Source organism: Hemitrygon akajei, chromosome 11 (assembly GCF_048418815.1).
Source record: "Hemitrygon akajei chromosome 11, sHemAka1.3, whole genome shotgun sequence".
Taxonomy (NCBI): Eukaryota; Metazoa; Chordata; class Chondrichthyes; order Myliobatiformes; family Dasyatidae; genus Hemitrygon; species Hemitrygon akajei.
Window position 1 is genome coordinate 150,197,709 of NC_133134.1, and position 72,089 is coordinate 150,269,797.

Below are 72,089 nucleotides of genomic sequence, written 5' to 3' on the forward strand. Positions count from 1 at the left end.
TAGGGTAAGAAATGCAGAATACATTATAGTATGCAGGAGTCGGAATGCTTAGTGTGCAAATAAATTAAAGAAGGTGCTGCAAGTAGATAAGTCCATTTAAAAGTGTACTAGGCTTTGCTTTTTTGATTACTAATAAAATATGGAGGTCAACTACATCACCTTCATTCACTCTCTTCCCAGTTTAAAGTCCCTGTACTTTCGGTAATACATTCCCCACATCAGAAATGAGAAAGGTCTTATAGGAACAGTGAGTTACTGCAGTTCTTTGGTGAATACTATCCACGGCTCAGGGGAGCTGCAGGTGTGAGTGAGTTATTTTGACAACCTTTCAAATGAGTAAAAGAATGTCTGGAAGCTGAAGGCACAAATGAGTTATTGTGTCTGTTTTATGGGTGCACTGTTCTTTTCCTTTCTGGGATGCAGCATTGTTCTGGCAAGTTTCCCACACTTATAGAATTAATCAACCTGTATTGCATCTCTACATCTTGGAGAAACCAACTGGGTAAAGTTGATAATGCATAAGAACATTTGGGAATTTCTGTCATTATTATTCATAGTATGAAACAAATGGAAAAATTTGTTTCAAGGCACAAATTGAAACCATGATTACTTTCATTTTAAAAATAGCATTGGATTTTTTTTACATGGAAGGCAATAAAACATAAAAGAACCAAACTTGTTAATTTTCTAGTTTAAGAAGCTGAGACGGATATGGGACAAAATTTCAAAAGCATTAAAGCTAACAATGCAGAAACAACAATGACAGAAGATAGGAGGCTATTGATGGGGCAAAACTGCAGTCAACTGAATGGGTTGCAATGTAAAAGGCGGACAAAGTCAAAAAGGGTGAATACAAGACTGAAGGTGCTATATTTGAATGAGCACAGTATACAGAATAAGGTTGATGAACTTGTAGCACAGTTGCAGATTGGCAAGTATGATGTTGTAGACGTCACTGAATCATGGCTGAAAGAAGATTATAACTGGGAGCTTAATGTTCAAGGATACACATTGTATCGAAAGGTCAGGCAGAAAGACAGAGTGGACCACATTACTCTGTTGGTAAAAAATGAAATCAAATCATTTGCAAGAGGTGCCATAGGGTTGGTTGGATTGTGTTGAATCATTGTGGATAGAGCTAAAGAACTGCAAGAGTGAAAAGACCCTGATGGGAGTTGTTTACAGACACCCCCAAACAGTAATAATGATGTGGTCTACAAATTACAATGGGAGACAGAATATGCGTGCCAAAAGAGCAATGCTACATCAGTCATCAGGGATTTCAATATGCAGATAGATTGGGAAAATCAGTCTGGTACTGGATTCCAGGAGTGGGAACTTCTAGAGTGCCTATGAGATGGCATTTTAGAGCAGCTGGTAGCTGAGCCCCCTAGGGGATTAGCTATTCTGGATTGGGTGTTGTGCAATGAACCAGAATTGATTAGAGACCTTAAGGTAAAAGAACCATTAGGGGAAGGTTTCATATTTCACCCTGAAATTTGAGAAGGAGAAGCTAAAGTCAGATGTATCGGTATTACAGTGGAGTAAAGGAGTATTACAGAGACATGACAGAGGAGATGGCCAGAACTGATTGGAAAAGAACACAGACAAGGATGATGACAGAGCAGCAATGGCTGGAATTTCTGGAGGCAATTCAGAAGGCACAGGATATATATACGGTATATCCCAAAGAGGAAGAAGTATTCTAAAGACAAGATGACATAACCATGGCTAACAAGAGAAGTCAAAACCAGCATAAAAGCCAAAGGGAAAGAAAATCATAGAGCAAAAATTAGTGGGCAGTTAGAGATCTGGAGAGCTTCTAAAAATCAACAGATGGCAACTAAAGAAGTCAATAAAATGGTAATGATGGAACAGGAAAGTAAGCTAGCCAGTAAATGCCAAAGAGGATACCAAACATTTCTTCAGATACATGAAGTGTAAAAGAGAGGTGAGAGTAGATAGCACACTGCTAGAGAGGTAGTAACGGGGGACAAGGAAATGGCTGATGAATTGAATAAGTATTTTGCATCATTCTTCCCTGTGGAAGACACTAGCACTATGGTGGAAGTTCCAGATGTCAGGGGTCATGAAGTGTCTGAAGTTACCATAACCAGAGAGAAGGTTCTTGGGAAAGTGAAAGGTCTGAAGGTAGATAAGTCACGTGGATCAGATGGTGTATACCCCAGGGTTCCGAAAGAGGTGGCTGAAGAGATTGTGGAGGCATTAGTAATGATCTTTCAAGAAAGACTAGATTCTGGAATGGTTTCAGAAAACTGGAAAATTGCAAATGTCACTCCGCTCTTCAAGAAGGGAGAGAGGCAGAAGAAAGGAAACTATAGGCCAGTTAGTCTGACCTCAGGTTGGCAAGATGTTAATAGTCAATTACTAAAGATGAGGTCTCAGAGTACTTGGAATTATGTGATAAAATAGGCTGTAGTCGGAAAAATCTGCCTGACTAATCTGTTGGAATTCTTAGAAGAAATAACAAACAGGATAGTCAAAGGAGAATTGGTTGATGATTGAAGACCTTTGACAATGCAGCTGCTTACAAGCTACAAGCCCGTGGTATTACAGGGAAGTTATAGCATAGGTAAATCAGTGGCTGATTGGCAGGAAGCAAAGAGTGGAAATAAAAGGAGCCTTTTTCTGGTTGGCTGCCGGTGACTAGTGGTGTTCCACAGTGGACTGAGTTGGGACTAATTCTTTTTACATAATATGTCAATGGTTTGAATGATTGAATTGGTGGCTTTGCTGCAACATTTGCAGACTATCTGAAGATAGGTGGATGAGCAGGTAGTTTTGAGGAAATAGAGAGGCTACAGAAGGACTTAGACAGATTAGGAGAATGGGCAAAGAAATGGCAGATAGAATAGAGTGATGGGAAGTGTATGGTCGTGCACTTTGGTAGAAGAAATGAAAGGGTTGACTATACAAAAAACACTGAGGTACAAAGGGGACTTGGGAGTCTTCATGCAAGATTCCCTAAAGGTTAATTTGCAGGTTGAGTCAGTGGTGAGGAAGGCAAATGCAATGTTAGCATTCATTTCAAGAGGATTAGAATATAAAAGCAAGGATGTAATATTGAGGCTTATAAAGCACTGGTGAGGCCTCACTTGGAGTATTGTGAGCAGTTTTTGGCCCCTTACCTTAGAAAGGATATGCTGAAACTGGAGAGGGTTCAAAGGAGGCTCACGAAAATCATACTAGGATTGAATGGCTTGTCATATGAAGAGTGTTCAATGGCTCTGGGCCTGTATTCACTAGAATTCAGAAGAATGAGGGGTGACCTCATTGAAACCAATTTATTGGTGAAAGACTTTGATAGGGTGAATATGGAGAGGATGTTTCCTATGGTGGGAGAGTCTAAGACCAGAGAACACAGCCTCAGAATAGAGGGGCATCTTTTTAGAATGGAGGTAAGTGGTGAATCTGTTGAATTCTTTGCCACAGGCAGACAGTGATTGATAGATTCTTGATTGATTCAGGCATGAAGGGATATGGAAAGAAGGCAGGAGATTGGGGCTGAAGGGAAAATTGCATCAGCCATCATGAAATGGAGGAGCAAACTTGATGGGCCAAATGTCCTAATTCTGCTCCTATATCTTGTGGTCTTATGGACTTGCAGTGATGGAAGGACAGAAACTGAATTTAATCTTGTAATTACTTGTATAGATTTGAAACTAAACAAGGTGAATATAATGGGCAAAATTATTTAATGAGTGAGGTGGAGATTATAAGGAGCTTATAAATTCAAGGGAATGAGGATATGACTAAAATTTTCCAAAAAGTATTTGGAAATATTCTAGGGACAGAGGAACTGAAAGATAACTTTTCAATAGAAGCTGCCAGAAATTAGCTAAGGAATTAAAGGCTACTTCATCTGATACAGATGTTATAAATTATGAGATCTTATCTAATCTACATTATTTCTTTATGATTATTAATGATTAGTTTGGGAAGTAGGGACTATTCAAAGCCATTGGAGAAATATTTCTAAATATCAGCTCATGTTTGACCAACATTATTTATGTTTTCAAATAAGTAACAGGGAAGTTAGATAAATAGATGCAATAGATGTAGCTTATGTAGAGCTTCAAAAATTATTGAGTAATAGCTATGTAGAAAACAAAGTAAGTAGAAAAAATGTGAGTGCAGCATGATGGAAGTTTAATAGAATGCTATGATTCAATGAGCAATTATCTTCAGAGACTCATTTTAATCCTCTTTTATTTGTTCTATATAAGAATCTAGATGGAAGACTGAAGACAACAACACTAGTAGTGAGGACCAAGAAGGTATGGACAAGGGGAGCGCCTACAGGACTGCTTTGAGTCAGTGGTCTGGGCTGTATTCGGGGATTCATCTTCAAATGAGTATGCTGCAGTTGTTAACTGTTTGTGTGCCTACAAAATTTTGCTGTACATTCCCAAACCAAAAGCCATGGATGAACCAGGAGGTACGTCGTCTGCTGAAGGCTAGATCTGTCTGCCAACCCAGGTCTGTATCAGAAAACCAGGTGTGACCTGCGGAGGGCTATCTCAAGGGCGAAGAGACAATTTTGAATGAGATTGGAGGCGACATCGGATGTACGACAACTCTGGCAGGGTTTGCAAGACATTACTTCCTACAAAGCAAAACCCAATAGTATGAATGGCAGTGATGCTTCACTACCTGATGAACTCAATGCTTTCTATGCCTGCTTTGAAAGGGAGAATATAACTCCAGCTGTGACCCTATGATCTCTGTCTCGGAGCCAGATGTTAGGCCGTCTTCAAAGAGGGTGAATCCTTGCAAGGCAAAGGCCCTGATGGAGTACCTGGTAAGGCTCTGAAAGCTTGTTCCAATCAACTGACAGGTGTATTCATAGACATTTTCACCCTCTCACTGCTGCGGGCAGATGTTCCCACTTGCTTCAAAAAGGCAACATTCATACCAGTGCCAAAGAAGAATAATGCGAGCTGCCTTAATGACTATTGCCCAGTAGCACTCACATCTACAGTGATGAAATGCTTTGAGAGGTTGGTCATGACTAGACTGAACTCCTGCCTTAGCAAGGACCTGGACCCATTGCAGTTTGCCTATCACCATAATAGGTCAACGGCAGACACAATCTCAATGGCTCTTCTCTTGGCCTTAGACCACCTGGACAATACAGAACACCTATGTCAGGATGCTGTTCATCAACTATAGCTCAGCATTTAACACCATCATTCCCACAATCCTGATTGAGAAGTTACAGAACCTAGGCCTTTATACCTCCCTCTGAAATTGGATCCTTAACTTCCTAACCGGAAGACTACAATCTGTGCAGAATGGTGATAATATCTCCTCCTCGCTGATGATCAACACTGATGCACTTCAGGAGTGTGTGCTTAGCCCACTGCTCTACTCTCTCTATACCCATGACTGTGTGGCTAGGCATAGCTCAAAGGCCATCTATAAATTTGCTGATGATACAACCATTGTTGGCAGAATATCAGATGGAGACAAGAGGGCGTACAGGAGAGAGATATACCAATGAGTGGAGTTGTGTCTCAGCAACAACCTTGCACTCAATGTCAGTAAGATGAAAGAAATGATTGTGGACTTCAGGAAGGGTATGATGAAGGAACACATACCAATCCTTATAGAGGGATCAGAAGTGGAAAGAGAGAGCAGTTTCAAGTTCCTGGGTACCAAGATTTTTGAGAACCGAGCCTCGTCCCAACATATCGATGCAGCTATAAAGCAGGCAAGACAACAACTATACTTAATTCAGAATTTGAAGAAATTTGGTATGTCAACAAAAATACTCCAAAACTTCTATAGATGTACCCTGGAAAGCATTCGAACATGCTGCATCATTCACTGGTATGTGTGGACTATTGCACAGGACCGAAAGAAAGTTGTAAATTTAGTCGGGTCCATCTTGGCCACTAGCCTACAAAGCACTCAGGACACCTTCAAGGAGCGGTGTCTCAGAAAGGCAGCGTCCATTATTAAGGACATCCAGCACCCAGGGCATGCCTTTTTCTCATTGTTACCATCAGCTAGGAGGTAAAGAAGCCTGAAGGCACACACTCAGCAATTCAGGAACAGCTTCTTCCCTTCTGCCATCCGATTCCTGAATGAACATTGAACCCGTGAACACTACCTCACTTTTTTAATATATATTTTTTCTGTTTTTGCACAATTTTTAAACTATTCAATATACATATGCTGTAATTGATTTACTTATGTTTTTCTGTATTATGTATTTTATTGAACTACTGCTGCTAAGCTAGCAAATTTCATGACACATTCACGCCAATGGTGCATTCCCTTCAGTGAAATATAACCTTTGTCATCATCTGTTCCAGAATCTACAAACACTTTAAAAGGGAATTGCTTGAAAAGAAGGAAAGTGTCAATGAACTAAACAGGTGGTGTTGATGTTCTGAAAAACTGAGAAAAGCAGCAGGGCTGACCTGAGGAGGCTAATGAACTGATTCCACCCTTTATGGTGGTGGCTGGAGTTGAATTCTAAGAAACTACATCAACTTGATATATGAGAATCTTGGCCAGCAACATGAAACTATCACATGCATTGTATCTCATAACAAAAGTAGAAATAGGTGGTACACTTGCTTTACCTAGTATCTACAAATGCCTTCCATTAAGCAAACTGGCAAAACCATAATTGCATTTTTCCACTTTTATTGGTGTGCAAGAGAAATGAAATAGGTGCAAAAATATAAAATCCTCAGGAAATCTAATATTCCTAATCATTAATCATCAGCAATTTCTGTTTACATGAATGAGGGCCTCCATCAGTCAGAGTGCAACCTAGCTCTCTAGGTACACAAGCCTGGACAGTACAAAATGGAGAGCAAGCTGTCGCTCATGTAACAAGCTCCCCCTCGCCATGCATCTGATGAACCCAAAAGAATGGCACAGACTGATGCAGTTTGGTACCAGCAGCATTGCAGGAATTGCCATTCAGCATTGAACTCTAACACTGCCTTAGGGACTCCAGCTCCGGATCTTTTCCCTTGGGGTTAACTCCCAAAGTCTTCCCCACGAGTGGGTATCGCAGCTATGCAGCGAAGGTTTGAGATCAGTTTTGAGACCAAGTTTTCCTTCTCCTAGATGAGCTGCCAATCTCGGCTGACAAGCCCCATCTTAGTAGAAATGGTTCTGCCTGGCTTAGTAGCTAAGCCACATGTGAAGACCAGGAGCTGGACTTGGTTGTCAGAGGCTATTTGAGGTACACGCCATTAGGAGCATTTAATAGGTAGTGGGATTTTGTCTCCATTACCATATCTGGCTATAACAACCTTAAGGAACCTTATATAATACCTACTGTATGTATAACAGCAAACACATCCTACTGGTCAACGTCATGCACTCGATGGGAGCATATCAAAGGAGACATGAGAGCTAAAATAACAGCTTTATCAGAAACAGATGTCTAACTATCTTCCATCTGAGAACCTGCCACCCAATTTGTGGACTGATCTTTGCAAAGTGCTAAGAACCTTACAGTTCACATTTCATTGACTTATGTTTTATTGTTGATATATTTTTGAGGATTTTGTTGGGTTTTGATCGTGTTCAATAATCTCGGGTATTTTCAGATACTGGAAAAATACTGTATTAGATGTGCTAGTGTTTGGTCTCTATTAAATAGTAATATTAACAATTACCAACTAGACAGAGATTTGTTTAAATCACTCCTTCAAAATCTTCATCTTTTATGAATAGCATAAACTTTGCATCCCATTCCCCCTGCTCTTTTAATCTTCTGACTTTATTTGCAAGTCACTGGCCAGTAAATAGTATAGACAGGTTCAACGGGAGAAAGAAATGGATGGTAATAGGGATAATTTTGGACAAAGTAAGATAAGTGGAGACATAAAAGGAGCATTAATACCAGCATGTACAGGTATTAACTGAAATAATTGCTTCTCCGTATACCCTATGTAATCTATCAACGATTCAAAGTATAGTATGTATGCAGCATACAATCCTGAAATTCATCTTCCCACTGTTAGCCACACAACAAAGAGCAATGGAACCAACCCATTCAAAGAAAAACATCAACCCCCTCCCACCACGTGCAAAAGAATTGTGCAGACGGCAGCAAAGAAATGAGTGAAAACACAGAATGTAAAACACAAAATCAAAAGGTGGATGCCAGTTCGGCTCAATGTTCATTATCCGCAAGCTGCTCCAATTCAAAAATTGCCCAAAAGTAGCATTAAAAAAAGTGAGCAGAACTAGTATATATCATAAACCTGAATTAGAGTCCAAATCTACAAACCATGGTGATTAAACCCTGTTTCGTCACCATCCTCTGTCAGCACCAAGGGAGAGCGAGATCACTTGAACACAAGGATCTTCCCTCGAGAGTAGAAAGCGAGAGGGACAAAGAGAGTTCCACACGCAGATACCATCCTCCAACAGCAGTGAGCGAGAAGCTGGTGGACGGCATTGAACCCTCGATCTCCCGCCACACCTGCCTCTATGAATTCAATCATCTTTGGTACTTTAGTCAGTGAGATTGGTGACAGATGATGCCGATCGTGGGCTCATGTCCAGTCTCCTGGCTTACTGGCTTCCTGCCACACACTTTCCTCGCAGCCTTGTGGAACATTCTCGAGGACAGCAAAGTGCCTGATTGGCCTGAAAGCACAATGCCAGAATGTAGATAATGGCTCCAACAATCGCAGAACCACATCTGAACTAAAGAGAAGACATTAGAGAAGTTCTTTCGTGAATTATCTTGAGGATGTCACCTTGGTAGCGTTGTTCACTGGCGCCATCTTCTTACAACAAACAATTTATCACCAATCTGTTAGAACATCTTGGAAGTGTTACAATCCAGCAACAATGAATATAGAATTGAGACAGGTTTTTCATAACAAATAAAACATTTATTAAACACTGCTAAAAAAAACCCAAAAGTAAACAAACGACTAACTTAATCGGAAGTCGAATGCTATATGGCAGCTCAAACAGTTCTTAAAGAGATAATGTGAAAACAGTTCTTAAAACGATAATGCAAAAAGAGTTCTTAAAAGTGGTATTGCAAAAAGTCCAAAATGATTTACACAGTCACTTAGGAGAGACGTTCCTTGGAGTAATAAATTCTCTTTCGTGGTGTTACTGTTGATCCCAGCTGAAGTATGCTTTGCCGAGGGATTTACAATTGAAGGAAATAAAACGGCTTAAAGGCACTGACCTTTCCTTGGCGAAACCCTGCATCCAACTCTTTCCGCTCTTTTAGCAAAGCAGGAGCTTTCTCAGATTGCAGGTTACTAATTCCTTGTACAAAGATTAAATAAAGGTTGAACCTGTTTACCGCCGACATCAACTTTCCTCAATCATCCAGCTTCCCAAACTTAGATAAATCTTCACTTTCCGACTGGACTGAACTGGCAGTATTGTAGCAAAACTGCCGGCAATAACCTTTGAGACTTAAGGCAGAAAGCAAAACTCCACTTTAAAACAAAACTGCGTCATAACATCGAATATGCAGCAGAACGGAGTCACTGACGAATTCAACCACGAACTACCCTGTGTCACAGGGAGGGGTTCTCCTTTTATACCCTGTTGAAAAAAACTATCACATGACCTCTCATTGGCGGGAAAATTACATCACTCCACCATCACAAGACCATTACATCATGCCCAGCATAGCCTCAATTACATCATGGTCATGTGACAGGCACAAGATACCCACGGGTACATAACAGAAGCCACATGCAGCATTTTTAAAGCAAAATGAATGAGAACTTAAATTCTGTAACATTGAAACAAACTGCCAGTACAGAACTGCCACTATGAATAAAAAGTAAAGAATGATATTTGGGTAGGATTTCATGGAGTTTTTATCTTGATCTTTCTACTAGATAACACTGAATATTTCAAGCCCTAATTGCAAATAATAGAAACATAGAAAACCTACAGCACAACACAGACCCTTCGGCCTACAAAGTTGTGCCAAACATGACCCTACCTTAGAAATTACCCACAGCCCTCTATTTTTCTAAGCTTCCTGTACCTATCCAAAAGTCTCTTAAAAGACCCTATCGTATCCACCTCCACCACCATTGCTGGCAGCCCATTCCACGCACTCACCACTCTTTGCGTAAAAAACTTACCCCTGACATCTCCTCTGTACCTACTACCCAGCACCTTAAACCTGTGTCCTCTTGTGGCAGCCATTTCAGCCCTGGGAAAAAGCCTCCGACTATCCACACAATCAATGCCTCTCATCATCTTATACACCTTTAGTGTATCTTACAAATCTTACAAACTCCAAGCTTAATCCATCAGCCTGCTTATTTTAAGTGAGTCACGTCCTTATACAGACAAAAGAATTTCATGCAATCACGCTTTTGATATTCACATAGCAAAATTTCAAAATGGAAATGCAATTAATTTTTAATCAAGGCATGCACATTTCAACCCATAAGCTAATCAGTTTAATTAAGTATAAATAAATACTCCTAAATGTTTTGGAAAATGATTTTTGCAGAAAATAATTAAATTATTGGCTATAAACTTGATTTTATTGGCAGAACACATAAGAAATCTGATCCAAACGTCCATCTTGTACCACTGATTATTATCACGTATTATCAATAATAATCACCATGCTTCAGTTCATACCCAGTGCCTGCCTGATTTCATTTTCATTTTGAGAGTTGTGTTAAAATAAACAGATATAACAAGTGTCAAGATATGCAAATTATATCAAATAGCTAGTGCTTCCTTTCTCTTTCAAGTGTTTATTTTTCCAAGGTTATCCATAGTTATTCTCCCCTAGTGCCCTCTCATATGCAGCTGGTTAAACATAGTGCATTGATTGGACTGAATTCCCCATGAGCTTGAAATTATTGTAGTTCATTAACAATAAAACATTCCACACATTGTTTCTGACCTGGCAAATAATTTTCCCATAACATATTCGTACACATTTTTATACTTAAAGACTTAAGTATTTCAATAATCTTCTGAAGCTTGCTTAAATTCTTTTCTGCACAATAAGAGTGATTTCTTAGCTAAATATCTCCTCAAAAGTCTCCAGTCTAAATATCACAGGTTTTGGGTTGCTCTGGAATCGTAATAGAAATAATCAGGCTGATAAGAAACATACATTAGAGAGAAGAAGACAAGTGCCAAGAAATTTGATGAGGTAACAGAACCTTCAACATTGTTACATGCACTCAGTGTTCTCTTTATTAGATACACCTGTACACCTGCTTGTTAATACAAATATCTAATCAGCCAATCATGTCACAGCAATTTAATGCATGAAAGCATGCAGACATGCTCCTGTTCAGATCAGATTTCAGAAAGGGGAAAAGATGTGATCTAAGTGACTTTGACCATGGAATAATTGTTGGTGCCAGACGGGGTGGTTTGCGTATCTCAAAAACTGCTGATCCCCAGGCATTTTCACACACAACAGTCTCTAGGGTTTACAGAGAATGGTGCAAAAAAAAAAATCCACTGGAAGTCAGTTCTGTGGGTGAAGGCACCTTGTTAATGAAAGAGGTCAGAGGAATATGGCCAGACTGGGTGTAATATTGAATCAGGTTGTACAGGCAGTGGCGTATCTAAGGTATGGCAGGTATGCCATGTGTCCTGGGCGCCACTTGAAGGGGGGGTGCCACTTAGCAGTTTCTCTTAAAGTTAGACAAGCCATCCTCAATAGTGAAAAAAGAATTTTCTTCAGATGTATGATCTGTCTTTGATTATCATGGGTGAGAAGCACTAGGATGGCCTTATTTCAGAGCATTGTGTAAGAAGACCATGAAATGTTTCTTCATGAAGAAGAAGAAAACTGGAGCTGAAGGACGGAAGAGACGAAAGTTGGAGGTGGAGGAACCCAAAAAGTCGAACAAGTTCTTCATGCCCTTCTTTGAAAAGCCCGGAATAAGTAGTTCGACATGTTCCACGGAGTCACCTGCACCTGCTGCAAGTTTGTTAGAATCCGAAGGTGGATCAAATACAAATGCGTCACAAGCCAAGGAGGAAGTCAAGTCAGATAAATCTGAGTATGACGAGATTAAGAGTATGGCTGCCACAGAGAACGTGGACATGACAGGAGGGGAAGACGATGGTGGTGGTGGTGATATTGAGTTTATTGACGAGATTTTACCTGACGAGATTGAACCTAATGACACTGAACCTAGTGAACTGGATGGTGTCAAAGAGCCTCGAACTGTCATACCAGAAGTGATTGAACAGCATGACATTGGACTTCTGAAGTTTTACAAGGATACTGGAAAAGCAATTCTGCCTGACATGTTGAGAACAGAAATAATAAAACTGGGTTCGAAGTATTTCCAGAACAGTGAGGGGCCTTTCCTGCCAACAAATAACTGCTCAATGAACAAAACAAGACGAAATTGGGAAATGGTCATGGTGAGGAAGAGACTCGCTCATGGCTGGTCTATTCCCCTTCTAAAAAATCTCCATTTTGTATCTGTTGTCTTCTCTATTCCTGGTCAGACCATCAATCCTCATTGGAGCAGGAAAGTGGATTCAACCAGTGGAAAGTACCTGAAAGGATTAGTGTTCATGATAATGCCAAGAATCATTGGAAATGCTTCACACAGTGAAAAGAAATGGAAAGAAATTTACCTAGAAACAGAGGAGTTATTGACGAAGTATTTCAGTCAGAGATTGAGAAGGAAAAGCAGAAGTGGCGTGATATCTTGACGAGAATCCTTCACTGCATAAAACTCCTTGCGAATTAGAACCTGGCTTTGCAAGGACACAGGGAGTCACTTCAGCTAGACAATGACATCAATATGGGAAATTTCCTTGGCTTACTGAAACTACTGGTCATCTTTGACCCTGTCATAAAAGTACACCTCACTCATTTGGAAAGTCAACATTAGCCACCCTCCAATCAGCAGGAACTGTTCCTGAATCTATAGAGCATTGGAAAATGATTACCAATGCATCCACAATTTCTAGAGCCACCTCTTTAAGTACCCTGGGATGCAGACCATCAGGTCCCGGGGACTTATCAGCCTTCAGACTCAACAGTCTATCAAATACCATTTCTTGCCTAATATAAATTTCCTTCAGTTCATCCTTTACCCTAATTCCTTTGGCCACTATCACATCTGGGAGATTGTCTGTGTCTTCCCTAGTGAAGACAGATCCAAAGTACCTGTTCAACTCATCTGCCATTTCCTTGTTCCCCATAATAAATTCACCCGTTTCTGTCTTCAATGGCCCAATTTTTGGCTTAGTATTTTTTTGCTATTCACATACCTAAAGAAGCTTTTACTAGCCTCCTTTATATTCTTGGCTTGTTTACCTTCGTACCTCATTTTCTTCTTGGCGTATTGCCTTTTTTGTTATCTTCTGTTGCTCTTCAAAAGCTTCCCAGTCCTCCGGTTTCCCACTCATCTTTGCTATGTTATACTTATTCTCTTTTATTTTTATACTGCCCTTTACTTCCCTCGTCAGCCATGGCCGCTCCTTACTCCCCTTAGGATCTTTCTTCCTCTTTGGAATGAACCGATCCTGTACCTTCTGCATTATTCCCAGAAATACCTACCATTTTTGTTCCACTGTCTTCCCTGCTAGGGTATTGTTTCATTGAACTTTGGCCAGCTCCTCCCTCATAGCTCCATAGTTCCCTTTGTTCAACTGTAATACTGACACATCTGATTTTCCCTTCTCCTTCTCAAATTGTAGGTTAAAACATATCATATTATGGTCACTACCTCCTAATGGTTCCTTTACCTCGATGTCCCTGATCAAATCCGGTTCATTGCACAACACCAAATCTAGAATTGCCTTCTCCCTGGTAGGCTCCAGTACAAGCTGTTCTAAGAATCCATCTCGGATTTCTACTCCTTTGATTCTGTTGTCCTTTTTAACTTTTCTTATTTTCACTTTCCCTTTAACTCCATCTTTATATTTCCAGTTCATCCCCTCCCCCCCCCCCCCCCCCCACCACTACTTAGTTTAAACACATCCGTGTTGCAGTGGCAAACCTGTCTGCCAGAATGCTGGTCCCCCGCCTATTAAGGTGCAACCCGTCCCTTTTGTACAATTCATTCCTACCCCAAAAACAGATCCCAGTGGTCCAAGAATATAAATCCTTCCTTCCTGCACCAGTTCCTCAGCCACACATTCAAATCCATTATCCCCCTGTTCCTGCCCTCTCCAGCACGAGGAATTGAAAGCAAACCAGAGATAACCACCCTGGAAGTCCTGCTTTTCAGCCTTCTTCCGAGTTCTCTGAAGTCCCGCTGCAGAATGTCCTTCCTCTTCTTCCCGATGTCATTTGTGCCGACATGCACTACCACTTCCGGCTGTTCACCCTCACCCTTGAGGATTCCCTGCAATCGATCGGTGATGTCCTGGATCCTAGCACCAGGGAGGCAACACACCATCCTTAAATCTCGCCTGTTGCCGCAGAAACCCCTTTCCGTACCTCTCACTATGGAGTCCCCTACTACCACGGCTCTTCCTGATGTCTGACTCCTCGGCTCTGCTTCTGCACCAATTTTCAGCTCACAGACCTGTCCGCCTCTCAGACTGGCAGTATCTTCTGACCTGACAGCTTCCAAGAAGGTGAACCTGTTTACGAGAGGTACATCCCCTGGGGTCTCCTGTATTTCAAGCATCCTTTCCTTCCTCATCATCGCCCCCTTTCTTTCTTCCTGTATCCTTGGTGTAACGACCTCACTGTAGGTCCTGTCCAGAAAGCCCTCATTTTTGCGGATAAACCTGAGGTCATCCAGTTCTTTCTTCAGTGCTGCAACATGCTCCTTCAGAAGCTGAATCTGGACACACTTTCCACAGCTGTAGCAGTCGGGGGCACCACCAATGTCCCTGACCTCCCACATTGTGCACGTAGCACACTGAATCAGCTTAGCCGTCATGTCTTCACCCTCTGCAATTGTGCCTGGCATAGTCTCCTCACCGAAGACTCTCGAACCAAAGACTAGCACTTTTCACACCAGGCACCTCCCTCAACCAGGTCACTTCCCGACAGGGAATAACATCTCAGAATTGCCTGGTTAAGTACTCTGCCGTTATTAGCAGCCAGGCAGACTATTAACATATTAAAAATAAATATATTTAAAAACGGAGTTTACAACTAGGTCATTTGCTCACTGTTTAGGAACGTTGAAATGATATGGAAGTCATCTTATCAAGAAGATGATCCCTTTATACTATAATACAACATGTCACATGAACACATAACAGAGCTCCCAAAATCTTTGAGAAAGGACAAAATGGACCCAAAACTCATAAGATCAAAGGGAGAATGAAGTATCTGCATGGACGCATTCCAATTTTCAATTCTGCAATAACAGCAAACATTTTCCCACATTCTTTTGCCATTTGATGTTTTCCTTTAATCTGCTATCAAAATAAAATGTTCAATTTTTATATCAATCTCACATCTCAAGAATTCTGTTATTCTGATGCCAAATGGAGGAGAATTAACTGGTGTACTTAGTAATGATCTTATTTCTGTCAATCTGTTACCAATTTTCCTCACCTGCTCTTTGTATAGTGTAAGCACAGGAGATTCTGCAGATGCTGGAAATCCAGAGTAACACACACAGAATGCTAGAGGAACTCAGCAGGTCAGGCAGCAGTTGTGGAGAAGAATAAAAAGTTGACATTTTGGGCTGAGAAACATCAACTCTTTATTCCTCTCCATCAATGCTGCCTCACCTGCTGATTTCCTCCAGCATCTTGTGTTCACTACTCTGTATGTAGTATATTTGTATACACTGGTGCTTTCAGGAAAGTGGCAAAATATCTTGCATTAGCTGCAAGCAATCATGCAGATAAGTCATTCCGATTCATGTTTTATATGATTTAAAACACTAATCCAATTCTTTAAGTCATTTTTTATATCTGATTGGGAAAAAATATTGCTGGAAGTCTGAACTGACTGGAATATGGAATTCCAAATCTTTTAATCTTCACCAGAACCTCAGGTACATAGAGTCTGATCCATATTCATTGTATTGATCTCATCATTCACACCCGCCAGATGCACTTTCACAGCAATTATATTTAAGCTATTGCCAGGCAAAGCCAAAATTTACAGTTTGAGGCTCATTCCAGGTTTAAAGTGTAAAGTGGGGTTCTTTGGTTATTGAACAGGGAGGGTCTGGCTTTGGTGTGGAAGCCCCTCAGTTATTGCGGTAGTGTATCACCCCAGGGGCCACATGAGTAGCAAGAGTCCTATTGATTTTAAGAGATGTAACAGAACACTATTTAACACATTGTCGATGAATGAAAAGGCATTGCATTGCTTATTCTCATAAATATTTTTTTATTATGAAGTAAGTTTATTTTGATTAAAAAGTGTTCTGCCCCCAGACTCTACCGTTCACCAACAAATAATGTGCAATTTACTGTTGCCAATTAACCTACCAACACAAATATCCTTAGAATAGGGAGGAAACTGTGCAGCTGAAGGAAACCTATGCAGTTATAGAGAACAGTTATAGAGCAAATTCCATACAGAATCAGAACCCAAGTCAATGGTGCTGTGATGCAGCAGCTACTCTATGTTACCCCCGGTCTGTAGGACAGACGATCTTTTCTCCAAACAACTGAGCTTTTAGTCAAGCTCTTCCAGTGTCCACAGCACTGGTGTCAAACTGGAAAAAATGGAAGATTGTTCAGGTGTATGCCATACACATAAAGGAGGATAAATCCAGTCTAACCAAATTAACATCTAATCAGACTACTCACAATTGTGAGTGAAGTGGTGGATGTATTGTTGAGAAAAGGCACATCCCACCATCTCATGGTTCATGGAGCTCTGCTCACAGCTACATACCTGATAGAGCACTTCAAGCTCATATCCTACAAAATCTGGATTGTGGACAGACTTCTCGGAGAAAAAAATCAGAGAAAGACTAGTTTATAGTAGCCAGTTAATTAAACTGCAAACACTCCATCTGATAGGGGAGAAAAACTGGAGAACCCAATAGAAGCCCCATATCACAGTGAAAATGTATAATCTCCAAAGACACGTCTCCTGAGGTCAGGATTGAACCGAAGCCGACAGAGTTGTCACACTGTGCCACTCAAGCCGCTGTGTACATATTTGGAGATTTAAAAATTGCTAGAAATAATGGGCAACTCTTATCATTTAAGTTTAATTTTAAGGTTAAATGGACATCCATCTGTGGAAATCAATTTTAGAGATTATTTAATCCATTGCCAGCCATCTTCAATATCAGTTTTCAATTAACGATGTCCATTCCCACACCTGGTTTGTATTTGTATTGTACATCAAAGTAAAGGAGAACCCAAGGTTAGTTTTACACAATTTACATTGTTTGAAAGTCATAAAATCTTTCAGTTCAGCGTAATTTAATACATCCCGGTGTAATCACATCAAAGTCTACACCGGACTTTGAAAATATCTGAATACTTTTCATCCATGATTCAAATCAATGGTTAATTGGATGCAAGTTGGGTTAAAATAGATGCTCTAGTGCACACCAATTACACAATATAGTATGTTCATCATTAGAATTGTACATCATTAGAATGGAATGTATGGAGGCACTGCGGGTATATGAGGGACAAGTTCCTCTCAATCATTTACATTTGAAAATTCAGAAAGCACATGAAAAAAATACTTCAGATTCATTTCTGCTCATAACAGCCTGCCCTTTGACAATTCTCTCCAATCAAAACACAGCTCCAATAGACCATTCTCTTTCCATCCTCTCAGTGTCATCTCCAAAACACCACCATTACCTTCCTCTTCTATCTCAACTGACTGCCAATTTAAATGTAGAGGCCATCTTTGAAGTGTTCATTTAGGAGTTTTTGAGCTATGCTTCACAGGCTCTCATGCATTATACAGCATTTTACATTGGAAGTGCCACTTTATTGGACACTTCCTTTACCTAATAAAGTAGCCACTGACCTTCTGCTCCTCTGCACACCACTGTTATAACGCACTGAGTTACTGTCGCCTTCCCGTCAGCTTGAACTAGTCTGGCCATTCTCTTCTGACCTCCCTCAGTAATAGGCTTTTTCACACACAGAACTGCCACCTACTGGATGTTTTATGTTTCGTACATCATTTTCAGTAAACTCTAGAAACTGTTGTGCGTGAAAATTCCACAAGATCAGGAGTTTCTGCGATACTCAAACCACCCCACCTGGCACCAACAATCATTCCACGGTCAAAGTCACTTAGATCGCATTTCCTCCTCAATTTAATGTTTGGTCTGAACAAGTGAACCAATTGACCATGTCTGCATTGAGTTGCTCCCACATGATTGGCTGATTAGATATTTGCATTAAAGAGCAGGGGTACCTAATAATGTGGTAACTAAGTGTATATTGTGTCATTTAGAGATGATTGGAGAAGTAAGTATACTGATTAATAGTTATCTTTAAAAAGTGCATGCAAAGAATTAATTCAAAGCCATTTGACCCTGGAATATTATGCTATGAGTATAGCACCACTTGATAAAGACATAGAGTTGTGTAGTGGATGGATTCTAGCCTTTTTCCACTGTTCAAGTCCAGTAAATATACAGTTAACAAAGTTGGTTACAAATTGACAAGCAACTTCAACAATATGTAGGTACAAGCCTCACAAATATCCTTTGTGAAAGGTTTCAATACAACTCCGGATGACTCTGAGTCCAAAGGTTTGTGTTCTAGTCTGTTGCTTCAAGCTGACGTCCAAGTTCAGCAGCAAGGGTGGGCAAGATAATGTTGTACATCAGCAACTTCACATACTTCTGCTTCAAAGAAGTGGTCCTGCTTATAAAATACCTGTTACAGCTCCAAAACATCCAATGCTCCCAGTGTAGCTTCCCATTCATTGGTGAGAGCCAACTCAGATTGGAGGATCGCTTTGTCGATCCTTGTATCAGCCAGGATTTCCTAGTGGCCAGCCATTTTAACTCCACTTCCCATTCGCACACCAGTATGTCTGTCCATGGCCACCTCTTTCATCAAATTCAGGCACAGGCACAGATCAGAGAAACAGCACTTCATTTCCACCTTGGCAGTTTCCAACCTGATGGCATGAATATTGATTTCTCCAACTTCTGGTAACCAGAAGCCAGTTTCCAACCCCCCTCCTTAGTTTTTCCTTATCCTCCAATACCCTTTCTGTCATACTCTCAATCTGTCCATAACACGCAAACATTCCTACCTTCATATCCACCCTCAGCTGTTTCCCTTTAATTCCATATCCATTGTCGCCTCCTATCAGATTCAATCATCTACAGCCCTTAGAAATTTCCACCTATCACTTCCCAGCTTCTTACTATTCCCACACCTCCCTTCAGCCACCTACCAATCTCATTCCTCTCACTGAATCCATCTATTACATGCCACCTCTTGCTCCGATCCCTCCCCCACCACCCATCCTATCACACAGGCTATCCCATTCTTTCTTTCCAACCCCGAAGAAGGGTCTCAAACCAAAACATCAACTGTCCATTTCCCTCCATAGATTCTGCCTGTCTGAATTATTAATTTCCTCCAGCATTTTGTCTGTTGTTACAAAACATTCCTAAGTGCTCTACAAGCAATACATATCTCTGAAATGTGGACGCCATTGCAGCAGCTAATCCATACACAATAAGATCAATCAAGCATCAATAATGACAAGATATTTTAGTGATACTAATAAGCACCAGTTTGGAGGCAAAGATTAATCTCTTTTAAAACAGTAAGAAGAAAATTTGTACTTGCATTACAAAGAAACAATTAGGTGCTTCATTTATCTCTACCAACTCGAACCGATGGTACCTCACTACCTCCACTAACAAGAATCAATGGGGCTTCAGGTTTGATTTGAAATTCTGACTGAAAAGAACAGTTGTTTCATTGTGCTGGCAAGCGAACATTAGCCCAAATGTCACACACAAGTCTCTAATCTGGGAAACTGACCCTTAGTGTTCTAGCCTACAATATGAGAGATGCACCTGGACCTAGAATTTATGTGTGGGGCACTCTCTGAAAAATATTTTACTTATAAAAATCCCTATGAATACTGAGTTCAATAATTTCCCCCAACTTCCACCAGCACCTTTCTGTATGTACCTCCTTGATGGTGGGTAGGCAGGTGCCGATGATACGTCGGACACTTTTAACATTCTTACGTTGATCCTTCATGTCTGCCACAGTGCAGTTTCCATACCATACAGTGATACAGCATGGTCTCTATTGCACATCTGTGTAAGGTGGTGGTATTGATGTGCAAAGTCCAGTTCTCCTCAACCTCCTCAGAAAGCGAAGGCATTGGTGAGCTTTCTTGATTGTGTAGGATATATTCTGGGACCATGAGGGGTTGTGTGAGGTGTGTGCTCTCAGGAGCCCGAAGCTGCTCACAGTTTCCGCTGCGGTGCCGCTGATGTAAAGTGGTGTGAATCCTCCTGAAGTCGATAACCATCTCTTTTGTCTTGCTGACATTGAGAAAGAGATTATTTGTCTGGCACTAGGCCTCGAGCTTTTCCACCAGCTCTCTCGTCAATGTTAGTGAGGAGCTCCATCACTGTCTTGTCATGGGCAAACTTCGCAGTGTGATTACTCGGGTATTTGGGGGTGCGGTCATGTATGAACACAGTGTACAGTAATGGGCTCAGCACACAGCCTTGGCGAGCACCCGTGTTGAGGATGATGGGGTGGGGGTGAGGAGGAGGAACGGTTGTACATCCTGACTATCTGAGATCTGTAGGTCAGCAAGTCCAACACCCAGCTGCACAGTGGTGTATTTAGACCGAGGACTAGGAGTTTGTTCACCAAGGTCTGTGGGACAATAGTGTTGAATGCCAAACTAAAACCCAGAAACAGCATTCTGACATAAGTGTCCTTTTTTTCTAGGTGTGTCAGGAACAGGTGCCTGCATCTGTCATAGAGTGGTTCTGTTGGTAAGCATATTGGAGTGTGTCCGGTGTGGCAAGAATGAGTTTTTCGCCATTATCGGCCGTTCAAATCACTTCATAGTGATTGGTGTCAGTGTCACCGGGCAATAGTTGTTCAGTTCTGAAGGTGTAGAGTTCTTTGGTACAGGGATAACGGTGGCTAATCTGAAGCATATGGGGACACCAGCCTGGATGAGCGATATGGTGAAGATGTCTGTGAAGAAATCAGTGTGCACACTCCCTGAGTACTCGGCCTGGGATGTTGTCTGGCACGGAGGTTTAATGGGGGTTGACACTCTGCAAAGTCCTCCTCATGTCTACTGCTGTTACAGACAGTGGCTGCTTACCTGTAAGGTTACTATTGATCTATTTGTTAAGATCAATACTAGAAACAGTAGAGATATCAAAGGGAGTATTACAAAATACGATATGAAAGTTATCAAAGCCAGAAAACAATATACCTTTAAAGACATACTTAAGCAGTGAGTAACCAAACAATGGTGACAATATCCAGCGTTTTCCATGAGTTCATTTCCCTCCAGCAAGGGATCAAGAGTCAATGCTCTCTATTTGTTCCCCCATTGTGTTACACTGAGAGCTGGAGATTTTCAAATACTGTCCCAGGATGGACAGCTGTGATTCAATGTTTACCCATTCCACTGACAAACTGTGAAATACAAGAGTCCACACAAGTGCTCTTAAACACACCAGGACTCTGGTATTAAAGTGCCACTGAAATCTTGAGTGGTGCTGGGAAGCGTCAATGTACATCTACTGAATACGTGGAAGTTAAATCAGTTCTCTATAATGACTCTCACCAGGCTATGACAAGGTTCTGTAACTCTGAACTGTTCATAACCCGAACTCTTTGCAAGACAGAAATGTGACTGTGAACTGAGTTCCCACCTGGCAGAAGATGCCTGCAGCCCCTCACCAAATGACAAATCCATTTCACCAATCTCTCAAACACTCAGTAGTATGTACATTAGTTGAGTGTTTGTGAGTTGGATGGGGAGGGGTTGGGGCTTGTTCTCAACATTAATTCTATTACAGTAGGAAGAGCAAACTTTTTCTATCATTTAAGCTATTCTAATCTAACTTTAGCATGGGTAACAAAACACAGTTTCTTGAGAGTTGTACTGAGAGCTTCTTGAGGGTTGAAATGGAGTATTGTGGGAGTTGAAATACAATTTCTTTGAGAGACAAGTGTACCAAGTTCCTGGGAGTTCATATCACAGATGACCTCATCTGGTCCCTTAATATCACCTCTCTGAACAAGAAGGCACAGCCTTCACTCTCCACTTCAGTCTCCACTTCCTAAGGAGATTGATAAAGGGAGCCTCCCACCTTCCCCCCCCCCCCCATCTTAACAGCATCTCAACAGCACCATTGAGAGCATCCTGATAAGTTGCATCTCCATCTGGTATGGGAGCAGCTGAATATCGACTGAAAGTTCCTATAAAGGACTGTGAGAACAGCTGAGAGGATCATAGGGGTCTCCTCACCATCCACTGAGATAATTTATCAGGAGCTCTGCGTATGTAGGGTCTTTAATATTATTAAGGATCCCACCCATCCATCCAGCATCCTCTTTGGTCTTCTACCATCAGGCAGGTGGCTCCGATGAATAAAGACAAACATGGTCAGGATGAGAAACAGTTTCTTCCCACAGGTCATTAGTCTTCATTCCAAGTGTCACTGGTTAATCTGTTCTGAAACTTACAATATTTAATTTATGCTCTTTGTTTATTTATGTGTAATCCATCTGTAGATTTCATCTTTAATTTCATAAGTTATTACGTGTTTTGAGTGTTATGTGTACTACTGTGCTTTCCACCCTGGTAGAGAGAAACGTTGTCTTGTTTGACAGTATACATGTATATAGTTAAATGACAATAAACTTGACTTGAGGGAAAAACCCTAAGTGAATATATCAATATGAAATAAGAATTTGATTTTCATTTAATTAGAGATACAGTACAGACACTTCCATCCCAACAAGCCCACACTGACTAATTACACCCGTGTGACCAGTTAACTTACTAACGCTTACATCTCTGGAATGTGGGAGGAAACCCATGCAATCATGGGGAGAACGTACAAACTCCTACACGGACATGCCACCCACTTACTGAGTCAATAAAAGCTTAGGAAGTCATCATGATCTAAATTTAGAGTGCATGAACCAGGAGTGTGTGAATGTTTTCTGCTCCAATAGGTGAGGTAATGAGGGTAGATAATTCTTGGCCATTTCTTCAAGAGCTCATCAGTCAGCAATTAGAACTAAATGATAAGATTCTGCATTTGCTGGTAATCTTTATAGATCTTGTAATAATGTGTACAAGCCAAAAACATTTTAGAACACAGTGAACCCTTGCAAATTCACATACCTCTACACTTTAGCATGCAAACTCAAAGGATTTTCTCCTACAAATTTTAGGAAACATGTGAAAATTTCTTTAGTTTCTCCAAATCTCACACCAGATTTTCAGAAGAGGATTGGCTGGTGTCGTGGGTACAGAATAGAAACAATCCTGGCATTTCTCCAGAGATTTTGACAATGGCACCACAGATCAGTATAGCATGGAGATTAAACCAATACTACTGAATTGAATTGAATTGAATTGAATTGACTTTAATACTTACATCCTTCATATACATGAGGAGTAAAAATCTTTATGTTCCATCTCCATCTAAATGTGCAATGTGCAATTTATAGTAATTTATAATAAATAGTATGTACAACAGGATAGTCAATATAACATAGAAATACAATTGTGTCAGCATGAGTTAATCAGTCTGATGGCCTGGTGGAAGCAGCTGTCTCAGAGCACGTTGGTCCTGGCTTTTATGCTGCGGTACCATTTCCCATATGATAGCAGCTGGAACAGTTTGTGGTTGGGGTGACTTGAATCCCCAGTGATCCTTCAGGCCCTTTTACGCACCTGTTTTTGTAAATGTCCTGAATAGTGGGAAGATCACATCTACAGATGCGCTGGGCTGTCTGCACCACTCTCTGCAGAGTCCTGTGATTGAGGGAAGTACAGTTCCCATAGCAGGCAGTGATGCAGCCAGTCAGGATGCTCTCAATTGTGCCCCTTTAGAAAGCTCTTAGGAGTTGGGGGCCCATACCAAACTTCTTGAACTGTCTGAGGTGAAAGAGGTGCTGTTGTGCCTTTTTCACCCCACAGCCGGTATGTACAGACCATGTGAGATCCTCGATGATGTTTATGCCGAGGAACTTAAAGCTGTTCACCCTCTCAACCCCAGATCCATTGATGTCAATAGGGGCTAGCCTGTCTCCATTCCTCCTGTAGTCCACAACTAGCTCCTTTGTTTTTGTGACATTGAGGGAGAAGTTGTAATTCTTACTTCAAGGTGCCTTAAAGTACTTTAAAGTCTCTTGCAAGATGTGTGCTCATTTTGTTTGTCCAAGGAAGGACATATATTGAATAAGCTTCAAAAGTACAGTTTTAAAGAGACTGTAATTGCCCTCAAAAGAACAATCTGGACACACTTTCATCAAGAATATTTCCATCGTGTTTCAACATTTTGTATCACTAATTTTGGTTAAGTGCTAAGGCCTGAAAATTAAAAAGGTAAGAGTAATATTGTTTTCATAATATTTTAGAAGAAAACATTCCTAGCTTTAGAATTTTTAATATACAAGGGAATTCCTTGCTGTTTGTTAATTATCAAATGTTAACAGTGTTTCCAGTTGCTTGATATGGTCTTGATGAAGATCACATCACCTTACAGTAATTCTGCCCCTACTCTTATTTGTGTCTACATTCATTATTTCATTCACAATAACAATCATTGAAAGTTGAACCTACATACAGAAATCATTCTGACAAGTGCATGTCTGTTATCACGTTCAGTTAAAATTTTCTTTCCACTTGACATGTCTGTTTTTGTCAGTTTTGTTTGTTGTTGCCAGTTGGTTGTTTTCTATATTGCAGATGTCCACTTCATGTACCAATAAAGACAAACGATAGTAGACATTTCCTGATGTCAAAGAAAATTGTTTAATCACCTATTGGCCTTCATAAATCAGGCTTTGGAATGTTGTGTTATGCTATGCCTGGTCCAGAGGACCTGAGTAATATGGAAAGATTGAATAGGTTAGGACTTTATTCACTGGAACATAGAAGATTGAGAGGAGATTTGATAGTGGTACACAAAATTATGGGAGGTTTAGATAGGGTAATTGCAAGCAGGCTTTTCCACTGAGTGGGGAGGCTAATGCCCATGATGGAACTGGCTGAGTTTTACAACTTTCTGGAGCTTTTTTGATTCTGTGCAGTGGCCCCTTCAAACCAGATGCTAATGCAACCAGCTAGAATGTTCTCCATGGTGCATTGAGTATAGGAGTTGGGATGTAATGTTAAAATTGTACAAGGCATTGGTGAGGCCAAATTTGGAGTATTGTGTACAGTTCTGGTCACCGAATTATAGGAAAGATGTCAACAAATTAGAGAGAGTACAGAGGAGATTTACTAGAATGTTACCTGGGTTTCAGCACCTAAGTTACAGAGAAAGGTTGAACAAGTTAGGTCTTTATTCTTTGGAGCATAGAAGGTTGAAGGGGGACTTGATAGAGGTATTTAAATTTATGAGGGGGATAGATAGAGTTGATGTGGATAGGCTTTTTACATTGAGAGTAGGGGAGATTCAGACAAGAGGACATGAGTTGAGAGTTAAGGGGCAAAAGTTTAGGGGTAACATTAGAGGGAACTTCTTAACTCAGAGAGTGGTAGCTGTGTGGAACGAGCTTCCAGTAAAAGTGGTAGAGGCAGGTTCGATTTTGTCATTTAAAAAAAATTGGATAGGTATATCACAAGAAAGGAATGGAGGGTTATGGGCTGAGTGCAGGTAGGTGGGACTAGGTGAGAGTAAGCATTCGGCATGGACTAGAAGGGCCGAGATGGCCTGTTTCTGTGCTGTAATTGTTATATTGTTATCTGTAGAAATTTGTGAGAGTTTTTGGTGAAATACCAATTCTCCTCAAAATGAAATATAGTCCCTATTGTGCCTTCTTTGTAATTGCATCAATATGTTCAGCCTAGGAGAGATCCACAGAGATGTTGACACCCAGAAACTTGAAATTGCTCACCCTTTCCACTTCTGATCTTTCAATGAGGACAAGTACGAGTTCCCTCCACTTACCCTTCCTGAATTCCTCAGTCAATTCCTTGGACTTTCTAATGTTGAGTGCAAGGTTGGAAGATTGTGTCATGAGATGAAGAGTCCTTGAAAGTGAGTGTATTGGTTGTGGGAACAGTTCATTACTGGGTGAGAGAAGGTGCGTGAAGTTATCCCCTCTGGTTCAAGAGCTTGATGGCTGAGGGGTAATAGCTGTTCCTGAACCTGGTAGTGTGGGTCCTGAGACTCCTGTACTTCCTTCCTGATGGCAGCAGCAGAAAGAGAGCTTGGCCTGGATGGTGGAAGTACTCGTTGATGGATGCTACACCATAACATTGTTCCTTAATGGTGGGGAGGGCTTTACACGTGATGGACTGGGCTGTGTCCACTACTTTTTGTAGGCTTTTCTATTCAAGGGCATCGGTGTTTCTGTATCAGGTCATGATCCATCCAGTCAATATACTCTCCACCATTCATCTATAGAAGTTCATCAAATTTAGATGTTATGCCGCATCTTTGCAAACTTCTAAGATAGTAGAGGTGCTGCAGTGCTGTCCTTTTTAATAGCACTTGTGCACTGGAGCAAGACAAATCCTCTGAAATGATAATGCAGAAGACCTTAAAGTTGCTGACCCTCTCCACCTCTGTACCCCCCAGGGGAAGACTGGCTGCTGGACCTCTGGTCTCCTCCGTTTAAGTCATAATCCTATATACATATGATTTGCCAAAATACATAGACTGATTGTATGCACATAAAGTGATGCTAGGTGCTGTAGTACTGTAGAAAAGGTGACTCTGACAGGAAACAATAAAGTGACAGATTGACTTTTGGCAAGAAGAGCTCACCTCAGTAGCAGCAGGGCATATAAAACATAGTGAGACAGTGATTGTGCCAGTGTAGGTTTGAGGTATGAAGTGTAAGCTTAAAGTGGCAGTGCATGGGGGAATGAAGGGTGCAGAGACGGATGTGGATGTAGTGGTGGTGGGGGTTGGTGGATTGGGTTAACGGGTGTAGGGATTGATCAGCCCGATGGTTTGGGGGACTTGTTCATGATTGACTAGTTTCCACCTAGGTATCAATGGAGAAAACACAGTAGACATTGCCAATATTCTCCCTATCCCGTTGCACTACATTCTTCTATCCACACTCTGAGCTGACCAATACCCACTCCCATCATTCTGTGCCACATCTGCTGCACTGACAATGCTATCTCCCTTTCCAGAACTGAGGCCTGGAATATTAAGGAAATTGGCTGCAATCACTCACCTTCTAACCAGCACCACTAACCTGTCTCTTAGCGCTCAGTCCAACAGTATTCCAAAACTAGAATATCTTAATAACAAATTTGAAGTATAATCCTAATTCCTTCCTCTGGCATGTGATCACCCCATCACTCCTTCTAAAGGTGTATTTCACATGATACCTAACTTTAATATTTTGACCACTTCATTGTGGAGGATATTAACTGTGTTGTGTTTTGTTAACAAGCCAGCTGATATTGCATAAGTCAAATTTTAATAATAGCCTGGCCTTATTTCACCCACAGATTAGTACAGTTTGTTCTTTCCTCCAATAACTTCTTGTAGGTTATTGACTCTGACTATATTCACTCCTTCAAGAAAAGTACTAAAACAATTGGCATTTTATCCTATTTCCTGAGTTTCCAAATTAACTATTTGTGCTTTATCTTCCAACCTCCCTTGTACCCCCTCTTATTTGTTCTCTTCTCCCCACTTGACCATCACCTCTCTCTGGTCTCCCTCCAGCTCTCCTTTCGTTCATGGTTCACTGTCCCTCCCTATTAGATTCATTGAGTCATAGATAAGTACAGCGCAGAGAAAGGCCCTTCAGCCCATCTAGTGCATGCTGAAACATTTAAACTGCCTACAACCTTCAATCTGCTCCAGGAGCTTAGCCCTCCATACCCCTACCATCCATGTACCTATCCAAACTCTCTTAAACATTGAAAACAGCTCATTCCATACTCTCACGATTCTCTGAGTGAAGAAGTTTCCCCTCATGTTTCCCTTAAACCTTTCACCTTTAACCCATGACCTCTAGTTGTGGTCCCACCAAACCTCAGTAGAAAAAGCCTGCTTGCATTTACCCTACCTATGCCCCTCATAGTTTAGTATACCTCTATCAAATCTCTCCTCAATCTTCTACGTTCCAAGGAATAAAGTCCTAACTATTTCAACCTTTCCTTATCACTCAGGTCCTCCAGTCCTGGCAATGTAAATTTTCCCTGTATTCTTTCATTCTTACTTACATCATTTTGTATGTAGGTGGCCAAAGCTGCACATAATACTCCAAATTAGGCCTCACCAACATCTTATACAACTTCAACATAACATCCCATCTCCTGTACTCAGTACATTGATTTATGAAGGCCAATGTAACAAAAAGCATTCTTCACAACCCTGTCTACCTGTAATGCCACTTACAATGAATTATTGATGTATTCCCAAATCCCTTTGTTCTACAATACTCCTCAATGCCCTACCATTCATTGTGGAAGACCTACCCTGGTTGGCCCTACCACCTCTCACTAGTCTGCATTAAATTCCATCAGCCATTTTCCAAGGAGTCCAGATCCCACTGCAAGCTCTGATAGTCTTTCTCGCTGTCCACTACACCTCCAATCTTAGTGTCATCTGCAAATTTGCTGATCCAGTTAACCATATTATCATCCAGATTGTTGATATAGATGACAAACAATGATGAACCCAGCATCAATTCCTGCAGCACTCCACTAGTCACAGGCCTCCAGGCAGAGAGGCAACCATCTACTACCACTTTCTGGCTTCTCCCACAAAGCCAATGTCTAATACAATTTACTACCTTATCTTGAATGCTGAGCAACTGAACCTTCTTGACCAACTTCCCTTGTGGGGCCTTATAAAATGCCTTGCTAAAGTCCATGTAGACAATATCCACTGCCTTGGTATCTTACCTGGTAACTTCCTCGAAAAGCGCTAAATGTTGGTTAGACAAGATCTACCACACACATAGCCATGCTGCCTGCCCTTAATCAGTTCATGTGTAACTGAATACTCATATATCCTGTCCCAAAGAATACATACACCAGCACCACCAGCCTAAATTTTCCTAGTTTATTTTTAGAGCCTTTATTAAACAGCGAAACAAAATTGACTATTTTCCAATCCACCAGTACATCATCTGTCGCTAAGGATGATTTAAATATCTCTGCTAATTTGCACAGAAACAGAGGGAACACCATGTCAGGCCCTGGGGATTTATCCACCCTAATTTGACTGAAGACAGCGAACACCTCTTCCTCTATAATCTGTGCAGGATCCACGAAGTTGATGCCGCTTTGCCTCACTTCTATAGGTTCAGTGTCCATCTCCTGAGTAAATACAGATGCAAAAAATTCATTTAAGATCTCCCCCATCTCTTTTGGCTCCACACATGGATTACCATTCCGATCTTCCAAAGGACCAATTTTGTCCCTTTCGATCCTTTTGCTCTTAACATATCTGTAGAATCCCTTAGGATTCTCCTTCACCTTCTCTACCAAGGCAACTTCATGATTTCTTTTCTAACTATTCTCTTGCATCTCTTATACTCTATAAGCACCTCATTTGTTCCTACATGCCCATTCCTGCAATCCAACCCCATTTTTTTTCCTTAAACAGGACCACAGTATCTCTTGAAAACCAAGCTTCAATAACTCTATTATCTTTACCTTTTATTCTGACAGGAACATACAAGCTTTGTACACTCAAAATTTCACTTTTGAATGCTTCCCACTTACAAAGAATATCTCTGCCAGAGAACAGCCTGTCCCAATCCACACTTGCCAGATCCTGTCTCATACTATCAAAAGTGACCTTTCTCCAATTTAGAATCTCAACCTGTGGACTGGACTTACCTTTTTGCATACTTAGTTTGAAACTAATGGCATTATTATCACTAGATGCAACGTGTTATCCTACACAAGCCCCTGTCATCAGCCTTGCCTCATTCCTTAATAGCAGATCAAGTATCACACACTTTCTCAATGGGACTTCTACATAATGATTTTGGAAACTTTCCTGAACACACTTGACGAACTGGATCTCCTCTAGTCCTTTTACAGTATGGGAGTCCTATAACAACCTTATGTTTCTTGCAGCAATCTGCAGTTTCTCTACAGATTTGTTCCTTGAAATCCCTCAGACTGTTGGGCGGTCTGTAATATAACCCTATTAATGTCATCAATCCTTCCTTATTCCTCATTTTCACCCATAATTCCTCACTAGATGAGTTCTCCAGTCTGTCTTGGCTGAGCACTGCCATGACATTTTCCCTGACAAATAACACTACCCCTCTTCATTTAATCCTTCCCGCTTTGTCATGTCTGAAAAAATGACAGAACCCCAGAACATTGAACTTCCAGTCCTGCCCCTCCTGCCACCAAGTCTCACTCATGGCTACAGTATCATAATTCCATGTGTTGCTCCATGCCTGACTTCATCAGCCATTCCTATGAATCTTCTTGCATTGAAAACTGTGCTGTTCTGCACCATGCTCAACCTTTTAATTCCTGACTTTGTCTGTTGTCTTAATAACATCTGTCTCCACAACCTTTCCACTATCTATTCTGGCATTATGCTTCCCATTCCCATACAACTCTAGGTTAACCCCATCGTGTAGCAATAGCAAACTTTTCTGCTGGGTTATTTATCTCCTTCCAATTCAGGTGCAAACCATTCCTGCTGTACAGATCCCACCTTCCCTGGAAGAGAGCCCAATGATCCAAAAATTTAAGATCCTCCCTCCTACACCAACTCCTTAGCCACATACTAAACTGTATAATCTTCCTATTTTTGGCATCAGTAGCACATGGCATGGGATCACAACTCTGGAAGTCCTGTCCTTTATCTTAGCACCTGAACTCACTTTGAAGAACAACTTGACTCTTCCTACCCATGTCATTGGTACCTGGCTGGATCACAACCTCTGGCTGCTCACCATCCAACTTAAGAACTTAAGAATGCTGAAGACTCATCTGAAATGTCCTGGACCCTGGCACTCAGGAGGTAACATACCATCCAGGAATCTCATTCTTGTCCACAGAAGCTCCTTTCATTTCCCCTAACTAACGCATTCCCCATCACCACAGCTTGCCTCTTCTCCTCCCTTCCCTTCTGAACCATAGAGCCAAGCATAGTGCCCACCACCACCCAACAGTATCCGAAGTACTCTGCAAAGGCTCCTTAACCCCTTTCCTTTACTTGGCTGTCACCCAGCTTCTAGTATCCTGCACCCTGGATGTAACTACCTCTCTAAATGTCCTATCCATCAGCCCTTCAGCCTGCCAAATCAACTGGAGTTCATCCGGCTCCAGCTCCAAGTCTTCCTGTCTTCCCACATCCCGCAAGAAAAGCATTCAAATATCCTTCCTGGCATCCCTACTGTTCTAGCTGAGCAAATATAAAGAAGAAAAAACAATAAATAAACTGTGAGGAAAAATATTATCCACAGCTTTTTGCTTTCTCTCACTCAAGCCCCTCTCATTGAAGCCTCAAAATCTCCACTCTAATGCTGCCCACTCCAACAATGGCCGTTCCACATGCCCCTGTTCTTTCTAATCAATCCCGATTGCTGATAGGGCCACTGCTCAAAGCACCAAACTGCCGTGAGTTGCTGCATTTTCTACTGAATCAGCGAACCTGAATGAGATACACCTTCTCACGCTTCGGATCTCCAAAGTGGAGAAGACTCCTTCTTCTTCAAATCTTTACCTCTTCTGCCTAACCCCTCCCAGTTCCTGACTTCAACTCCGCCTTTCCTGCATCCATCTACCTTCTCCCTCACCTTGTTTCACCTATCATTTGCCAGTTTGTACCACTCACCCTCCCCCAACTTCTTATTCTGGCTTCTGCCACCTTCCCAACCAGTCCCGAAACAGCAGCTCTTTATTCCTCTCCATAGATGCTGCCTAACTTGCATAGTTCCTCAAGTTCAAGTTCAAATTTGATTGTCATTCAGCTATACATGAATACCCATGAACACAACCAAACGAAACAGCATTACTCTGGGGCCAAGGTGCAAAACGCAGAACCAACAGTCATATACAGCACAAGGCACATATAGCATGTATAGGGCAGCAAGTAGATATAAGATAGCAAGTATGTAAGATATTGATAAAACAACGTCACACAAATGTTGCAGCACACCGTTCCTGGCACTCTGGTGAAGTGCACTGACTCCAAAGCTCTCTCCTGGGCGACTGTAAACAGGGGACTCTGCAGCTCGAGGCCTCGTCCTCATTATGACCAAGGGCATGCAGCTCCCCCATTGTCCACCCCTGAACATTTGCAAATGCTGACAATTCAGACATTCAGCATTCCATATTAACAATGTGCAACAGGGCCTTGTGATCACAAGAAAAGCGACTCAAGTGACCACTCACCGTGAGGCACTGCAATCGTGCGCCGAGTCCTCCGAAGCCTCTCTGACGCAGTCAGCGGCACGGTCGGTTTCTCCGTCAACCAGAAACTCACTGACGGGGTAGACTTGCAGTACTTTAAGTTCTTAATGTCCTGCAGGGTCTTGCAATCATAAAAACTACTTTAAAAAAAACAGCTTTGCTTAGCCCTGTAGGAGCCTCTGTGAGTGAGCGTGCCACCATCTCACCGGATGTTGTGTGTGTTGCTCTAGGTTTCCATAATCTACAGAATCTCTTGTACTTACCAGTTCTCACCTACTACCTTCCCATTCCATCCAACATTCAGCAACTTGCATTGAAACATATTCCACAACTTTCAGGACTATATGTTGTTGGTGCCGACTGCATGCAACCAATAACTATTATTTTCAATTTAGTCTGCAGTAGGTATCACAACTCTCACAAAAACAGAAAATGCTGTAAATACTGTGGCAGATCGGGCATATTCATTACAAGTATCTTTAACATCTTGAACTGGATAGCAGGTTTAACATTTGGCATCCATTTTTAAGACCAGAATTATTGAGGACAAACTAAACCAATAAATGGAGAATGGGTGCCTTACTAGAACATTTCCAGACCTAAATGCCAGCAGTAAATATTTGTGGTGTTAGGTTAAACCTCACTGTAGCCTTTGTAGCCAGTTTATAAGAGAGAGATACTCAGAGACAGACCGTGCAAAAATGTTTCAGTATACTGTGTCTGAGTTGCAGAGAAAAGATCAGCATCCTAGGTTGCAAGTCTACCCTCTGCTCTACAGTGAGACTCAATTACTGGGAAAATATTTCTTTTATTCCTGATTTTTTTTTAAATTCTGCTTGATAACTGTGGTTTCTTCCCAGTGAAATTAGGGGCAAGGTCACAAACCTATTGGCTTCTACCCAATGTGTAAACCCTGCTCATGGCTACACACCAGCACTGTTTATTCTTGGCCATAGTGCAACGTAACGTGAATGAGGACATGACAATGTAGTTTATCCTGGTTTCACCCTAGTTCTCACACACAGCTAAATATGCACATTTGAAATGAATGTCATAGATTAGCAAAGTTATTGCCTGGTTGGGAAGGGAGTTCTGAAAGATATGTGGTTTCTCAGATTCTACATATCATTTTAATGCCAGGTAGCACCATTTCCCAAGATTTCAGGAATTCATTTTAAAGGTAGGGCTGAGAAACTGCGCACGCCCAGAGTCGCAGTTCCCCTACAGTTGAAAAGCTGATTCCAAGAGTGAGCTTTTTTTTATCCCCGAAGGTTATATTTATTTACATCAAATCATACAGTGAGATGCATAATTTTGTGTCAAATCAAATTAGTGCCGATTGTGCTGAGCAGTCTGCAAGTGTCACCAGGCTTCCAGCTCCATCGTAGCATGCCCGCAATTCACTCACCCTAACGCGTACGTCTTTGAAAAGTGGGAGGAAACTGGAGCACCCAGAGGAAACCCACACGGTCATAGGGGGGAGTATACCAAACTCCGATCTCACAGCTGGTGCTGTAGAGTAGTGCCCTAAGCTCTACGTCAGTATGTTACATCAGTCAGTAATTTTTACATTCACTTTTTGTTGACAAGGGCAGCCATTATTGCCCTAGAGAAGATGGCAATGAGCCACCTTCTTGATTTACTGCTATCCTTCTGGTGACAGTGTTCTCGCAATGCTGTTGGGCAGGGAGTTTTGAGGCTTCAGACACAGCTTGGGCAAATAATTGTGCTGCATTTTGTAGATTATACATATACTGCAGCCACTTTGTATCAATCACAAAGAAATTGAATGTTAAGGACATGTGATGGGGTGACAATTGAGCTGGCTGCATTGAACTATGAGCTTCTTGAGAATTGTTGGTGTTGTGCTCGTTCAGGCAAGTGGAAAGTATTCAAAGGTTCACTTACTATCAAAGTATGTATGCCGTATACAGCTCTGAGATTCTTCTTCTCCAGATACCACAAAACAAAGAAAAATACATGGAAGTCAGTTCAGGGAGAAACAGCAAACCCACTGCCCCACACAAAAAAAAAATGGCAACATGTCCTCAAACCACCCCTCCACACCTCCCCCACACAAAATGCAACAAGAACATTAACCCCCAGATCCTCCTCCCCTCCACACAAATAGCAACAGGAACATCAACCCTCTCAAATCCCCCACTCGCGCACAATTAAAAAAATGAGAAAGAACAGGCAAAAATACAGAATATAAAAGCCATAAGACTGAGAAAGTCCAGAGTCCATAGGTCTATCACATTCCTGGTTTGTACCTTGGAGATGTTGGAAAAGATTTGGGGTGAATGGGGTTTTACCATCTGTCTTAACTGGGTTTAGGTTCCCACAGGATATTAAGCCTTTAAACTGCTCCCTTAGCCATATTACTTATGTAACAGGTCCAATTAACTTTGAGTATCTCAGTGACAATAATGCTATTGACTCTCAAGGGTAATTGGGTAGATTCCCTCTTGCTGAAGACAGTCATGCGTGGAACAATTGTGGCATGAATACTGCCTGCCACTTATCAGACCATGTATGACTGCCTAGGTCTTGATGAATGCAGACAAAAACTATTTCAATTTCTGATAAGTTGTGAATAGAATTAAACATTGGACAATTACCAGTGAAGATGACCCACTTCTGACCTTATGATGAAAGGGAAGTCCTTGATGAAGTAACCGAGGATGGCTTGATCCCATTAGAAGGAAGACAAGGCACTAGTCCCTTTTATTCTTGTATTCATTAGTCCTTTTATTCAAAACACATTTCCTCTGTTTTGGAGAACTAGAATAAACCAAGCAAATACTATGACACCAGCCCATGTTCACTCTCTGAGGATCAAATCTCTTCACCATCCATTGCCTCTCTCCAGCTCCCTTCTTCACAACTTGTCATTTGCTGTTACCATAGCTGTCTTAGTGCACATACACACCCGTGCATTTGACAATAAATTCAACTTTGACTTTATTCCCTGGAATGTACAAGAATAAGAGGAGCCTTGACAGAGGTATACAAAGTTATGAGGGATATAGACAGAGTAAATGCAAGCAGGTGTTATTCCACTGAGATTGGATGAGACTAGAACTAGATGTCATGGGTCAGGGTGAAAAGTGAAAGATTTAAGTGGAACCCAGAGGGAAGTGAGAGTGTGGAATGAGCTGTCAGAGGAAGTGGTGCATGCAGGTTCGATTGCAACACTTAAGAAAAGTTTGGATAGGTACATGGATGGGAGGAGTACAGAAGACTATAGTCCAGGTCTGAGTCGATGGGACTAGTCAGAACAACAGCTTGGCATGGACTAGTTAGGCTGAAAGGTCTGTTTCTGCGCTGTAGTGCTCTATGCCTTCGTCGCTCCACAAAAGTCACTGTATACCAAGCGGTCTGTGTCACCACCCTCCTTTATGGCTGTGAAGCTTGGGTAACCCACAGCCGTCACATCAAGTCCTTGGAGCGCTTCCCCATAAGCTGCCTTCAGTGCATCCTGGGAATTACTTGGCGTGAGCGGGTGCCTCACACTGAAATACCTGTAAAGGCCAACTGCAGAAGTATTGAGGCCATGATCACCCAGCGTCAGCTGCAGTGGCTGGGGCACGTGATAAGGATGCCCCCATGTCGGCTACCCCGCAGAGTGTTATACATCCAGCTACATCATGGTCGACACTCAGCTGGAGGGCCAAAGAAGCGCTATAAGGATCAGATGAAGAATGCTTTAAGGAAGTGCAAGATCAGACCCGAGGACCTGGAGGATGTTGCTGCTGACCGTAACACTTGGCGACAGCTGTGTAGGGATGGGGTTCATATTCTGGAGACAGAAAGAACAACCAGAAGACAGCAGAAGAGAGCCAGGAGAAATGCAGCCATGGTTGCCATCACTACCACCACTACCACATATACATGTCCCACCTGCAATAGAACTTGTGGGTCCAGGATAGGACTGTATAGTCATCAAAGATCTCACCGTTAAAGGAGTGGATGTCATCATCGGATTCCGATGGACGACCGAAGAAGTGCTCTATGACTCTATGAACTTTGTGAACCCTTTAACTCGCTTCCCATTGCCAACCCTGATCAGCAAACAACCAACAAAAGAACCAAGGTGTATATCCTGATCTCTACAATTAACACTGCAGCTGAAATGGGCTACACGTTTTGTGCTACCCAAGAGATCCAGCCTCTAAGAACCATCAGATTTGAGCGACATCAAGCCCGCTTTGAACCATACATCTTCATGCTATCAGTATCATCTGTCAGTAATGTGCAGAGAGAATTTGCTTTGCCACAATAGCCCTTTAAGCAGCCTGCAGTGTGCACAGTGCATTTCCTACTCTGTGTGTGCCAGCTCCCACAGGCAACCCACTGTGTGGGTGGGAACTCGCCATGAAAATTCCATTAGGAGGAAACCTAGGAGTTCAAGCAAATTGTACTCCACAAGACAACAAGATTCCACTGCAGACAATTCCTGCTACGAACTCGCCCAGAATTGATATAGACTTTATATTCCCAAAAAAGAAGACTTTACATAAAATAGCATTTATGGCAGAGGCTTTCCAAGTATTTTGAGTACAATGGTAGTAATAGTCTGACAAATATGTCCACAAAACCCAGGAACACTTTGGCTGTAATTCACAGGAAAGTTTAAATGATTTTTAACTGAAAGAAGTTCATAAAAATATGTTTGAAACCATTAATGTTAGTGCTTGTACAGTACATTCCTCAATGCCGAAAGGTGATATAACTTTGGTTGTTAAATCCCTGTTGTGGAATTTTCGGCTGGATTTCTTTCACATTATTTGGGAGTTCAATCCTGAGTGAAAGGTCTTCCTGGAAAGATATCTTGCATCTCAGGGATTTTGAACTTTAAACTGCAACTATTGCATTAATGTGATCCTGAACTGCATTTTCAAAAAAAAATGGATTTAATTCAACAAATTCAGTATCATAAATGACAGTAGAATTGAAGTCATTGAACCAAGGAAAATGTTGATTTTGGAAAAGCAACAAAATCAGGAATATGTTTAAAACTAACAATATATCTGCTGTTCATATAAAAGCTTTACAATACTATTCACAAAATGCTGGAGGAACTCAAAAGGTCAGGCAGCATCTATGAAAATGAACAAACAGTCGACATTTCAGGCCAAGACCATTTAAGGTCCTGATGAAGTGTCTCAGCCAGAAATGTCAACTGTTGATTCTTCTCTATAGATGCTGCCTGACCTACAGAGTTTCACCAGCATTTTTTGTATGTTACTCTGGATTTCCAATGTCTACAGAATCTCTTGTGTTTACAATATTATTCACATCACCTAATGCAATGGTTCAAAATGTAAAAGTTCAAAGTAAATTTATTATCAAAGTACATATCCGTCACCATATACAACCCTGAGATTCATATTCTTGCAGGCATACTCAATAAATCCATAATAAAATAATAACCATAACAGAATCAATGAAAGACAACATCACCTTTTGCATTCAACCAGTGTGCAAAATACAACAAGCTGCAAATACAAATAAGCAATAAATATCGAGAACATGAGATGAAGAGTCCTTGAAGGTGAGTCCATAGGTTGTTGGAATATTTCAATGATGGGGCAAGTGAAGTTGAATGAATTTATCCACTCTGGTTTAAGAGCCTGATGGTTGAGGGCTAATATCTGTTCCTGAACCTGGTGGTGTGAGCCCTGAGGTTCCTGTACCACCTTCCAGTAGGTAGCAGAAAGAAGAGAATGTGACCTGGGCGGTGGGGTCCCTGATGATGGATGCTGCTTTCCTGCGATGCTTCATGTACATATGCTCAAAGGTGGTGAGAGCTTTACCCATGATGGACGGGGCTGCATTGGTTCCTCTTTGCCACAGAACTGTGTTAAAGGAAAGTTTGGTGAAGTTTCACTGTTCATTTTAAGTAAGAGTCATTCTCAAGGTGCTAAAGTTCTACCTCTGATGGAGGGATACTCACCAACTGCGGAAAGATGAGATGGAAATGAGAACACTAACAAATGAGTCCAAGCAGGAACCTCAAGAAATCTGCGTTCACTGAGAAGTCTTGGACACCTCCTTCTGTTCTGTGCATCTTTGAATTAGGAATTTGTAAGTTCAAGTCACACTTCAGAGACTTGACCCCAAAGCCATTTACCAATTGCCCTATCTTGTTTATTTTAGGAAAATTAACACATTCAGTGTACAAGTTAGCTTGCAACTTCGAAGCTAAATACTATAGAGAAACATAAAAAGGCAACATGAGGCACACTTCTGCTTTGGGAATCAATGCAGGAAACAAATGCCAACCAAACCTTTGAGCTTTAATTATATATGTTATAAAAAAAACATATGCTTTGAATTAACTCTGTCATAGCTATAAATGGGATAGGCTAATGCTTTACTTACGGTCTCACTACGGGCAAATTGAATGCCAAAGGTAGCACTAGGGATAAATGCAAAATATTGGATGCAGAACCAATTAAAGTGATTTTAAAAGCTTCAGTAAGACTTGCACTGGCAAGCAGGGCAGATTCCTGAAAGTTGGCCAGTTTCTTCAATACAAAATGTAGATGAGGGCCTCACAAAGTTGGAAAAGATAAGGATAACAGAAACACAAGAATTTACTGTATCTGTGGTTTACTAATAAGTCAGCAGAAAGATTATGATTTTATTACTGTTATACTTCCATTGGCAAGCAAATGATGTAATTTAACTTTTTTATCAGAGAAACAGGATGTTGCCAATTTAATTCATGAGCTGTAATTTACTTCCTGTAACAATGTATAAGAGTATCTGATACAACCCATTCTAGACAATTGTCATATTATTGCCATCAAAGGTCAAATGTATTATATTTAAGTTGTTTAATATTGGAATAATATTTCAGAAAACAATACATTCCCCTGATTTATTTATCGAGATACAGTAAGGATCGGACCCTTCCATCTCGTCAAGTTGTGTCACCCAGCAACCCACCTACTTAACCCTAGCCTAAAGACGGGACAGCTTACACTGACCAATCAACCTACTAACCAGTATGTCTTTGGACTGTGGGAGGAAACCAGAGCACCCAGAGGAAACCCACACATTCACCAAGAGAACATACAAACTCCTTATAGACAGTAGCGGGAATTGAGCCCAGGTTGCTGGTCCTGTAAAGCATTCTGCTAACAACTACGCCACCGTAGCTTGCTTTGCTTATCAGTTGAAAACCATAGGCTGCTAGTTTTAAGTGATGTATTATAGTAAGCAGGTACATAAAGACAATGTTGATCTGCAGGATAGACATCTCCAGATTTTCCTTTCGTTCAAGTGTATTATTTGCACTTTAGCTAATCTGCAGTACTAAGCAATGACTGATTCCGAATGATGACATAGTAAAAATGATTAATATTAAGAGTTTTTTCTCTTCAGTGATATATAAAATAATGAATCACAGAAATAGAATGGTCTTTAAGCTTGTATAAACATTTAACCAAATAACAAAACAAACAGCTGTGGAAATGTTTGAAGTTTTTTTCCCTCATTAGTGATGTGAAGTCGATCCTCCTAAGTTCCAAAAGGCAGGTTTGCAGTAGAGTCAGGAAATTAGATGTATTTACATAGCATTTTAAATGGAGTTGCGTACGTATTTATTTATTGGCATACAGCATAGAGTTAGGCCCTTCCGGTCCTTTGAGCTGCGTTGCCCGGCAACCCCTGATTTAATCCTAACCTAATCATGGAACAATTCACAATGACCAAGTATCTCACCAAATGGTACATGTTTGGACTGTGGGAAGAACTTGGAGCACCTGGCGGAAACCCACATGGTTACAGGGAGAACATACAGTCAACAGCTGGAATTGAATTGCGCTAACCACTATGCTGTCAGGCCACCCTTAAGAAAGATTTTGCAAAGCTATTGCGGGAAGGTGGGATTTGGGATTTTTCACCAAAGATCAAAGCACAGTTATTGTCAAAAAATGTATCAATTATACAACCTGAAATTTGTCAGCTTACAGGCAGCCGCAAAGCAAGAAATCCAAATAACTCAATTTTTAAAAAAGTAATCCAGAAACCACTGTGCAGAGAGAGGGAGAGAGAGAGAGAGAGAGAGAGAGAACACAAATCATGCAAACAATAGAAGCACTCCAAACCGGACTGAGTCCCAGATCCACTCCTGGAGCAGCAGAGTAGTCCCAAGCCTCAGTTACAGCTCATCACACCAGCAGGGCAAAAAATGCAGAGCAGCCAGATCAGTTCTCAGCCTCGACACTGTGGAGGAAGGAATAGGAGAGCGAGCAAAATCAACCCAACGCTTTTACCACTGTTCTCGACACTCCAGCTTTCAGACTATCTGTGCCAGCGTAATTTGGTGAAGCACCGGGTAGTGCATTGCTCTAGGATTCGGACCCCAGTGCTATGATACACCTGGGCCGCCCAGCCTGAAGCCATTCTCACTCTCACCAAATCGTCTCAGCGCATAGAGTGAACCGGCCTCATACCTGGGTTAGGTGGATGGGCATCGTCTTTACAGGAGTTGCTATGGACTTGAAAGGCCACGTGGCCATTTGTGTTGCAAGCATTCTGTAGTTCTATGATCTTATGAAGTATAGACCATAGGATCAGAATTGTTTACATCACTGACATATGTTAAGAAATTTATTTTTGTGGCAGCAGTACAGTGCAAGACATAAAAAGTTACTGTAAATTACAATGAAAAATAAACCAATTTAATAAATAAATGATTAAATTATATTTAATATTTATAATAAATAGATCGTGAGATAATGTTCATGGTTAATCAGTATTAATCTCAGAAGACAGAAGGGAATATTTTTTCTGGCCTCTCCCACTTCCTCCTACAGTCTGTCTGGTTTACTGGCTGGAGATGGTTGTTCCTTCCACTTAGACTGAAGTTTAGAAGAGAAATTATAGATGGAAGGAGTAACATTATGCTATCATTTTATTCAGTCTCTTTATTCAGTTGGTACAATAAGAGGCCAATTATTTCCTTTTCAGCCAGAAATATTTTCTGTTCATCTCCTGGAATTATTAAAGGAACAAATGAAAACAAACTTCTAATTTTGATGATATCTCAGGTGGTCACAATTAGGATAGTGGTGAGCACAGTGTCTGTGATCACCAGTGGTGTTCAAAACCCACCACACTCTGTAAGGAGTTTGTACTTTCTCCCTGTGACCTCATGGGTTTCCTCCGGGTACTCTAGCTTCTTTCTATATTCATATGTTGGTGTTAGGGTTAGTGAGTGTGGGAATGCTCAGTTGGCACCAGGGGTGTGGCAACACTTGCGAGCTGCCCCAGTACAATCCTCAGATTGTATTGCTCCTTGACACAAATTATGCATTTGACAGTATATTTCGATGTTTCAATCTACACAGGACCAATAAAGCTAATCTTTCTCATTGTTAAAATTGAACAAAAGGGTTATGTGCGTGGTATTGCCAAGTACTATTTTCAGAATACTATCATCATCTTGTTAAGTACTCAATAGTTCAGAGACTATCAAAAACATAGTCCTAATATCCCTCATAGAAAGAGCTGGACAAAACCGTGGAATAATTTCAAGCACTTTCAAACTATATTTAACAAAAGTTTGGTTAAATTTTAGCTTCTAGAATGCTTCTAAGTAAAATCTTTTGTTGTAGGGAATCCCTCTAGTATTAAAGAATTTGGTATGTTTTCAAGAAGCAGTATTTTTATCCGATGTCACCAGGCATTAACAGGTTAACATGGGTTGTCATTGAAAGTGTGTGTGTGTGTGTGTGTGTGTGTGTGTGTGTGTGTGTGTGTGTGTGTGTGTGTGTGTGTGTGTGTGTGTGTGTGTGTGTGTAGCTCCATGTTCATGATTATCCTGCATCATTTCACTAGGTAATAAGCCATATTTGTGCAGCCTTCTCATTATCAGGAGTGCTGCTGCCAGCGAGCATTAATTGACTTGTCATTAGGACACACGTCAGCAGGCCCAATATTGTCATTTGCCAGTGTTTTTTTAAAGCAAATGTTCTTTTCTCAATGAGAAGTTGGGTCAAGACTGCCAGAGGTGCTGACATCATTTGGAATAGGGTTGTGCAACAAAATACACCGCCGTTGCCCATGAGGGCGAGCTTTCACTGAGATTTTCCAGTGCTAGACTGCCGCTCTTGGTGGTGGAAAATGTAACAAAGCCGCACATTTTTAGCTGCTGAATTGTGAGTGTTGTTTTAAGTTAATGCTTGCATGTGTTGAATGGTACCCTTATGATGTAAAGAGGAAAGTTGGCCCCTATCTAGTCAAGTCAAGTCAAGTCACTTTTTATTGTCACTTTGACCATAACTGCTGGTACAGTATACAGTAAAAACGAGATGTTCTTCAGGACCATGGTGCTACATGAAACAGTACAAAAACTACACTGAACTATGTGAAAATCAACACAGAAAAAACTACACTAGGCTACAGACCTATCCAGGACTGCATAAAGTGGACAAAACTGTGCAGGCAATACAATAAATAATAAACAAGACAATAGGCACAGTAGAGGTCAGTAAGTTGGTGTCAGTCCAGTCTCTGGGTATTAAGTAGTCTGATAGCTTGGGGGAAGAAACTGTTACATAGTCTGGTCACGAGAGCCTGAATGCTTCGGTGCCTTTTCCCAGACGGCAGGAGGGAGAAGAGTTTGTATGAGGGGTGCGTGGGGTCCTTCGTAATGCTGTTTGCTTTGCGGATGCAGCGTGTGGTGTAAATGTCCATAATGGCGGGAAGAGAGACCCTGATGATCTTCTCAACTGACCTCACTATCCACTGCAGGGTCTTGCGATCTGAGATGATGCAATTTCCGTACCAGGCAGTGATGTAGCTGCTCAGGATGCTCTCAATTCAACCCCTGCAGAATGTGATGAGGATGGGGGTGGGAGATGGACTTTCCTCAGCCTTCGAGAAAGTAGAGATGCTGCTGAGCTTTCTTTGCTATGGAGCTGGTGTTGAGGGACCAGGTGAAATTCTCCGTCAGGTGAACACCAAGAAATTTGGTGCTGTTTACGATCTCTACCAAGGAGCCATCGATGTTCAGTGGGGAGTGGTTGCTCCGTGCCCTCCTGAAGTCATCAACCATGTCTTTTGTTTTGTTCACATTCAGAGACAGGTTGTTGGCTCTGCACCAGTCCGTTAGCTGCTGCACCTCCTCTCTGTAAGCTGACTCGTCGTTCTTGCTGATGAGACCCACCACGGTTGTGTCATCGGCGAACTTGATGATGTGGTTCGAGCTGTGTGTTGCAGCACAGTCAAGGGTCAGCAGAGTGAACAGCAGTGGACTGAGCACACAGCCCTGGGGGGCCCCCATGCTCAGTGTGATGGTGTTGGAGATGCTGCCTCCAAGGGAGAAGTTGGCTGTCAAGGTACATACTGGTAAGTTTAAGGAAATAGATCCCACTGATGCCAACTCCAGTTTCAGTGACCCCGGCTGCCTTCAGCCCATGAATTATACAGCCTTTGGCTTTGGGTTCAGCCTAGACTTCAGCTGCTGGGCCCCTGGGCTCCCCTTCCCCTACCACCACTCTCCAACCCCTAGTTTCTCGGGCTTCCCTGTCACCTCTTGGGTCCTTAGAGACTCCATCTACCTCCCCACCTTCCTTTCTTGAACTCCCTCCTCCTCTGATGCCACAAATTCTCCTCCCCTTTCTGATCCCAGCTCTAATCCCAGCCGTGTCAATACCATTCCTTCCGAACTTCCCCTCTCTGAGGATTGGGGAGCATGCCTTATGAGAGGAGGTTGAGTGAATTCGGCCTTTTTTCATTGGAGCGACGGAGGACGAGAGCTGACCTGATAGAGGTGTACGAGATGATGAGAGACATTGATCGTGTGTATAGTCAGAGGCTTTTTCCCAGGGCTGAAATGGCAAACATGAGAGGGCATAGTTTTAAGGTGCTTGGAAGTAGGTACGTAGGAGATGTCAGGGGTAAGTTTTTTACGCAGAGAGTGGTGAGTGCGTGGAATAGCCTGCCAGTGACGGTGGTGGAGGCGGATACAATAGGGTCTTTTAAGAGACTCCTGGACAGGTACATGGAGCTCAGAAAACTGCAGGGCTATGGGTAACCCTAGGTAATTTCTAAGGTAAGAACTTGTTTGGCACATCTTTGTGGGCTGAAGAGCCTGTACTGTGCTGTAGGTTTTCTATGTCAGAACGTTCTGTCCTTAGCAAGGGCCGTTCAGTCAGTTTTGTGCTCGCCACGATGCTGAGTTCTTCTTCCATCGCCTCCGTCTCTGAGCCCACTTCTTTGACAAGAAATCCTCACCCCCCCCCCCCACCCCATCTCCAGCTCTCCTCCTCTTCTGTTCATCCCACTCTGACTCTCTGCCTGCTCTGGATCTTTTCATCTCTAATTGCTGATGAGACATCAACCAGCTCCACTTCAATACTCCTCTCTCCCTCTCTCCTCCTCTAACCTTACCCGCTGTGAACGCACTCTGCCTTCCACTTCTCTCTGCACCAATCCCAACCTTACCATCAGACCTGCAGATAAACGAAGTGCTGTAGTAGTATTGTGGCGGACAGACCTCTACCTTACTGAGGCCAGGCGGCAACTCCTCATACCTACTCCTTGAGTAGGATCCCTCTCCAGACCATCAGGCCACTGTCTCCCACACCACGTCATCAACGCTGGAGAAATTCCATCCACTGCCACTAAACTCATAATTCCCTTACCCTGCACAACCTGTTACAACCTCCTAATCAAGATCCACAAACCTGACTTTTTGGGCAGACCCATTGTGTCTGCCTGCTTCTGTCTCTCTGAACTCGTGACTTCATACCTCATTTCCATTCTGTCCTCCATGACACTTCACATGCTCTCAATCTCCTCAATAACTTTCCCTGACTGTCTCATTTTCACCATGGATGTCCAGTCCCTATACACTTCTATCCCCATCAAGAAAGCCTTAAATCTCTCTGCTTTCTCAACAAAAAACCCAAAAAGTTCCCTTCCACCGCCACCCTCCTCCATCTGGCAGAACTGGTCCCCACCCTCAATTTTTCGTTCAGCTCCTCCCACTTTCTCCAGACTCAAGGGCTAGCTATGGGCATCCACATTTTTTTTCCCTTTCCCCGTTCCCTCTTCTTCTTTTTCCCACTCTGCCCTCTTACCTCTCTCCTCACCTGCCTATCACTTCCCCCCGGTGCTCCTCCTTCGTCCCTTTCTTCTATGGTCCACTCTCCCCCCCACCAAATTCCTTCTTCTCCAGTCCTTTACCTTTCCCAACCATCTGGCTTCACCTATCACCTTATAGCTAGTCCTCCTTCACCTCCCCCAGCCCCCAGCTTTTTATTCTGGTGTCTCCCCCCTTCCTGCCCAGTCACGAAGAAGGGTCTCAACCTGAAACGTCAACTGTTTATTCATTTCCATAGATGCTGCCTGCCTTGCTGAGTTCCTCCAGCATTTTGTGTGTGTTGCTGCAGAGTTATCTAACTGCAGAATTAAAAAAAGAAAGCAATTTGCATCTTTTTGGAAAACAAAAATACAGCGTATTTGAAATCTGAAATTAATGCAAAAGAATAAGGAAGTACTCAGAGTCAAGATGCACCTGTGGAGAGAGAAGCAAGGTTTTGATTTCATTAAAATACCTTGCTTTGGCTCTACAGCACAACCGGAATATATTCATTTTAATATATTAATGGAGGAAAGGGGCTCATTTTGCTGTTGTTGTTTTGTTGCTATTGCTGTTGTGTTGTTCCGCTGAATACTCTGGGCATGCTGTGTTGGCGCCAGAATAATTGGCGACATTTGCGTGCTGCCCCTAGCACTCGCTCAGGTTGTGTTGGATGTTAATGCAAGTCTCCGTGTACATGTGATAAGTAAATCTGAATCTGTGGCAGGGATTCATTGAAGAGTTGAGTTAGAAGCTTGGGTTTCACTGGCATGCTCCTCTGGAGATAAAAATGCCCCTCATTTAGAGTAGATACTCAATTAAAAAGTCTTCTTGATATTTACACACCACCACTTTCAGCCTCCTAGCTGAACATTTCAAGATCTCTGCTCATGTCTCGAAGCTTCAAAGTACATTTATTATCAAAGTACATATACAGTATTCAACCCTGCAATTCGTCTTCCTGCAGGCAGCCAGAAGCATTGTGGAACCCATTTAAAGAAAAATCCCGCGCAACAGACCGTCAAACAACCAACACGTGAAAAAAAGAACAAATTGCTCAAATAACCAAAAGCGAGCAAATAACACAAACCGCAGAGTCACTAAAAGATGGTTCACATCCACGAGTCACTGAGGTGAGTGAAGCAGGCCCAGAAGCCGATGGCCACAGGCCGCAGCCACTGAGTCAGTCTGCTCAGTGCCGTGTCGATGGCCGCAGCCACCGAGTCAGTCTGCTCAGTGCCGTGTCGATGGCCGCAGCCACCGAGTCAGTCTGCTCAGTGCCGTGTCGATGGCCGCAGCCACCGAGTCAGTCTGCTCAGTGCCGTGTCGATGGCCGCAGCCACCGAGTCAGTCTGCTCAGTGCCGTGTCGATGGCCGCAGCCACCGAGTCAGTCTGCTCAGTGCCGTGTCGATGGCCGCAGCCACCGAGTCAGTCTGCTCAGTGCCGTGTCGATGGCCGCAGCCACCGAGTCAGTCTGCTCAGTGCCGTGTCGATGGCCGCAGCCACCGAGTCAGTCTGCTCAGTGCCGTGTCGATGACCACAGCCACCGAGTCAGTCTGCTCAGTGCCGTGTCGATGGCCGCAGCCACCGAGTCAGTCTGCTCAGTGCCGTGTCGATGGTCGCAGGCCGCAGCCACCGAGTCAGTCTGCTCAGTGCCGTGTCGATGGCCACAGCCACCGAGTCAGTCTGCTCAGTACCGTGTCGATGGCCGCAGCCACCGAGTCAGTCTGCTCAGTGCCGTGTTGATGGCCACAGGCCACCGAGTCAGTCTGCTCAGTGCCGTGTCGATGGTCGCAGGCCGCAGCCACCGAGTCAGTATGCTCAGTGCCGTGTTGATGGCCACAGGCCACCGAGTCAGTCTGCTCAGTGCCGTGTCGATGGTCGCAGGCCGCAGCCACCGAGTCAGTCTGCTCAGTGCCGTGTCGATGGCCGCAGCCACCGAGTCAGTCTGCTCAGTGCCGTGTCGATGGTCGCAGGCCGCAGCCACTGAGTCAGTCTGCTCAGTGCCGTGTCGATGGTCGCAGGCCGCAGCCACTGAGTCAGTCTGCTCAGTGCCGTGTCGATGGTCGCAGGCCGCAGCCACTGAGTCAGTCTGCTCAGTGCCGTGTTGATGGCCACAGGCCACAGCCACAGAGCCAGTTGCGTGCTGAAGCACCTCGATCAAACGCACAATTAGTTAAAAAAGAATAAACAAAAACACATGGAACATGAAGTGCAGAGTCCCAGAGTGAGCCACAGCTGTGGAGCGCGTTCAGTGCTGAAGACGTTAAACATCGAACCGCAGAGTCCCTGGCCAAGAACCACCAAGGGCTTGAACCTTGAAGATTAGGAATCAAACCTTGCAGCCTGGGGACCAAGACTCCTCCACCTTCCCCTGCCTGGTGGGACTCAAACCCATAACCTTTGAATCACTTCAGTACACAACAGTAGATATTCAACACACTGTCCACTGCACCACAGAACACACTCAGGCCCTCCCTACCACCATTTTGCCTATCCAATCCCTCCCCAATCATTTGAATATAAATTTGACCATTCCCCTTGATGCACCATCAATAACTCTCTCTGAGACGTAAAGGCGAGATATCGGCTTTTATTGATTGGAAGAAGGAACAAGCAGTGGTTGACCACCATACTACATCCTGGAGACAGAGAGGCCGGGCGCAGACCTCAATCGCCTTTATACCGGGGTCTGTGGGAGGATCCACAGGAGCAGTCAGCAGGGGGCGTGTCCAGATAGGTAGATGTAGTTCACCACACCCCTCTCCACCCATGGACCCCAGTGCTTCAGCTTCTGATGTCCTTGAATCTCAGTGTTGTATAAGGCAACATAAGTACTTTGATAATAAATTTGCTTTGAACGTTGATGTTAAAATCCATCCGCTGATTATTCCAAAGCTCCTTCCATGTTGCTGTAGAACCCAACCTCCCAGACCAAATTTCCTCTGCCATCTCCACCAATACCATCCTCTCCATCAATGACCCTTTCCCAGTAATTCTCTTCCCTCCACAACCCCATGCTGCCCTCTTGGTATCTAATCTCAAACACATCTGTACTTTGGATTCTTTCAGTCCTGAAGAAGGGTCCCGGCCTAAAACATTGACTGTTTATTCCTCTCCATAGATGCTGCCTGACCTACTGAGTGCCTCCAGCATTTTCTGTGTGTTGCTTTGGATTTCCAGCATCTGCAAAGTTTCTCATGTTTATTATCTGATCTTTTCTGCCAGCTTTTCAATGTCGAAGATTATGGAGGATATATGTTTGAACTTCATTGCAAGATCTGAAAAATTTCTACACTGAAATTCAGCAATAGTAAATTCTAGTTTACTCCAATAGTAAGTCCAGGATATAATTTGAATTTAAATCTGTTAACAGTCTAATGCCAGTCGTGCAAGAGTATTTCCTTGTGCTCTGCTGTGATGGGAATCCTAAATGTAACTGCAGCAAATCTTTCCAATTTGTTTTATTCTGACTATACTACTTTTTGTTTAGTCCCGTAACTGGAACTGTTACAGTTCAAGTGTGTACATGCACATTTCTCTCAGTTTCTCTGTACTTCTGGTAATTAGTTAATTCACTTTTAAAGTTTTAAATCCTCAGAATTTGCAATGATGCAGCGATATTGGCCTCATGAATGTTTCTTTGAAGCCAGTCTCTGCTTCACTGCAGACATCATGACGGTATCAGTGGCAGTAAATCTCTTGGCATCAGCTTTTTCTCTTGGGGAGACGCAGAAGGAATCCAAAGTACAGATGTATTCGACAGTGATATGGTTTATTTAGACAGCAGGCACTAAATAATTTCTTCCTTTTTCATTCTTCACAGTTTCCTTCTTATTTTTAGGATGCTTCTTGAGTGAAATGAAGATAAACATGTAATTAACTTGACAGCTGTTTTAATGAGTTCTGAAGTCCGTCTGCCAGAAATAATGTAAGACATACAAAAAATTGCCAAATCAATCTGAGGAACATGTAAAACTAGTCCAAACTTCTGCTAACTTTTACAAAATGTTTCTTCATACAAGAGAAATAGTGTCTGGGAGGATGCATAATTTTGATATTTCCCATTAATCCGGTCAGGATGCTGATTTTAGGTTCTAGCTACGATCACATCACTTGAGAGTTGGATAGAAATGAGGCCAGGGATCCTGTATCTCGGAAGTCAATTGTGGCTACTCTATCACGCTGAATTCCTACTTGAAATAATGTTTATATTTCCATAAGTCCATTTTTCTATATCTCAAGATATTCTTGGCAAACTGTTTTCATTAGAAAACAACCATAATGTCATTCATGTGTTTACTTCTAATCCTTTTAAGAAACTTGCCTTCTATAAGCATTTTATAGCTTGACTATGACCCAAAATATCTAAGTGGTAGATATGTGCTCTTTAGTTAAAATGGGATGGAGGGAGCAGTTCATAAAATGGACATCAATACGAATCTCTTACAAAAGTGGTAGTAAACATAACATATTCTTTGGGTTTTTAAATCTAACTTTAGAATCTTTGAGTGAAAAAAGGTGACGTCCAGCATTAAGGACCCCACCATCCAGGACATGCCCTCTTCTCATTGTTACCATCAGGACGGAGGTACAGAAGCCTAAAGGCACACACTCAGTGATTCAGGAACAGCTTCTTCCCCTCTGCCATCCGATTTTTAAATGGACTTTGAACCCATGAACACTACCTCACTACTTCTTTTTAAATTTATTTCTGTTTTTGCACTATTTACTTTAAGTTAACTGTTTAATATACATTACAATTACTGTAATTCAGTGTTTTTTATATTTATTTATCTTGTATTGTGTTGTACTGCTGCTGCTAAGTTAATAAATTTCACGACCGATTCAGAAGAAACACAGAAGAAAGATTGCACTGATAATTTGGTAGAACTATTTAATTAATCCCAACTGACCCCTTTAAGTACTTATAAGGCTAAATTTTAATGTTACCTTATGAATTTGATTCTCCTGTACTTGAAGGCTGCAATAAATTCACCGCTTTAAGCATTTCCTCATGTAACCTCAGATACTTTCATCAATCATCTTAAATCTGTGTCTTAAATTATGAGTTCTTCTGACACCAAAGAATCTTTCTCCTTCTTACTTTGTGAAAAATATTTATGATTTTAAACACCTGAATCAAATGTCCTCAGTCTTCTGTGCTCCCAGCTTTTCAATACTTCCACATAACAAGACATGAACGATACTTAGCTTTGCTGTCAAATGGTAATTGGTTTATAAATGTTACATGTACCAAGATACGGTGAAAAATCTTGTTTTGCATGCTGTCTATATGGATCATTTCACAACATCAGTACGTTGAGTAGTACAAGCAGAAAGCTGTATCAGAACACAGACATACCATGATAATTAGAGAGAGCAGAGCAGGTAGACAATGAGGTGCAAGACCAAGATGAGGTAAATGGTGAAGCAACAGTCCATCTTACTGCACAGCAGTTCTGTTAATAGTATTTTAATAGCAAAATAGAAGCTGGACTTGAGTCAGGTGCTTTCAGACTCAAAATCAGAATCAGGTTTATTATCAGTGACGTGTGTCAAGAAATTTATTGATGTGGCAGCATACGGTGCAATTTATAAAAATCATTATGAAGTTACAAAAATAATTAAATAAAGTGTGAGAAAGAGGAATACTGAGGTCGTGTCCAAGGACAATTCAGAAAAGTGATGACAGAGTGGAAGAAGCTGTCCCTAAGACACTGAGTGTAAATTTTTAGGGTCTTGTTCCTCCTCCCTGATGGTAGTAGTGAGAAGCTATAGCATGTCCCACATAGCGAGCATCCTTAATGATGGACACCACCTTCTTGAGACATTGCCCTTTGAAGATGCCATTGACGGTGGGGAGGATTGTGTGTGATGGAGCAGCAGAGTCTACAACCCACTGCAGCTTCTTTTGGCTTTTGTATCTCCTACCTGTTGGGAGGAGGGAGAAGAGAGTATGTCCAGGGTGGAAAGGGTTTTTGATTGTATTAGCTGCTTTTCTAAGGTAGCGAGGCAAATGCTTGAAATCCCTTATTGCTTGTACAATTCTTATAGCAATTAGTATTTTTTGCAAGTAACAACATTCACAATATTTCCCACACAGATGCAATATTTTTGATACACTTGATTGTCAGAATTTAACTTCATGCCAAGGGACATGAGTAATGTTTAAAGTTTGGAATTAGCTCTCTTATTCCCACTTATCCAGAATGGATAAAAACAGCTTTATTTGAACCAGTCTCGACCCTGATGTTACTGTTGCGCCAATTTCAGTTATAGTCGCAAGCATCTCTGGACGATGGGAAGCTAATCTTAAGATAACAGTTCCATTTGATAGCTTGGGCACATGTTCATAGAATCACGGGCACTTACGACATATAAAGAGGATATTTGACCTGCAAATTTGCAGGATTGGTATGATTATGCATTTAGTCCTTTTCACTTTCTTCTTAGCTTGACCCTTTTAAGTATTCCTTTTGTTTCTGCTTTGCTTTTAAAATTACTTATGATTCCTTGTTTCTGATCTGGCACCGTGTCACATCCCAGAATTTGCTCAAAAATTGCTTTAACCAACTCCCTGACTCTGCAATTTATTCCACTAAGAGCAAAAATAGTCTTAGTTTTTATTTTTATTGTCGAGATGATTTTGACCACTTTTATTTTGTTTCCTTTTATCGTTCTCTATGTGAATGAAAGGGACACCTGTTTCATATCATCTCCCCTTTATGAATCACTTGTGTGGAGTTCTGGTACTTTAATGCAGTAAAGCTGATAGTAAGACCATGCTACAAACCGTTCTTTAGACAAGCAAAAAATAACTAGACTCTTTTGCCTAAGGATCTAAATTAAAGAGAACTAGATTCTTTTGCCTAAGGATCTAAATTAATACATAGTGCACGTACAATGATATAAATATGTTGATATACCTAAGTGTGCTTTGCCCATTCTTATCAACTCTACTTCCCATTCCCATTCTGACATGTTATCCATGGTCTCCTCTACTGCCGTGATGAGGCCACACTCAGGTTGGAGGAGCAGCACCTTATATTCCGTCGGGGTAGCCTCCAAGCCGATGGCATGAACATCAATTTCTTGAATTTCTGGTTATTGCCCCCCTTCCCTTCAATGTTCCCCATTCCTGTTTCCCTCTCTCATCTTTTCTCCTTACCTGCCCATCACCTCCCTCTGGTGTTCCTCTACCTTCATTTCTTTCCATGGTCTGCTGTCCTCTCCTATCAGATTTTCCCACCTCCAGCCTTTTATCTCTTTCACCAATCAACTTCCCTGCTCTTTACTTCACCCCCTCTCCCTACCCGGTTTCACCTATCACCTACCACCTTGTACTTCTTCCTTCATTCCTCCCCCCCCCCCCCCCTACTACTCTGACTTCTCATCTGTCTTTCCAGTCCCGACGAAGGGTTTCTGCCCAAAATGCCAACTGTTTACTCTTTTCCAATAGATGCTGCCTGGCCTGCTGAGTTCCTCCAGCATTTTGTGTGTGATGCTTTGCCCATTCTTGCCCATTTACCCCAGCCACAATGGTTGAAAAATAATGACTAGTTACTTATTAAATCTTTGCCATGATCAATCTCATGAAGTTTATTTCTTTTGTAGTAACTGTGTTAACAACAGTGCCCTCTATAGAGTATGATTATTAAGCATGGATCTAAATTTCTATTCTTACGGATCTCATGGAAACATAGCAGAGTCATAGAATAGTTAAGGCACAGAAGAACACCATATGGATCTTCACATCTGTGCCGTTCGAGAGAGAGCTAACCATCTTTTACCCAAAAAAAACTTTCAGTATTTAGTCTGTAGCTTATAGGCTCATGTTCAAGTGTTGCTCAAAATGCAAAAGTTCAAAATAAAATTAATTATCAGAGTGCATACATGTCACCACATACAACCCTAAGATTCTTCTTCCTGCAGGAATGCTCAGCAAATCTACAGAATAGTATACAGGATCAATGAAAGAGCAAGTAGAGCATAGAAGACAACTAACTATTGAAATGCAACTATAAATAAATATTAATCTATAATGAGAGTATGAAATAACAAGATAAAGAGTCAAAGTGAGTTCATTGGTTGTGGAAACCTCTCAATAGAAGAGAGTTGTTATCCTCCTTTGTCCAAAAGCCTGATGGTTGAGGGGTAGTAACCGTTCTTGAATCTGGTTGTGCGAGTCCTGAAGCTCTTGTACCTTCTACCTGATGGCAGCATATATTCTGGAGTCAACATAGCATGCCCGCAATGTTCAGCAGAACAACACAGACACAACAAATATAACACAACAACAGCAAAACGAGCCCCTTTCCTCTCTTACCACTCATCCATTCACTCAGACAGTCCTCCAATCCCAGGCTTCCGGACCTCCCAGCCTCCATCTCTAGGCTTTGACATCGAGACTTCCTACTTACCTTTGGCCTTCAACCTTTGCTGTTGACCCACATACTAAACGGGGATCAATACCAAACCGTACTCCTGCAGTATACCATCAGTCTGGTAATTAGACCCGGCAATGATGACTTATTTTCTTTTCAATTTGGTGTAATTGTAAAGGAAACAAACAGATGACGATGTTTTAGTGCCACTACTGCCATTGATAGACAGTATTATTAGAGCTGCACTCATCCAGGATAGCGGACAACATTGTTATGATCTCAGCACGTCCAGCGGCCAAAATCACCAAACAAAACCCCACAAAAATGATGACATCAGTGCTGTGTAAAGTTTTAGGCACATATATATAGCTAGGGTTTATTTGTTAATGTGGGGCAGAGAGTGAGTTTGTAAATCTGGCGGGAGCAAAGGATGTAGGAAATGGCAAGTCTGGAGAGTCATGGCATAGGCGTGGGACAGGCGTGAGAAAAGGAGTGCCAGGGTGAGGAGGTGGTGCAGTTACAGACACACCCAGCCCTGAGACACCGGATGTCATTTGTGTTCTGTATTTCATATTTCAATAATACTTGAGTAATTTTGTTTGATTAAGTATTCTCATTCATTTAAATAATTCCTGCCTTGCTTAAAGTAAACCCAAAGTTGGACCTCAGTTTGGACTCCTGTGTCTTCCTTTGGATTAGTTTAATATTTTGAAGTTATAAAACATAACAATTTGCTTCCAAACAATTGATATATTGATCATTACAGGGTTTCCTGCTCCATCCCCTCTCCCTTCCCCTTTTCTCAATCATAATTCCCATCTCCCAGCCTCCTTCCCACTCTCAGTCCACGATACAGACCCAAATCAGAATCTGGTTTATCATCGCTCATATATGTCATGAAATTTGTTTCTTTGAGGCAGCAGTACAGTGCAATACATAAAATTACTGAAGTACAGTACAAAAGTCTTAGGCTCCTTATCTATACATATGTGCCTAAGATTTTTGCACTGTACTGTAAATGATAGCAATTTGTTTCAGCAGAAAATTCCCAGGGCTTGAGAGTCTAAAATTAGAAGGCACAGTCTTAGGGCAAACGAGCAGAAATTTAGAGATCCGATGGGTAACGTTTTCACGCAGATGATAGGGAATATCTGAAACAAGCTGCCAGAGGACGTATGGAGGGAAATACAATTACAACATAAACGTCGACTGTGCTTCTTCCTATAGATGCTGCCTGGCCTGCTGCGTTCCACCAGCATTTTGTGTGTGTTACAACATTTTAAAAATGTTTAGACAGATGTGAAAGGTGAAGAATGACCCAGGCCTGATTCTGGCAAAACACATCAGCATAGACAAGCATCATGATTGCTATGGATGAGGTGAGCTGAAAGAACGTGTTTTTTTTTGCCATACAGTTCTATGATTTTAAGAGTAAGTGTTGGAGAGGATAACATGGGAGCTCCCTTGGGTTTCAAACAAAAGATAGCACCGCACATGATCAGCTCTACCCCAATGACCAGCCTTGATTAAATGGTCACTTCTTAGATTGAACCTACAATATAGTGAATCTAAAGCAAAGCTGTACCACTGCCAACCTCCTGTTGACCAATACAGTTCATTATGAAGACGTGTCTCACCTGAAACCTTAAAATATTTAGAATAGAATTACAGACTAGTGGAGCTCACTGAAATCTTAAAATATTTAGAATAGAATTACAGACTAGTGGAGCTCAATCAATAAATTTTAGTTATAATATTGAGGCAAATATCTTACACGAACAGGGTGATAAAATCACAAATGGCTTTCCAGTTTCCTTTCTCTGGGTGCCATGGGGGTTTTAATCATCTGGACCCAATGTATTTCATTTTCTGAGCTGTTTGGAAAGAATGGAGGATAGATTAATGTTGATATTATAACTGTAACAAGAATTTTTTAAAACACACTATGATGACGGATGGAGGTGAACACCACCCTTCTTCCACAGAAATTCATTTCAAATTATTTTAAACTAACTCCAGCTGTGTGGCTTTATGAGATCGTATTATAGTTGCCACTTTCTTTCTTTCTTGCAGTGTCTTTAAAACAGTATCTTAACCAAGTTTATGGTGATTATTGAGATGGCAACAAGCCCCACTACATTCATTGGGACCTCACTGAATGATACACTATCAATAACTCCAAAAGACTGGAAGTAGAGTAAATACTGAAAAGCTTTTATTAGCAGTAAAATGCAGCATGTCCATGCCGGATGACTGTGGGAGGAGCAGAGACACAATCACCTTTATCCAGGGGTCTGTGGGAGGAGCCACAGGAGCAGTCAGTCAGCAGAGGGGCGTGTCCAGACAGATATACATGGTATACCACACTGAACCCTTTAAATCTAAATAGAACTAAAAATAAACTTTCCTTTCCTTTACGCTATAAAAACCTAATGGACCAAAAGATACCGGAGAACATCTGAATTCTTTCAGACTTGTAAATACTTGCTTAGTCTATTTGTCAATCCATAGTGTAGAAATGTGCAAGATTTTTCCTTCTGGAGAGCATCACCTAGATGTTCACTACAGGGTTGTCATGTTCTATCGTTGCAACTACTTAAAGAACACCATGTATTTCTCTTTGAAAAATTACCATTTGACTGAGTGGTAATACGTGTGTCTAATCACTAAGTAACAGCTAAATCATCTATGTTCATCCCTGGCTGGTAGACAGTATAATAGTGTCATGGAGTTGAACTTTGCTGACAGTACAAAATACAGACTAACTTTACTACTCAGCGCAGTTAGAGATGCTAACCTGGCAACTGATCTTTAGAGTGGAGATCCAGTGGCTTGTCAAGGTTTCCGTTTAATTTGCTGATACTTGTAGATTTCTGTCCCCATTTAACAGTTGTCTGCAAAGGAGACTGAAGCACTTTAAAAATCATCCAATTCTCTTTACGGGCACAAGCGTTTAAACCGGGTGGCTCTCAGGAGTTGGTGAGTTTCACATAAAAGGAGCCTGCATTTAGAACCATAGAACATTACAGCACAGAAACAGGCCTTTTGGCCCTCCTTGGCTATGCTGAACCATTTTTCTGCCTAGTCCCACTGACCTGTACCTGGACCATATCCCTCCAAACCCCTCTCATCCATGTACCTGTCCAAGTTTTTCTTAAATGTTAAAAGTGAGCCTGCATTTACAACTTCATCTGGCAGCTCATTCCACACTCCCACCACTCTCTGTGTGAAGAAGCCCCCCCCCCCCATGTTCCCTTTAAACTTTTCCCCCTTCACACTTAACCCATGTCCTCTGGTTTTTTTCTCCACTAGCCTCTGTGGAAAAAGCCTGCTTGCATTCAGTCTATCCATATTCATCATAATTTATACACCTCTATCAAATCTCCCCTCATTCTTCTACGCTCCAGGGAATAAAGTCCTAACCTACTCAACCTTTCTCTGTAATTCAATTTCTCAAGTCCCAGCAACATCCTTGTAAACCTTCTCTGCACCCTTTCAACCTTATTAATATCCTTCCTGTAATTTGGTGACCAAAACTGCACACAATACTCCAAATTCTGCCTCACTAATGCTTTATAAAACCTCACCATAACATTCCAACTCTTATATTCAATACTTCGATCTATAAAGGCCAATGTGCCAAAAGCTCTCTCTATGACCCTATCTATCTGTGACGCCACTTTTAGGGAATTTTGTATCTGTATTCCTAGATCCCTCTGTTCTACTGCACTCCTCAGTGCCCTACCATTTACCTTGTATGTTCTACCTTAGTTTTTCCTTCCAAAGTGCAATATCTCACACTTGTCTGTATTAAACTCCATCTGCCATTGAAGAATTTCAGATTGGATGGGTTGCACCTGAACTCGAGGGGGAGCAATATCCTTGCGGGTAGGTTTGCTAGCATGGTTCGGGAGGGTTTAAACTAATTTGCAAGGGGGATGGGACCCGGAGTGATAGAGCAGTGAAAGAAGTGCATGGAGTAAAGCCAGGTCTAACATATAGAGAGGCTTTGAGAAAAGAGAAGCAGAATAAATGGTGTAAAGGTAGTAAGGTAGAAGGGCTAGAGTGTGTGTACTTCAATGCAAGAAGCATCAGGAAAAATGGTGATGAACTGAGAGCTTGGATACATACATGGAATTATGATGTAGTGGCCATTACAGAGACTTGTCTGGCACCAGGGCAGGAATGGATTCTCAATATTCCTGGATTTCAGTGCTTTAAAATGGATAGAGAGGTGGAAAAGGGGAGGAGGGGTGGCATTACTGTTCAGGGATACTTTTACAGCTACAGAAAGGGTGGGTAATGTAGCAGGATCCTCTTTTGAGTCAGTATGGGTGGAAGTCAGGAACAGGAAGGGGGCAGTTACTCTACTGGGGGTACTCTATAGGCCCGCTGGTAGCAGCAGAGATACCGAGGAGCAGATTGGGAGGCAGATTTTGGAAAGGTGCAAAAATAACAGGGTTGTTATCATGGGTGACTTTAACTTCCCTAATATTGATTGGCACCTGATTAGTTCCAAGAGTTTAGATGGGGCAGAGTTTGTTAAGTGTGTCCAGGATGGATTCCTGTCACAGTATGTTGACAGGCCAACTAGGGGGAATGCCATACTAGATCTAGTATTAGGTAACGAACCGGGTCAGGTCACAGATCTGTCAGTGGGTGAGCATCTGGGGGACAGTGATCACCGCTCCCTGGCCTTTAGCATTATCATGGAAAAGGATAGAATCAGAGAGGACAGGAAAATTTTTAATTGGGGAAGGAGAAATTATGAGGCTATAAGGCTAGAATGTGCGGGTGTGAATTGGGATGATGTTTTTGCAGGGAAATGTACTATGGACATGTGGTCGATGTTTAAGGATCTCTTGCAGGATGTTAGGGATAAATTTGTCTCGGTGAGGAAGATAAAGAATGGTAGGGTGAAGGAACCATGGGTGACAAGTGAGGTGGAAAATCTAGTCAGGAGGAAGAAGACAGCATACATGAGGTTTAGGAAGCAAGAATCAGATGGGTCTATTGAGGAATATAGGGTAGCAAGAAACAACCTTAAGAAGGGGCTGAGAAGAGCAAGAAGGGGGCATGAGAAGGCCTTGGCGAGTAGTGTAAAGGAAACCCCCAAGGCATTCTTCAATTATGTGAAGAACAAAAGGATGACAGGAGTGAAGGTAGGACAGATTAGAGATAAAAGTGGGAAGCTGTGCCTGGAGTCTGTGCAAATGAGCAAGGTCCTCAATGAATACTTCTCTTCAATATTCACCAATGAGAGGGAACTTGATGACAGTGAGGACAATAAGAGTCAGGTTGATGTTCTGGAGCATGTTCATATTAAGGGAGAGCAGGTGTTGAAGTTGTTAAAATACATTAGGACGGATAAGTCCCCGGGGCCTGACGGAATATTCCCCAGGCTGCTCCACGAGGTGAGGGAAGAGATTGCTGAGCCTCCGGCTAGGATCTTTATGTCCTCGTTGTCCACGAGAATGGTACTGGAGGACTGGAGGGAGGCGAATGTTGTCCCCTTGTTCAAAAAAGGTAGTAGGGATAGCTGGGTAATTATAGACCAGAGAGCCTTACATCTGTGGTGGGAAAGCTGTTGGAAAAGATTCTTAGAGATAGGATCTATGGGCATTTAGAGAATCATGGTCTGATCAGGGACAGTCAGCATGGCTTTGTGAAGGGCTGATCGTGTCTAACAAGCCTAACAAGTCTAACACTGCCTAGAGTTCTTTGAGGAGGTGACCAGGCATATAGATGAGGGTAGTGCAGTGGATGTGATCTTCATGGATTTTAGTAAGACATTTAACAAGGTTCAACACTGTAGGCTTATTCAGAAAGTCAGAAGGCATGGGATCCAGGGAAGTTTAGCCAGGTGGATTCAGAATTGGCTTGCCTGCAGAAGGCAGAGGGTCATGGTAGAGGGAGTACATCCAGAATGGAGGGTTATGACTAGTGGTGTCCCACAAGGATCTGTTCTGGGACCTCTACTTTTCGTGATTTCTATTAACGACCTGGATGTGGGGTTAGAAGGGTGGGTTGGCAAGTTTGCAGATGACACAAAGGTTGGTGCTGTTGTAGATAGTGTAGATGATTGTCAAAGATTGCAGAGAGACATTGATAGGATGCAGAAGTGGGCTGAGAAGTGGCAGACGGAGTTCAACCCAGAGAAGTGTGAGGTGGTACACTTTGGAAGGACAAACTCCAAGGCAGAGTACAAAGTAAATGGCAGGATACTTGGTAGTGTGGAGGGGCAGAGGGATCTGGGGGTACATGTCCACAGATCCCTGAAAGTTGCTTCACAGGTAGATAGGGTAGTTAAGAAAGCTTATGGGGTGTCAGCTTTCATAAGTCGAGGGATAGAGTTTAAGAGACGCGATGTAATGATGCAGCTCTATAAAACTCTAGTTAGGCCACACTTGGAGTACTGTGTCCAGTTCTGGTCACCTCACTATAGGAAGGATGTGGAAGCATTGGAAAGGGTACAGAGGAGATTTACCAGGATGCTGCCTGGTTTAGAGAGTATGGATTATGATCAGAGATTAAGAGAGCTAGGGCTTTACTCTTTGGAGAGAAGGAGGATGAAAGGAGATATGATAGAGGTGTACAAGATATTAAGAGGAATAGACAGAGTGGACAGCCAGCGCCTCTTCCCCAGGGCACCACTGCTCAGTACAAGAGGACATGGCTTTAAGATAAGGGGAGGGAAGTTCAAGGAGGATGTTAGAGGAAGGTTTTCACTCAGAGAGTGGTTGGTGCGTGGAATGCACTGCCTGAGTCAATGGTGGAGGCAGATACACTAGTGAAGTTTAAGAGACTACTAGACAGGTATATGGAGGAATTTAAGGTAGGGGGTTATATGGGAGGCAGGGTTTGAGGGTCGGCACAACATTGTGGGCCAAAGGGCTTGTAATGTGCTGTACTATTCTATGTTCTATATCATTTTTCAGCCCATTTTTCCAGCTGGTCCAAATCCCTCTGCAAGTTTTGAAAACCTCCCTCACTGTCCACTACACATCCAATCTTTGTATCATCAGCAAATTTGCTGATCCAATTCGCAACATTATCATCCAGATCATTGATACAGATGACAAATAACAATGGACCTAGCACTGATCCCTGTGGCACACCACTAGTCACAGACCTCCACTCAGAGAAGCAATCCTCCACTACCACTCTCTGACTTCTCCCACTGAGCCAATGTCTAATCCAATTTATTACCTCACCATGTATACCAAGCGACTGAATCTTCCTAACTAACCTCCCATGCGGGACCTTGTCAAAGGCCTTACTGAAGTCCATGTAGACAACATCCACTGCCTTCCCTTCATCCACTTTCCTGGTAACCTCCTCGAAAAACTCTAATGGATTGGTTAAACATGACCTACCATGCACAAAGCCATGTTGACTCTCCCTAATAAGTCCCTGTCTATCCAAATACTTGTAGATCCTATCTCTTAGTACTCCTTCCAATAATTTACCTACTACCGACGTCAAATTTACTGGTCTATAATTTCCCGGATTACTTTTAGAGCCCTTTTTAAACAATGGAACAACATGAGCTATCCTTCAATCCTCCCGTAGATACTGACATTTTAAATACATCTGCTAGGGCCCGTGCAATTTCAACACTAGTCTCCTTCAAGGTCCGAGGGAATACTCTGTCAGGTCCTGGGGATTTATCTACTCTGATTTGCCTCAAGATAGCAAGCACCTCCTCCTCTTTAATCTGTATAGGTTCCATGACCTCACTATCTGTTTGCCTTACTTCCATTGACTCCATGCCGGTTTCCTTAGTAAATACAGACGCAAAAAAAAAAACATTTAAGATCTCCCCCATTTCTTTTGGTTCCATACATAGCCAACCACTCTGATCTTCAAGAGGACCAATTTTATCCCTTGCTATCCTTTTGCTTTTAATATACTTGTAGAAGCTCTTTGGATTATCCTTCACCTTGACTGCCAAAGCAATGTTATGTCTTCTTTTTAGCCCTCCTGATTTCTTTCTTAAAAATTTTTTGCACTTTTTATACTCCTCAAGCACCTTCTTTGCTCCCTGTTTCCTATACATGTCATACATCTCTCTCTTCTTTTTTGCTGTTAGAGTCATGAGAGTTTAAAAGGGGTAGGTCGCTGGGCTTGCTGGTGAATTTAGCTTAACAGGACTCTAAAAGAGGCACATTTGCAACTTAATAGTTAATAATTAAGTGGCTAAATAACTAATGAACAGCAATAAATAATAAAAATATTATAAGCCAACTGAGTAGCCATTTGATGTTTACTGTGACAGAATTGAATAGGGTTCTTAGAAAGGCAAAGAAAACATCCCATGGGAAGGATCAGATATGTTATCTAATTTGAGCGAGAAAGAGAAGAAAGTTATTTCAGTTATTCAATCAAGTATGGGAAAAAAGAAAAACTCCCTAAACATGGAAAGAAGCATTCATAGTTCCAATACATAAACCAGGCAAAAATCCTAACAATCCAGCAAGTTATAGACCAATAGCATTAACCTCGCATTTATGTAAACCATGGAAAAATGATTCATAAGAGATTGACATATTACATTGAAACAAGATGGGGCATTTTTAAATATCAGAGTTGGTTTAGGAGAGGAAGAGGAACCATGGATCTAGTTTGATGTCCAGAACATGGAGTGAAGAGGGCTTAACTGAACAGAGTAAGTGTAGTATCAGCCTTTTTTTTACGTAGAGAAAGCATATGATATGATTTAGGAGGAAGGTTTGATCATCAAATTAGATAGATTGGGAATTAGAGACTAAATGCTTGAATCAAATGATAAAAATTGGACTTTAAAAATTTTAATTCTTATATCTATCGTGGTGCAAGTAGGGAAATCTATGTCAAGTAAACAAACTGTGGAAAATGGAACCCCTCAGGGATTATTACGTGTTACAATGGTAAATGATAATTCTCTAATATAAGTAGAAGTATTGAAATATCATTTCTGTGGATGAATGCAGAAAAGTGGTGGGAATGTGGAATTTATAATACAGAAGCTTCAAGAGGCAATTCAAATTTTCAGCAGAGGAATCCAAAATAATGTTTTTTCACTAGGAAGAGGATAGAACAACACTTAAAACTAAAACTTTATGGTATAGAATTAGGAAGTGTGGATACCTTTAAACTTTTAGGAATTTGGTTTGATATAGGACTCACATGGTCTACACAGCTTAAGAAAATGATAACCAAAAGTGAGAAAGTGCTAAATGTTCCGAGGTCTTTAATAGGAAAGGAATGGGGAGCAAATAGGAACTCCATGAAAGCAATATATTTTGGATTAATAAGATCAATACTAGACTAGGGAAATGTGGTATACAGATCAGCATCACACTGTATGCTGAGGAAACTGGATATAGTTCAAAGTCGAGCATTAAGGTTAACCAGTGAGGCAATAAGGACAACACCAGTGATGGCAATACAGGTGGAGTTGGGAGAGACACCTCTGGAACTGAGAAGAGAGCTTGCATTAACATATTGGGTTAACCTACAAGGGCATGGAGAAATTCATCCAGCTAAATAGTTTTTAGATCCATGCTGGAAAAGGAAAGAAAGAAAATCAGAAGTTTTGCATGGACAATTGAAGGAAAAGCAGAAAGGACAGGGATTAGTAATAAGACAGTGAGTGCTACAGTGGCCTTTTCCTGGGGTGACTCCATGGCTGTGTGAAGCACCCTTCATCGGAATATTCAGAAAAAAACTGTTCCCCATCCTAACAGTTTTTGTCCTAATGCTATTGTATTTCCCTCCTGATGGTAGGGAGTCAAAGAAATTGTTGGACGATGAAAAGGATTGAAGATGGCTTTGGTGGTGTGATCCTGTTGGAGAGCTCCAATGGGATCCCAAAACCAAGGACAAGTTTTCCTCCCTCACACTTTCTGCTTTCCGCAGGGATTGCTCCCTATGCGACTCCCTTGTCCATCCATCATCCCCCCCCAATTTCCCTCCTGGTACTTATCCTTGCAAGTGCCACACCTGCCCCTACACTTCCTCCATCACTACCATTCAGGGCCCCAAACAGTCCTTCCAGGTGAGGCAACACTTCACCTGACATCTACTGTACCTACTGCTCCCAGAAAGTGTCAACACAGATTAGGAGACTGCTTCGCTGAGCACCTACACTCTTTCCTCCAGATAAAGCAGGATCTCCCAGTGGCCACACATTTTAATTCCACTTCCCATTCACATTTCACCATGTCAGTCCATGGCTGCCTCTACTGTCGCGATGAGGCCACACTCAAGTTGGATGAACAACACCTTATATTCCAGATGGGTAGCCTCCAACCTCTCAAACTTCCAGTAATGCCCCTCCCCTTTCAACATTCCCCATTGCCCTTGTCTCCATCCCTGCCCATCACCTCACTCTGGTGCTCCTCTCCTTTTCTCTCTTCCATGGACTTCTGTCCTCTCCTTCCAGATTTCCCCTTCTCTAGCCCTCTAACTCTTCCTCCCATCAACTTCCCAGCTCTTTACTTCACCCTCCACCCCATCCCGGTTTATCTATCACCTTGTGTTTCTTCCTCCTCTCCCCCTACCCTCTAACTCGGACTCCCTTATCTTTTTTTCTCCAGTCCTGATGAAGGGTCTTGGCCCAAATCATCGACTATACTCTTTTTTTTATAGATGCTGTCTGGCCTGCTGAGTTCCTCCAGCATTTTGTGTGTCTTACTTATACACAGTTTAACTCCTTTCACAACAATTCTCCAACATCACAACTTTTAAACAAGTTAAATCTCATTCATCACTTATCAAAGTATATTATCAATATATTGCCTTGTAATTCAATTATTAGAAACAGTAGCCTGCTAGGCTGATAAGGAACTTTGCACAACCATGTTATCCAGCGCCGATACTTTACTCACGAAAATCTTAAGCATCCACATGTAAAGCATGCCAAATTACCAATATTCTAGATCTACAAACAAGTATAAAGGAATTTAAATGGATATTTTCAAATATTGTTCATCCTTCTTCACCATACAACGTTCTTTATAGAACATTGTAGCTCTTCTTTCTACCCCACCCCATGCTGTGGTTCTGTTGCTTCCCACGAATGCATCAGCCATACCTCATTCTTGCATAGATTTGTTTTATCAAGTTCTCTTTTTTTAAATTGGGTAAATCTTATTTTCATCACTCCACAGGCAGAGCTTTCTAACATTACATCTTTGGCTTAACTAACCTGGGTTACGCTTTCATTCCCAGAATCATTCTTGCAAGCCTCGTCTGGATTCTCTCCAATGCCAGCACATCCCTCCTTTGATAAGGACCCCAAAACTGCTTATAGTACTCCAAGTCAACTCTTACCAAGCCCTTTTCAAGTCTTTACATTCTTTATATGCTTTTCTATTCCAGTCCTCTCACTTACTTCATTATAAAAAAGTATTGGAAAAAATAGCTTTCCAAAATATCAGCTGTGGTCTGGCCAGAAATTAAGGTGAACTTGCGATCCATCTGGCTTTAACCGTACTTTTAGAGGAAGCATATGGTAAGACAGCACAGAAAAACTGAATGCATTGATTTGTCAAAAACTGGCAAGAAAAACATTCATTTTTTAACACCTTTTCCAGCCAGCTGGTCATTCAAGCAGTGAAATCCTTCTCCTCATTTATCTGCATTCTGGATATTTCCTGAAAATGAAAAGACATGTGTGCAGACAACATTTATGTGGCCCTTAATCCTGTAACTTCTTCGTGACTAGATGGAGGCAAGGAATAATAGTTTACTTGCAAGGCGGAACACTTCACCTGCTTATATGATGAAACTTTAAGCTCTTTCTGCTGCAGTCCAGCTGTCTTTGATATCACTATAAAACAGGCACACCTCATGACATCTCTTCATCAATCAAGATCAAAGTATAAATACATACATAGATACAGAGTTGCTGCTTAAAGAAGCTTTATAAAGTGGATGCTTCAAGCAAAGATATGAAGATGGATCTTGGCCCAAAACGTCGACTCATTACTCTTTTCCAAAGACGCTGCCTGACCTGCTGAGTTCCTCCAGCATTCTGTAGGTGCTGCTTTGTATTTCCAGCATCAGTAGATTTTCTTGTGCATAAGACATGCAAATGTGTAGAAATGGACGGAATTTGCTCCCTTCCTCCAATCTTCACTCCCACTCAGTTTCTTTCCAATATTCCAGATTCAGATTCAGTTTATTGTCATTTAGAAACCACAAATACAGTGCAGTTAAAAAATGAGACAACGTTCCTCCAGAATGATATCACAAAAGCAAATGACAAAACAGACTACACCAGAAAATCCACATAACGTTTGGCAATCCCCAATCCAGAGTCCGGAGAGGCTGCTGCATATTAATATCACGCTACCGTCGTAGTGCATTCCCCGGAAAGGAGCTCCAAATCCACCAGACAAAACAAGACCAAAAACTAAAGCTACAAGACCTGCACAAAACCACATAGCTACAACATATATTTACAACAGTGCAAACAAGGGGGACGTCATGTGATGACGTAGGATCGAGACGTGGAAATCCAGCTCTCCCGTAAAATACCAGTAAAATAATGTTTAAGTGAAGAAAAGTTAGTAAATACTTTTTAAAAATTACTTATAAACTACTCAGGATTGTCTTAAGATATGTCTCCTAAACAGAAGCAGAAGAAAACTACTACTTTGAAGACAACACAAGTTGGAAAAGAATCAAGGTTGGCAGCCATGAAAGAGCCTCGGGCTCAAGTGCATTTTACTTCTGGCGATACAGAACAGGAAACTGCGGCAACATCAACCGTTTCCAAAAAAAAAGAGCAACAGGAATTGCGCATGCGTGAAGGAAAGGGCATGCACAAACACGAGCAACCCAAACTACAAATCCCAGCTATGATCGGAACTGAAAGTGAAAGTGAATATGAGGTGGAATCAGATTCTCTGGATAAATCAGACGAAGATGAAGAGACAAACAAAGAAGAGCAACAGGAAGAGGTTGGAGGTGATATTGGAGACATAAAAAAATCTTTGGTGCAAATAATGCATGAATTAAAAGCATTAAAAGTAATAAAAAAAGATATTAAAAATATGAAAATTATGTTTGATAAAATGATGAAAAGACAGGACAAAATGGACAAGAAAATTAAAAACTTGGAAGAACTAACGGGAGACACCATTGATAGAGTAAATAAAATGGAAGATAATATTTCTGCCTGGACATCAGAAAGAAAATGATTGTTGGAAAAAGTGGATGTACTTGAAAATTTTAACAGACGAAATAACATTAAGATTGTTGGACTTAAAAGAAGGTATAGAGGGAGAGGATCCAATAAATTTTTTTCAAAAATGGATTCCGGAAATTTTGGAAATGGAAGAAGGAACCCAGTTAATTGAAATTGAAAGGGCTCACAGAACCTTAAGATCAAGACCTCAAGTTGATCAAAACCCACGATCAATCTTGATAAAATGCTTAAGATATCAAGATAAAGAAAAGATCCTGAAGGTGGCTGCCCAATGTGCCAGAAAGAGAAACGGGCCATTGATGATAGAAGGGAAAACAGTTCTTTTCTATCCTGATATAAGTTATGACCTTTTGAAGAGAAAGAAGGAATTTAACCCAGCGAAAAAAGTTTTATGGGAAAAGGATAATAAATTTATATTGCGCCACCTGGCAACCCTGATAATTTTTTTGGATGACAGAAAAAGAAGATCTTTTACTGATTATCGGGATGCGGAAGAATTTGCACAAGAACTCCCAAATATTCGCTAACCACAGCCAAAGATTTAAAAGTGAAACAGATTAAAGATGAAGACAGGGACAGTGAATGGAGTTGATGGATGTTTAAGGACAGAAGAATATTCAAATATATTCTTAATTATATGATACAGGGGGAGAAAGGTAAAAATTTGAGAAATATTAATCTAGAGTAGTGATATTTTTTTCTTCTCTTATATATACTTTTTATGTTACGGGGGAGCTGGGGGAACTTTGGATCGATTGCTATGGGATTCACATGTGTAATCATGGTGATTGCCATGACCCGCACAACGGAGGGGGGTAATGTTGTGTTTTTTCTTTATTCACAACATTAGTAGGGGGGTATTTTGTTATTTTTTTTCTTTATAATCTATTTTTCTTTAATCTTTCTTTCTTTGCCTGGACAATCGGGGGGGTGGGGGGTGGGAGACACATAGCAACACGGAGAATTTTAAAAAGATTCCCCAAGGTACTACGAAAGTTGAAAAGTTAGGTATTACTACAGACTGGAGTAACCCTGTTAAAAATAATGACTAATTTACTGAATTTTTAAAGTTTTAATGTTAATGGGCTTAATGGACCGGTGAAAAGAAAAAGAATTTTAACATACATTAAGAAAATGAAAATAGATACAGCTTTTAGCTGCATTCCATTTGAAAAAATTACTTATAATTTAAGAGTTAAATATGAAATATTTCTGAACATTTGGCACCCTTATTTACAAAAGAGAGGATTAAATATATAGGTGCTCCGAAGATAAAATTATTGGTTATTTGGGGAAAGAAATAAATATATATACTAAAGCTATTATGAACTCCATGGAGCATGTGGGGATCTTCTGATATCCAAGCATTCCTTCTTTCTTTCTTTTTTTTTTCTCTTTTTTTTCTCTTTCTACAGGGATATGTTAGGGGAGAGGGGTTAAGGGGAGGGGGGAAGGGTTGATAATTTTTTTTCTTTCTGTAACCATTTGAAAATTCAATTTAAAAAACAGTGCAAACAATAGCATAATTGATAAAAAAAAAACAGACCATGGGCACAGTAAAAATAGTCCAAAGATGTTAAAGGACTATAAGTTCAAAAGAAATCACCACACAGTTTCCACAAGTCCCCAGGGTCCTGACAGACTTGCCATCCCACGCCAGCGGTAGAAGGGAATACCCCCGCTATGGACTTCCACGGTGCCACCCAACTCAGCCTCGCAGACGCAGCACACAATGAAAGCTCCGTCAAACGCAGCCTCACAGACGCAGCACACATCGAAAGCCACCTGACCGCAGCGGACTCCGAGTCTGTCAAACCTCCGAGCCGACGACCATCCCCTCCGGCACAGCTTCTCCGAGCACCATCCTCTGCCGAGCGTATTAAGACGGTCCCGCCAATGGCCATCAGCAACGCAACCCTGAGGACTGGGGGCCTGTTCTTCCCAGCAGAGTCCCAGACCTCAGCAGCAGCAGCAGCAATGAAGAAGGTCTTCCTGGAGATTTCCCGATGTTCCTCTGTGCTCCCACGTCCATTTTCAATCAATTATGATTGCGCACGGCACCCCACTTCACAAATAACAGATAATCAGCTCCGGAGTGGCCGCTGCAAGCTGCGTCGCGCCGCCATCTTGGAAAATTCAAGGACAGATTTAGGAATGATATGTAGCAAGCAATCAAGATAGATTCTCCTCCCATCAAAGCACTTTGCATTACAAGATGTGATCACTTTATTCCATCTAGGAGCTCAGCAAAGTAAAGGAGACACAGTAACATTACCATTAATGTGAAAGGGCCATAACTGGTTGGTATGCTTACAGGTCCTCATTATTCATAGACAGTCAAGAGGAGGGTATTCAATCAATTAAATCCCATTCCTTACCCTTTCAAAGCCAAAGTCAAATTTGACTTCATTGACATATACACAAGTACATGTGGAATGAAAAATTTACTACCAGGAGCATTACAGGCACATATCATCATATTGGCATCAAAATCTATTTTAGTGCAAAGCGGTCAAAATTGTCATAGTGTTGCTAAACTTTAGTAATTAGGATTGTGCTAGTTAGTTCGAGAAATGAATGGTTGAAGGGAAGCAGCTGTCTTTGAAGTTGGTGGTGTGGGCTTCAGGCCTTCTGTACCTCCTGCTGCGAGAAGATGGCATGACCCGGAAGCTGGGGATCTTTGACGGATGTTACCGCCTTCAGTAGCACATCCTGTAGATATTCTGATGGTGGGATGGATGTGCCCGTGATGTTTTCTGCAGAGTCTTTATTCGCTGTAGTTTGCTGACCCAGACCATGATGAAACCCACCCCTGCAGCTTTCCCTTGATTGTTATGATACATGAATTTTGAGTTGTAAAATTATCACTAATATGACAAAGGAGTTTATAGAAGGGAGGATTACATTAATTTGGTATCTTAAATAAGTTTAAAATTGGAGCAAACTTGACAGACCAACAAATAAGTTAGGAGCAGGAATAGGCCACTTGGCCTCACTTACCTGCTCCACCAGTTACTAAATTTATGAATGATCTAACTGAATTCCATATCCCCATCTTCCACCCACCCACCAGCCATCTTTCACTCCTTGGGTTATCTAATATTTATCCACCTCTGCCTTAAAATTATTCAGGGCCTGATGGATATTGATTTGTTTACGAGGGACTTTTAGTGGACCTCCGTTGTTGATTGCCTTTTCCTCAACCCCGCTTTAGACCTGCTGTCTGCACCCCTCCTGTAGTGGCAAGACTAATCCAAACTCCAAACTAAACCATTGCCGTTTGCCTGCGACTCTACAGACTGTTATACCTGCATGACACGCCCAATGATCGCTCCAAAAGTGGAACCCTTTATTAGCAAGTAATAAACATACAGTCAAGCATTATTGAATGTTACCTCAATGGTCAGCAAAAGATACAACCTCCGCCAGTTGCGTTTCTAATCAAAAGACGTGAAAGCTCTTCAAGATTACAGAATTTTTCTTAGAGGCAGTTGCAATGCCATGGAAGATGTGCAGGACATGCATGAGTTAGACATGCCTGCAATTAAGAATTATTGAGTGTTCAGCAATTGCTCAGCAATCAACAAAAGATATGACCTCTGCAAGTCCCAAGCTACAAATTGCAAGAAAATATGTAACTTATTCCCTTTGCTTTTACCACACCCCCACTCATGTGACTAGTTACCATAATAGACATAGTAAACGTGCAACACAGAATACAAAGCAGATAGAGAACTGATGCATGGCTCCTGCATCTCCCTTCCCTCCCAACTCTCCTAATCTTCTCTCCAGTGTTTTCCTTTATTCTCCTCTCCTTCCTATTTACCATTCTTCTCTTTACTTCCTGCCCAACCTTTACTTTCTCATCAATCCCCTCGCTTGCATCCTGCATATTTCAAAGTTCAAAGCTTAAAGTAAACTTATTATCAAAGTACATATAACTCACTATATACAACCATGAGGTTCATTTTCTTGCAGGCATACCCAATAAATCTATACAATAATCATCATTTCACAATCAATGAAAGATCACACCAACTTGAGCATTCAGCCAGTAGAACAGTAAAGACAGTAATTTGTGCAAATATGAAAATAAATAAATTAATAATAATAATAATAATAATAATAATAATAATAATAAATAATCAATACATATTGAGAACATGAGATGAAGACTCCCTGAAAGTGAGTCCATTAGTTGTGGGAACGTTTCAATGTTGGGGCAAGTGAAGTTGAGTGAAGTCATTTCCTTTGGCTCAAGTGACTGATAGTTTGTATCCTGAGGCTCCTGTATTTTCTTCCTGATGGCAGCAGTAAGAAGAGAGCATGTCTTGGGTAGCAGGGGTCCTTGATGATGGATGCTGCTTTCCTGTGACAGTGATTCATGCAGATGTGCTCAGTGGTGGGGAGCACTTTACCCATGATGGACTGGGCCATATCCTCTAGTTTGTGTAGGATTTTCTGTTCAAGGGCATTGGTGTTTCCATGCCAGGTTGTGATGTAGCCAGTCATTATACTCTTAATTACACATCTATAGAAGTTTGTCGAAGTTTTCAATGTCATCCTGAACCTTCACAAACTCCTAAGGAAGTAGAGGCGCTGCTGTGCTTTCTTCGTAATTACATTTACATGCTGGGCCTAGGACAGATCCTCTGAAATAATAACACAGAGGAATTTAAAGTTGCTGACCTTCTCGACCTTTAATCCTTCAACGAGGACTGGTTCATATTCCTCTGGTTTCCTTCTCCTGAAGTCAATAATCACTTCCTTGGTCTTGCTGACTTTGAGAAAGAACTTTTTGTTATGGCACCACTCAGCTAAATTTTCACTCTCCCTCCTATATTCTGATTCATCACCACCTTTGATTCAGCCTACGACAGTGACGTCATCAGTAAACTTGAATATGGCATTGGAGCTGTGCTTAACCACAC